General features: G+C 42.5%; 2 protein-coding genes across 3 annotated transcripts; one reads left to right on the top strand and one right to left on the bottom strand.

Moving 5' to 3' along the window:
- The first annotated feature begins 9,014 nt into the window (after positions 1-9,014).
- LOC114029840 (keratin, type II cuticular Hb5) lies at positions 9,015-19,501 on the top strand. Its single transcript, XM_027844507.1, has 9 exons — positions 9,015-9,529; positions 10,873-11,081; positions 12,443-12,503; positions 12,651-12,746; positions 13,457-13,621; positions 15,797-15,922; positions 17,044-17,264; positions 17,733-17,764; positions 18,403-19,501. The coding sequence occupies exons 1-9, from the start codon at positions 9,110-9,112 to the stop codon at positions 18,594-18,596; spliced, it is 1,524 nt and encodes a 507-aa protein (XP_027700308.1). The 5' UTR covers positions 9,015-9,109; the 3' UTR covers positions 18,597-19,501.
- A 6,436-nt stretch (positions 19,502-25,937) lies between these two features.
- Positions 25,938-48,258, bottom strand: LOC114029806 (keratin, type II cuticular Hb5-like). 2 transcript variants are annotated; one of them, XM_027844458.1, is made up of 9 exons: positions 47,790-48,258; positions 45,117-45,325; positions 37,434-37,494; positions 34,953-35,048; positions 34,069-34,233; positions 33,329-33,454; positions 32,794-33,071; positions 28,995-29,026; positions 25,938-27,765 (listed from the first exon to the last, which is right to left on the bottom strand). In XM_027844458.1, exons 1-9 carry the CDS (start codon positions 48,210-48,212, stop codon positions 27,605-27,607), a joined length of 1,551 nt encoding a protein of 516 aa, XP_027700259.1. In that variant the 5' UTR covers positions 48,213-48,258; the 3' UTR covers positions 25,938-27,604. The 2 variants fall into 2 exon arrangements, with proteins under 2 accessions (XP_027700259.1, XP_027700260.1); XM_027844459.1 differs by having other exon boundaries at positions 32,851-33,071.
- Positions 48,259-58,093: the final 9,835 nt, after the last annotated feature.

Genomic DNA, 58,093 nt, shown 5'->3' with positions numbered 1-58,093 from the left:
AGAAAGAAAGAAAGAAAGAAAGAAAGAAAGAAAGAAAGAAAGAAAGAAGAGTGAGGAAAAGGAAGGGAGAAAGAGAGAAAGAAAGAGAAGAAAGAGGAAGGAAAAGGGAGGAAGAGAGAAAGAAGAGAAAGAAAGAGGAAGGAAAAAGGAAGGAAGAGAAAGAGAAGGCAAGAAAGAAAGAAAAAAGGATGAGAGAAAAAAGAAAGAAAACAAAGGGAGAAATAAATAGGAAGAAAGAAAGAAAAGAAAGAAGGAAGGAAGGAAGGATGAAAACAACCTAGCGCAGAGGAGAGAGTCTTGGGCCTAGAGTTCGGGGTTCACAGATTTCCAAATGCCTAGCTGTGTAAAGTTAGGCAGTCACTTCCACTCTTGCAGACTCAGTTTCCTCATCTATAGAATGAGAAAGTTGAATCTCTTAGTTTCCTCCCAGCTCTGGAGCCTATGATATTCCAGAGAAAGAGTGTAGATTGGGGGGAGGAGGAGAAATGAGGTCATAGGGAAGGTTTGTTTTGTTTTGTTTTTCTGAGAGAACAAAGCTGGAGGGAGGGCAGGGTCACAGGTTTTCTAGAAGAGGTGAAATAAGGTTTAGAGGGAGAGTCATAATGTTTAGAACTTAACAGCACCATGGAGAGCAAACCCTTCATCTTACAAATAAGAAAACTGGGACCCATAGTGGGGAAGTGGTGTGCTTAAGGTTACCCAGATAACAAATGAATGAGCAGGTTTCTGGGCCCACCCACCTCCCAAAGTTGGGTTCTTATCTCTAGATCACATTTCCTCTCCATGGAGGGAAAGGCCTGGGCTAGAAAGGCCAGCGAATGACCCAGGACAGGGAAGTTGGAGAGCAGCAGGGAGGAAACACATTTGTTTGCTTGGCGTTGAGAGTCCAATCTGAGGAGTCACTGAGGCAGGGTGAACGGTTAATCTACTCAGCTTCTCAGCTCATTCCTGCTGCTCTGACCATCGCTGCTATCTCATAATGGTACTGATTCATTGCTGGGCCCTGAAAGAAGCCAATTAAGCTCTGACTAACAAGGCATTCCCTACCCCAAATGGATGAGACTGGCCTGGACCAATGGGTCACAAGGACCAATGGGTCACAAATGGCAAAATCCTGATTAAGACTCGGGATCAGCATAGGAGGTTCAGCTGGAAGGAAATAAGGTCATCTAGTCCCACTCCCTTCATTCTATAAATAAGAAAACTGAGGCCCAATGACTGGAAAGTGGCTTCCCCAAGGTCACAGAATAAACATCTGGTTCAATCCAGCCTGAAAAAGAATGCCCTCTCCGACACACCCCAAAGTTTGCCATCTTGTTTGATAACTTCCAAGGAGGGATCCCCCAACCTCCTGAGGCAGTCTAACACACTTTGAGTATCTCAATTGTAAGAATGTTTTTCCTAATATCAAGCCTAAATTTGCCTCTTTGTAACAACCATCCATTGCATTTAATTTTGTCATCAGGGGCCCGACAAAACAAACATGATTTATCTTCCACATGACAGCCTTTCAAATACTGGAAGGCAGTTACCATGCCTCCCCCTACCCTACAAGGCTCCTCTTTTCCTTGCTAAACATCCCTAGTTCTTTCTACACATCTTCATATGGCACAGATCTGAGACTTTCTATAATCCCACATACTTTTCTCTGGTCACTATCTGGACAATCCTGAAAAGGGAGACCCAGAGGTTCTCTGACTCTCTGAATCTCTTTTCAACACATCCTAGCTGCCCCTCTGATGGTGCGTAAATATTAGCTGGATTGGCATTATTGTCTTCTACTGCTCTTAATTGGGTGAGCACTTTGTTCCTTTCCTTAAACATCTTCAACAGCACCTTACCGCGTAAGAGACAAATTCTTCAGCCCACTTTTCAAGACCTGCTGTAGTCAGACTTGGGCAGTCATTTCAGACTCTTCATGACCCTGTTTGGAGTTTTCTTGGCAAAGATACTGGAGTGGTTTGCCGTTTACTTCTCCAGCTCATTTTACAGATGAGGAAACTGAGGCAAACAGCGTTAAGTGACTTGCCCAAAGTTACACAGCTAGTAAGTGCCTCAGACCAGATTGGAACTCAGGAAGACAAATCTTTCTGACTCCAGGCCAGGGTGCTCTGTGCACTATGGTGCCACTTAGTGGCCCCCTAGTCTAGTCAGACTAGTGCCTACCTTTTCATCTTCTCTCCCTTTTCTCCCTACATCTATTCAAATTGAAATTCCCCAGTTTCAGGTCCCTTGCCACTCATTTGTACATGCCATCCAGCTTGCCTGGAACAAAGTTCTCCCACCTCCATCAACCCTTTGACTTTGTTCTCCTCCAAGGCTCATCTCATGTGCCACCTCCTTCAAGAAGCCTTCCAGGTAGAAGTGAGTCCTCCCTCCTTGAACCTCTGAGGCCATTCTGACCTCTCCTGTACAGATATCTAATCATATTTGAGCTGATATTACAACTTTCCTGTCTATATCTCATCCGAGAAGAGCTGTCCTTCTTAGTCAGGATCTTTTGTTTTGACATCCAACTACATACGAGCCTACTTGGAATCCCTTTCCCCCATGCCTTCTATTTAGTGGGTGTTTAATGAATGTTTGCTGGATTTAATTAATTTGAGTTCCTGAATGAGAATCTGCAGAGTCCTGCTGCCCCAGACTTTGCCCCCTGGGAGCTCCCCACCTGAGACTCCTGAGGCAATAGCATAATATAAGCTGAATAAAACAAATGTATACAGCTATACGTTCCATCAGGGCAAGGTCTTTGCCTTTTATAAAATTTGTATCTATCCCTCTGATGCATAGGACAGTGCCTCACACACAGTAGGCACTTTAAAAAGGTTCACTGAATTGGGAAAAATGAGGGAATTGGAATGGGGGGAGTAGCACCACTGGAAGAGTTCTACTTGGAAGACTAGATCAGAGAAGCCACCAACTCTCCTCTGATCTGCCTTGGCAGACTTCCTGGAGAAAGGGGAATTTCAAACTCAGCATAAGAAGAGACAAGGAGCAGTTTGAGGAGCGAGAGCATGAAGAAGAGTGTCCTTGGACCTTAGCGCAGCTTAGAAGACAGCTCAAAGGTGGGAGGAGACAGAGGAGAGGGGGAAGAGATGGAGAGGATGTGAGCGGGAGATAGTTATCTCGGGGGTCTCAGAAGAACATTTTGTGAAGTGAGTTCAAAAAGAGTCTTTTTTTTTGGCTAGGCAATGGGGTTAAGTGACTTGCCCAGGTTCACACAGCTAGTAAGTGTCAAGTGTCTGAGGCTGAATTTGAACTCAGGCCCTCCTAACTCAATTGACTGGTGCTCTATCTACTGCGCCACCTAGCTGCCCCTCAAAGGGTGTCTTAAAATTTGCATAGTGAAGCAGAGGGAAGTTGTTGAGGGTGGAGGTGGGGAATTGGACAGCTGTGTAACCTTGGACAAGTCACTTCCCTTTCCTTGAACCCTATTTCCTCACATGTAAAATAGAGAGGTTGGAGGAGATGAACCACAAGTTGCCTTAAGGCTCTGAGCATCATGATTCTGTCACTAGGCCCTTTGCCTTGAGGAGATTTACACAGTAGGTGCTTAATAAATGCTTGAATAATGTTACAGCAACCATATCCAATGAGTGTCATGGGTATGTGTGAAGAACATCTAAAAACTGGGTTCTTTGTGTGTTACTCTCCAGCATATATAATATGCATGCATGTGCATGTACATGTGTATGCATATATGTAAATAGATATACATGTGTACAGGCATAGAGGTATATAGATTATTTCTAATATAGTATATAAACATGTATGCATGTGTATATACACACATGTATACGTGTATATATGTGTGTATAGATGCATGTATATATACATGTATGCAAGTGTATATATATATGCATGTATATATACAAGTAAAATGTGGGACTTAACTTGCCACCATGTGCTATGGAGAATAGGATTTTCCTGGCATCAAAAACGCAGGTTTTCAGAAATAGAATTTAAGAATGATTGAACAAAGAATCATGAAAGAGTCTTAGAACGGCTGTTTATAACACTTTATGCATTGAAATGAATTAATAAATTTAAATGTAAATCATTATCATGCAAGTTTGATGGGTTGTACTCATGTTCAATATTAAGTTTTTAAAAAACACAATTTTAAAAATTTAAATGTATGTATCTATATGAAGTAATATTTAGAATATCCCTTTTGTGTACCTTCATGTAGGCACTGCCTCCACCTTGACCATCCCTATGGCCAACCCTATCAGGGAACCTTCTGGAAAAAAGTGGCATTTCCAATCTTATTTAAATGATTGGAGGAAGATGATTCCATGGGCTCTGGTGGAAAGGGCATCCCCAGTATAGGGTTTGCCTGGGAGAATGTGTGAGCACAGGAGGGGAAAATTTCACAAAGAGGTTATGAGACAAATTATCTTGAGACAAGAAGGAGATGGCTTAGATGTAAATGTAGAGACAACTGGAGTGAGGCTGGAAAGGCTGGAAACAGCAAGAAAGGAGTCTTTAAAAGTGCTTGTTGACAGGAGGGTAGGTTGAAAGACAAATCATGATGGTTCACCTAATGAGCCCAGGAAGTCTTCCTGGAAGAAGTAGCCAGGTAGGGCTCTTTTGAATAATGGGAGAAAGACAGTCACTAGAAGGTATTCCAGGCATAGTGGATAGTCTGGAGGAAAGCTTAGGGAGAGGAAGGGGCCAAAATGGTATATGATGGGACTTGGGAGGGAGGAGCCCAGGAAACATTAAGGTCACCTGGTGTTCCCTTTGGAAGGAAGAAAACATAGCACAATCATCAGAAGAGCCCTAACTTCATCCAACCCACTTTACAGGTGGTAAAACTGGGCCCCAGAGAAGAAGTGCATTGCTGATTAATGGACTTTCAGCTGACAGCAAAGACCAACAGGGCAAGGGGAAGGTTTGCCTTCTTTGAGGATGAGGAGTCTGAAAACCAGAGCCTCCAGTGAGCCTGGATGAGTCTGTCAGAGTCTGGCTTCATTACCCAAGCAATTGAGTCCAGGTGTTTATGTAATACAGAGATTTTTCTCTTATTCTGTACGGTTTAGGGGATTGATGTCCTGGAACCAACTCAAAACGGCCTTGAGGTGCTGATTGTTAAAATTTCAGAGTAAGCATTATTTACACTTTGGAAATCAGCAAACACTACCATTCAGGATAGGTTTTGTTGTTTTGTTGATTGTCTAGACTCTAGAATGACTTAAGATAGTGATAGAAAAGTGTTGATGATACAGATTAATCTTAAGTGTGTCAAGGGTATTTTTTTTCTTCCAGAGAGTTGGTTGTTAAATATTTAGCAGCATATTCTTGACTCAGAGACAACAGTCTGTCCCTGAACAACCTAGTCTCTCCCCTTCTTCTATGCCTCTCATATAAGAGGCTTTCCCTGGTTAACCCCCTACTCTCCCCTCAAAAAAGGTCACCCTAAGCACAGAAGGCACTCCATTCCCGCTTACAATATATCCTGGTGTCTCTCTGGGTCCACGGCCCTAGCTCCTTCATCACTCTAACAACTCTCCAGGGCAGGGACTTTTTCTGCTTCTTATTTTGGCTTCTCTAGTACTCTCCCATCAAATCCTCAGTACACAGCATTTGGCTTTTCACACAGGCAGGGCAGAAGTCACCATCTTGGTGGTCTCCCCTTCAGCATCCTATTCTCATATCCCATCATCACCAAGGAGAGGCAAGGATAGATTTTAGCTTCTAAAAGTTCCAACAAAGTCAAAGAAGGTGGGGAGGAGAATTATAAGAGAAATGTCTAGGAGGGTGTGGTTTTTATGAACATGAGCAGCATGAGTGAAACCTTCGGTGCCTCCAACATTCCCACCCCCTTCTTCTCTCCCCATCTGGGGCCACTCCTTACTTCCTGACTTCAAAGGTGCCTTAAATCCCACGCCCCCAACCTCGCCTCCTGCTGCCTGTCCCACAGCAGTCAAGTGGTCAGATAGCAGTTTGTCCTAAGTACCAAAACACGGACACAAGGCTTGGAGAAATTTGACCTTCCTTGCCTTTTCCTGGGCTGTGTCCCATGGGGCTAGAATGGCACCTCTCCTCACCTCCTAAGATAGTTCAAATCCTACTTTTGGCAAGAGTCCTTTACCAGTCTTTTCTCCCCTGTCCCTCCCTACTGCTAGTGCCTTCCCTCTGAGATTGCCTTCCATTTACACATCTTCAGTATACATAGTTATTTGCATGCTATTAGATTTTAATATTAGATTAACATTAACTAATTAACATTAATTATTTAGATTAACATAGATGTAACATTAGATTTCAAGCTCCTTGAGGGCAGGGACTTTTTTTTTCATTTGTTTATGTCCCCAGTACTTAGCACAGTGTGTGGCACATAGCTTTAGAGCCTAATAAATGCTTGTTGATTATAATGACGATGAAGGAAGTGTGGGGACCTCAGTAAAAATCATAGTATGTACTCCTTGTCATCTTTGCGTCCAAGTAGAGTTGACATTTATTTAACTCCAAGATTTAAAAAAAACATGTATGTTCATACACTTGGCCCTCATGATAAATGACCCTCACTCACCCCAGAGACCCTCATTCCCACTTCAGTTTACAGTATACCCTGGTGTCTATCTGATACAACAAGAAGGATTGATGACATGGAAAGAGCGCTCTTCTGAAAGTCATAAAGCTTGGCTTCTAATGCCAGCTCTTCAAGTACCTATGTAACTTTGGGCAAATTGTTAGCCTTCTCTGGGCCTTGGCCTACCTATAAAATGCTGGGATGGAAATAATGATCTCTATAGTCCTATCCAGATCTAAAACTCCTTATCTTGTCTCTACCACTTACTATGTCATGTTATGTCATGACAATAGCTATATATCCTTGGGCCCCAGGACATATCTATGAAATTTGAAGTTTGAGAGTTCTTAACCTCGTTTGAATCATGCACCTCCTTGGCATTCTGGTGAAGCCAATGCTCCCCTTCTCAGAGTAATGGTTTTAAATTAGCAAAACAAAATAATATTAGAAAAGAAACCAATTATATTGAAATAAAAATGTAATTTTTTCCATCCACATTCATGGAACCCCCTATTCACTCCTTGGAAGTGCATGGACCCAAGGATAGGAACCCCCAGACAAAATGAGCTCTAAGGTCCCCTTTAGCTCCAAAACCTATGATTCTATTATTATGCCCATTTTAAAGATTCAGGAACTCAGACAGGTGAGGTCACATACCCAAAGATACACAACAAATAACGAGCACCAAGGGTGACTTTGAAGAGAAAAAAGAGGCATGCTCTTTGAGGACAACACAGAGAAAAAAATGGAAAGTCAGAAGGGGGCAGTCCCATGCCTTTTGATTCTTCTGAAAGGTGGGAGATTTATGGATTATCTAATGAAGTCATTCCTCCTCTTTTCCATCTGGTTACCTCCTGAATCACTGCCCAGCCACAGGTGGCCAAAGCCCACTCCACCCTGCACCAAATACAAAATTCACTCATACCTTAGAGAGAGAGACAGAGAGAGAGACAGGTAGACAGACAGAGAGAGAGACAGAGACAGAGACAGAGAGACAGAAAACACCTAGGGACAGATAAACAGATCTTAAGACATTCCGTTGAGAATGTGAAGGAAAGGTGAATATAAATGGTTAATAAAGAAAGGCCAATTGAATAAAGTAACAGAGAATGAAGAAAGTTTAATTATTATTTTCCTCTTAAATTTGTGAGGGCTTTGACCATGTGGGCTGTCTCCCATTGCCTGGGAAGAAGAGATCATGTCTTTTTAGTTTCATGGAATCCCTCTATATAGCTGCTGCTTAGTAAACATTAGGGCAATAGCAATAATCATGCTAACAAATGGCCCAAGGACACATGAGGAGGTAGGGGTCAGTGTCAGGAGCTTTCTGAGTCTCCTAGAGCAAGAAATCTAGAGTCCTTGGGTTTGGAGGAGCCACAAGAATGCATCCCCTCCCTCTTACTGTCCCTGAATGTTCTTGGATGGATGAACAATTCCTACACTGGAGAGGGAAATGGATTATCCATCTATCTGGCACCTTTTGGAAGAGGGGAGAGTTATAAGGTCTGTTTCTTTCAAGTAACTGGAGAAAGATGCCCAAAGCACGTCTTCACAGAGCACAATCAAGTCTTTGGTGTCCTGGGACTGGTTCTCCAACTTGTGGTTTTTCTAGACTCTAGTTTCTCCTTTCAGCCATTTCCCAAGTGTCCTTATTAAGGGCAACCAAGTCTTTTGAATAATCCAAGGAAATGGTTTGTGGGGGAAGAAATAGACACAAATTTTAAAAATTATCTGATGGTTCTCATTCTTGTGACCACAGATAATCTAGTGGAAGTGGTTTGGGATTTCACTGGGAAAGGGAAAAGAAGCTAGAACCAGACTTTCAGGGTTGGAGTCTAGAGGGGTCAAATAGATTATCTATTTTATTTTCTATCCTCTATAGGCATTTGGGAGGCAGGAGAATAACCACAATGCCCTCTCAGGATCACTCTTCTAGGCACCAAAGTATAGGTCTGGTACCCTCCAACCTTTATGCCAATGGAGCTGTGTTTAGTTCAAGAATAAGAGAGAGTTGATAAGAGGATGGTGAATCCTGAATGGAGGCAGGAGATGGATGTAATGATTTCTTCAAAGTTCAAGTCAGTCCTGGAAGTCCAACTGTTAGAAACCTTGAGACACCCAACATGTTTCACGTCCCCTACAGCTCATCTTCTGATCCCCCCTACCCCTAGTCTGTTTGTTTAGGAGGCAGCTCAGTCTCTGAGTGTGGGTTGGGGATACCTCACAGGGAGACTGTGAAAATTAATTACTTAATGTATGTAAACGAGCTTTGAAGATGAAAAGTGCAAACACACTGTGTTCCTAATAACATCTTCAATACTCTTACATCGCCCCAGAGTCGCCTCTGAGCTCACCATTAAGATGAGTCTTTGGGGAGTTGCTGGCAAACTCCCCAAGCTAATAAACAAGATAAAATGCCTTTTCACTCCTTTTATGCAGCCAACCCCACCTCTGCCCACTAATAAAAGGACTCAGTTGGATCAGGGAGGTTAGAAGGAATCTGAGCCCCATTCTCTTGCTGCTGGTACCCATCCATTCTCCATACTCCACCACTCAGACCCCACCAGCAAGATGTCTTGCCGTTCCTATCGTATTAGTTCGGGATGTGGTATCACCAGAAACTTCAGCTCCTGCTCAGCTGTGGCCCCCAAGACAGGCAACCGCTGTTGCATTACTGCTGCCCCATACCGTGGGGTGTCCTGCTACAGAGGACTGACCGGCTTTGGCAGCCGCAGCCTATGTAATGTGGGGTCCTGTGGCCCCCGAATCTCCGTCGGAAGCTACCGTTCCGTGGGCTGCGGCCGGAGCTTCGGCTACCGCTCTGGGGGAGTGTGCGGGCCCAGCACCCCCTGCATCACCACCGTGTCTGTCAACGAGAGCCTCCTGACCCCCCTCAACCTGGAGATCGACCCCAATGCCCAGTGCGTGAAGCATGAGGAGAAGGAACAGATCAAGTGTCTCAATAGCAAGTTCGCCGCCTTCATCGATAAGGTCAGTGTCACCTCTTAGCTCTTTCTGAATCATAGGATATTGGGATCATCCATTTAGAGAGGCAGAAGGGGACTCAGGGGCCATCTAATTCAACCTCTTCATTTTACAAGTGAAAAAATGGCAGCTCAGAGGAAGAGCAAAGGTAGAATGTGAACCCAGGTGCTCTGGCTCCAACTCACTGCCCCATTGTGTGATGGGGCATCCACCTGCTGCACCATGTGGCCTCTCATCTTTCATGCAGAGCTGAGCATTGGGCAGTAACATAGAGGGAAAGAGCACAGGTCTCTGAGAACTCCCAGTCTGATGGGGAGAATGGGACACACCCAGAAAGCAGAAAAACAACAATACCTCAAATTGGCATAGCATTTATAATTTTCAAAATATGACCTTATGTCATTCAATCCTCATGATAGACTGATGAGATGGGAAGAATAAATATTACTATCTCCATTCTAAAGGTGAGAAAACTGAGGGTCTGGGTAGGTTGGGTAGGAAACTACTTAATAGCTTTTCATATATTTAGAGCTGGAAGGTATAGCAGAAATCAGTCCAACCCCATCATTTTATAAATAAGGAGAAAACAGATACTGAGAGAGACAACAGATAGGCCAAGGTCACAGAGATGGTAAGAACAAAGATCCAGGCCTAGGTCCTTTGACTCCAAATATAGTGCCAGAGGTGGAAATACTCTTTTCAACAAAGGTCAGACAGGTGAGCTTACTGTTCCATCTTCTAACTTGCCAGTGATAGATCCAGTCTGTCTCTCAAGTCAAAATTCTTCCTGCTTTTCTGAGGGACGCCTTTCTACATTTGGTTAGAAGGATGGAAAACCATGGAAGGAGCAGATGTATTTTGCTAATTGCTCAGCAGCCAGTGGAAGAAAGGAGGCTAGGGAGAGGCAAATGATAAGCTTCTGCCCTTCTTCCTGGTCGCAATCTGGGTGCTCCTTCTGCAGGATTGACCCTGATGGTCTCACTAAAACTAAGGTGCCCAATGATACATTCAACAGACATTTCTTAAATACTATGTGTAATGATGCTTTCTAAGAATACTTAAAGGCAATAGATGGTATCAGTCCAGCGGCATCTTCTCGTGTGCATATTATTTAATTGGTTTCAATGTTCCAGGCAACCAGTTAGGGACTTCCCTAAGAAAGGCAAAGCCCGCACTGAGACACTCCGAGTGGAAACTGTTCTTTTGTGTTTTCCTTCCCGAGAAAACAGAGGACAGTTAGGGAACAACTTTACCCTGTGGCAAAGATGGCATCCTAGAGACAAGTATGGTTAATTCTCCTTCGGGCAGTGGCAGGCTCTCCCACTATATCTCTCTCCCTGGTACTGCAGGTTCGGTTCCTAGAGCAGCAGAACAAGCTTCTAGAGACCAAATGGAACTTCTACCAGAACCAGAGATGCTGCCAAAGCAACATGGAGCCTCTGTTCAATGGCTACATCGAGACCCTGAAGCGGGAGCTGGAGTGCGTGGAGGCCGACAGTGGACGCCTGTCCTCTGAGCTCAATCACATGCAGGAGGTGCTGGAGGGCTACAAGAAGAAGTGAGTGATGGGGGGAGAGGGAATTCAGAGATCCTCGTGGGAGGTGATTCTGAAGCTTGGCATTTTTAAACAACTTGATTTAAAGAGGTTGGGAAGGGACCCGGTGAGGGCAGGGAGGCTTATTCATTGTGCGAGTGATCTTGGGCCACAATTTTACCTCAATTACATGAGAAAACATGGGCTCATGGTTTGTTTCATGACTTGAGTTAACAAAACAGTAATGTAGCAGATGGAACTAATTTTAGGAGAGGTAAGGTTAGAAACGTATATAGGCCTGTCCAATGTGCTAAAGGCCTACCAAGCCCAATGGCTGACTTCTGCAAGTCAGTTTTATGAAAAAGATCTCCTGATTCTCCTATATAGAGAGAGGGATTTCCTGTGGTAGGGTTTGTCCCAAGCATTGGGTAATACAAGACCTTCTTCTGTATGAAGTGCCATGGCTGACATTTCCTGTTTGGGAGAAGTGTATACTTTCTAATGCAATGAGACTCCCATAATTGAGTTTGCATTTCCTAAGCCAAGCCAGCTTGGCCAAGAAAAATGGGAATCTTGGGGTTGGCAGAGAATTCAGCTTGAAGTGGATCATAGAATTATAGATTCAGACTTGGAAGGGACCTTAGAGAACGTGGAATCCAACCCCCTCATTTTATAGATGAGAAAACTGAGACCTTAAGAGATTAAGTGACTCACACAGCTAGTCATTTAACCTCTTACTTCCAGCTTTCTGACTCTAAGTCCAGTGCCCTACTGTTTACACATCCCTTTTTCTACATCCCTTCACCAATGCAGATCAGAGCCTATTCAATTTAGGGGAAAGGAAAGGGAAGGGGATACACATTTATTAGACACCTGCTATATACCAAACACTGTGCTAAATGCTTTACAAATAGTATTTCATTCAATCCTTGTAACAACTTTGGAAGGCAGGTGCTATTGTGATCCTCATTTTACAGTTGAGGAAACTGAGGCAGACAGTAGTTAAGGGACTTGCCCAGGGTCCCACAGCTAGTAAGTATCTGAGACCAGAATTGAACTCAGAATTTTAGAGAATTGCCTGTGGCCCTGAGATATTAAGTAACTTGCACAGGACCACATAGTTAGTAAGTGTCTGGGGTGGGATTTGAAGTCAGGTCTCACTGGCTCCCAGTCAGGAAGCACGCTCTACTTATCATTCCAAGCTGCTTCTATTCATTGGCCCATGAATAATGAAAGCACAGAGCAGGTATGAGACAGTACACTAGAAAGAAGTAGTGAGTGTATGAGGGAGCTTTCATTTTGATTGTTGGACCTGGGTCATGAGGCTCAGCTCAGAACATGGGCCCCGCTTCTCAGCTTCTGATCTTCTGTCTCTCCATGCCCAGGTACGAAGAGGAGGTGGCCCTCAGGGCCACGGCTGAGAATGAATTTGTGATACTAAAGAAGGTAAGTAAGCCAAGAGAAACGGCAAACACACCCATCCTTCTAGTAGCCTCTTTGGGGTGGAATCCCCCACACCCATGAGCCCAAAGGGGCTTCCATGGGAGGCCTGCCATCACATGCTTCTCTGCTCCCTTTCCTCCCCACTTTCAGGATGTGGACTGCGCCTACTTGCGGAAATCTGACCTGGAGGCCAATGCCGAAGCTCTGATAGAGGAGATCAGCTTCTTGAAAGCCTTATATGAGGAGGTGAGGGGGATGGGGAGAAAGCTGAGGAGCCAGCCCTGGGGCGTGTGTGTGCACGCGTGAGGATGCTTGCACGTGGATATGTGAATGTGAGCGATAATGAGCTGGACATTGCTGTGCTTGTCTATGCATACAAATGTGAGTTTAGTGGACTAGTGATTTCAGCTGGTGTCAGGAACTACCAAGAAAGAACTCGACCTCCACCAAGACAGATGGCTGGCGCCTGGCCTGTGACTTAGCCTTGGAGAGTTAGCGTCGTGTTCAGGGTCCTGGGGTCAGTATGTGTCGGAGTTAGGACTTGAGTCCAGGCCTTCCTGCCTTTGAGAACAGCCCTCTATTATTAACATAAACACAGCATTTCAAGTCGACAAGAGTGTACGTGGGGCATCTATGTGTCTACATGTATGACATTGTATGTATGTCTATACATATGACTGTTTTTATGCAAGCCTGTACTTTTGTCTATTCATACGTCTATGTGAGCACGTGGGTCTCTGATACATGTGTGTGTTTGGAAGCATGTGTTTGGCTATATGTGAAGTAAGATATATATCTGTACATGTGTGTTTTCTTGTTTGTATGTACATGTATATGTAAATGCCTGTGTGAGCAGCTATGGCTTGAGTCCCTGCCTGGCCGCTAGGGAGGGCTTTCCTCTGTCTTCTAGCGGTGGGAGGGACTGGCCTGAATGTATTGAATGTTGGCCTCCACAGGAGATTCGGCTCCTCCAATCACAAATCTCAGACACTTCAGTCATTGTCAAGATGGACAACAGCCGTGACCTGAACATGGACTGCATAGTGGCTGAGATCAAGGCTCAGTATGATGACATTGCTAGCCGTAGCCGGGCTGAGGCCGAATCCTGGTACCGCACTAAGGTATATCAGTAGCTTTAGACCCTTTGGTGGGTCAGATGTGTGCAGGGAGGGATGGTGGTATAATAACTCAATTTTCTATAGTGCTTTAAGGGCTAAAGAATCCTTTTATCACAAGCTTGTAAGGTAGGCATTATATATACTGTAATACATTTCACCGATGAAGAAATAGGAGTCCCCAAGAGCTGATGTGAATTGCCCATAGTCGCATGGTTAAGTGTTAGAGCTGGGATTTAAAGACACAAATGCCCTGATGCCAAATCCAATCATCTTTCTACCACATTGTGCTGAGCTTGTACGTAAAGGGGTTGTCTGTCTTTCAGATCACACCCCCAAGCCTGCTCTCTCCTTGTCTGTTTTCCTCCTGATCTTTAGCTTTCTTTATTCTTTTTCATTCTTTCTACTCCTTCTATTCCTACCCAGTCATTAGCTTTCTAACCTTCTTCTTCTGCTCCATATCTGCCTTTCTCATGCTGATATCATGTGGTATACACACATACACATACACAGACACACACACACACACAGAGCTCTATCAAGTATGGGGTCAGTATGGCCATCGCCTTGTACATTTGCCTGAGACAGCCAAACTCCAGGACACAGGAAGAGCTCTTCAAAATGGAGAGAGATTCTCAGAGCCCTCTACAGCTCTGTGAGAAGCATTTCCAAATGAAATTTCCAATCCCATCCATAGAGGTAGAGGAAACTAAGTCAGGAGTGAAAGCACAAAGGGTCAGACTGCAGATCTACAGTCATGTTAGAGACATAGATCTATAAGCCTCACCATAAAGTGTTAGATTGCCAGCTCTATGCCAGGCCTTATTCTTTGATTCACAAAATGGTATTCAAACGAATACTCATGAGCTAGGTGTCATAAAACTGCCTTTCAGTGAGTACAAAACAAAGAAAACCCATCAGGAAAGTTACCATGCTTAATTCCATCCCATCACATGAGAGCTTGTTTTTTTTTTCCTAGTCCCAATTTCCTAGCAAATGAGTGTTTTTCCTAGCCCCAGTTTTCTGATCTTAACAGTGGTGTGACCTCTGGTAACCCACTCAACCTCTTAGAAGCTCAGATAGTCCCATTATCCCATAAATTTTGATGAAGTGAAAGCCATAGATTAATCCACCATGGTGAAGATCTTCTCACCTATAAAATAAGAACTTTGCACTAAATGACCTCTAAAGTTCCTTCCATCTCTAACATTTCATAATTCTCTGATTCTAAATACTCATGGAAATCTATGTATTTCCAAATTCACCTTATACTTGCATCCCTTTCTAATTCAGTCCCAGTTGGTCACTCTTCTTACCTGCATTAGTACTCTCTGCCTCATTGGCACCCCTTTAACTCCTAAAATAATGATAATAATAACAATACTATTTGCTGGGGAAAAGCCAGAAGGAAGAGGCAACCCAGTCCAAGCCAGTCTAATCCAGCAAGCATTTATTAAGTAACTACTATGTTCAAGGTACTAAGAATTAAAAACTAAAATTAAAAACAGTCCGTGCTCTCAAGGAACTGGCATTCTACTGGAATGTGTCCTACAATGGGAGAGTTCTTACTCTAATGTAAGAGATGGGATGGATATCTGGGATGTGTGATATAGAACTCCATGATAGAGATACAGCTGCAGAGAGAAAATGGCAGACTTAGATCTAGCCAGACAGATGACTGCACATCGTTCCCTAGTGCAATGAAAGGGAGTCAGATTTGGATTCAGAGTACTTGGTTTCTGAACCTAGCCCTGACATTTAGTACATGTTTGACTTTGGTCAAATCAGCTAACTCCTTTTATAAATGAGCTTCCTCATCTATAAAATTAAGTGGAAGAATAGTTCCAGGTCTATGGTCCTGTGACTGAGCAGAGTATAGCTGAGGGAGTAGGAGTATGGTGGGTGTACTTGTTGGGGAAGGCTTTCTGGAGGAGGAGAGTTTGAAGGAAGAAAATAGATGGAAGGATTGAGAGAAGAAGTAGGTGGAGGATGTCCAAGGCTGGGAATAACTTCGGTGAAGGTTCAGAAGTGTGAGAAGTTGAATTGGGGGATACAAGGATGGAGTATGACTGGAAGTGATAAAATCCGTTTAGGCTTCTTAGCAGGAGAGCTACAAGTGTCCCTGTTGCTGACAGTGGGACTGGCTTCTTTAATCACTTCCATCTATCATGTTCCCCGCAGTGTGAGGAAATGAAGGCCACAGTGATCCGCCATGGGGAGAGCCTTCGAAGGACCAAGGAGGAGATGAATGAACTGAACCGCATCATTCAAAGGCTGACAGCTGAGATTGAGAACGCCAAGTGTCAGGTACGAGAGATAAGGAGGAAAATCTTTGTGCAAATGCCCCTACAACCCTTTCTCCTTCTTCCCCTTCCAAAGCCAATGACTTATACAGACTTTTCTGAACTCAGCTTCAGTATGGGAAGCTTTAGGGATGAATTGCTCAGGGCTCATTTTCCAAATGGGGAAACCCAGAGGATTTATTAGAAGCTTTACAGTTTCACACATTTTGTGGGGCTGGGTAAAAATGAGAGTGTTGTCATTGACTCCCATGGACTCTGGAGTCAGTAGAAGAGACTCAACTCTGAGGAATGTAAAAGTTGGGTACCCCCATCCATTTAGATATGAAAAATTCCAAGGAACTATCTCTAATCACTCCAGAAGGAGAGATTACGGTCAGTTATGAAGCACTTTCTAATGTGAAATTATGACATGAACTGCAAAGGGATATTGTGGAAAATTACCCTGAAGAGTTATAAAATGGGAGTCAACCATCTGTATGACCTCAGTCACTTAATCTCTCTGAGGCCTACTTTCCTCATCTTTGAGATGAAAGTACTGGACTAGATGACCTCGTAAGGTCTTTTAGGAAGGAAAGAGACAACTATTTAGTAAATGACCATTATGGGCTAGGCACTATGCTAAGCACTTTGCAACTATTATCTTATTTAATCCTCACAACAACCCTGTGAGGTAGGTGCTATTGTTGTCTCCATTTTAGAGTTGAGTAAACTGAGGCAAACAGCAGTTAAGTGACTTGCCTAGGGTCATAAAGCTAGTAAGTATCTGAGACCAGATTTGAATTCAGGTCATCTTGACTCCAGACCCAACACTATCCATGGTGCCACCTGGCAATTTTTATCTCTAAATCCTATGATATCTCATTGCTGTGGGATAGCTCTGACAGAGAACCTAGAGGGATTAAAAAAATTAGATGAAGGTATAACTGGTAGGATAAAAATCAAGAAGCCAAGAACCACTTTCTTCCTACCTATCTTTCCCATTTCCCCGTCTCTCCCCTGGCTACTGATCCCAGCCCATATCCTTCTTCTTCCAGAACCCCTCAACCATCCTTTCTTTCCCCATCATGTGGTGCAACCAGAAGATATTTTCTCATTCCTTTCTCCCTCTGTTCCCCTCCCCCATAGCGCTGTAAACTAGAGGCCGCAGTGGCAGAGACTGAACAGCAGGGTGAGGCTGCCCTCAATGATGCCAAGAGCAAGTTATCTGAGCTGGAGGGTGCCCTACAGAAGGCCAAACAGGACATGGCATGTCTGTTGAAGGAATACCAGGAGGTCATGAACTCCAAGCTGGGGCTGGACATTGAGATTGCCACCTACAAACGGCTGTTGGAAGGCGAGGAGCACAGGTGAGACCTACCAGAGACATGAAGGAATGTAGAAAGAATGAAAATCCCATGCAACTCTTTCTCTGGCCATTGAAGCAGAAGAGCTCAATGCTAGAGATGAAGAACTTTCTAATGTGAAATTCTGGCATGGCCTACCAAGAGCAATTGTGGAATATGGGGCCAGACCAGGTGGCTTAGGGATCATAGCACCTACAACCATCAGACATTTCTGCTAATTCTAAACACAATAGGTACAACTACAAGAGAAATTTTGAATAGGTGGAAAATAAAACTTGAATATCCTACAGAGACTTTAGGTTTGGGGAATAAAAGAAAGACAAGCCTTCCCCAAAGGGTTCAGGACCCAGAGACATTCCCTCCATCCCTGTGAGTGCCCTGCAATGACACCATGAACATAGTTCTCTTAGCTCAAGGAAGATGAATTGAGATGTGCAGGCCTAACCTCTCTCCCTTTTCCTTTCCCCATAGGCTGTGTGAAGGAGTGGGATCTGTGAATGTCTGTAAGTATCCTTCATCCAAACCCTTTGATGACATGGCTTGTTGGGCAAAGCTGGTGGTTATAGTTTAAACATCTGGGTCCGTAATCTACACAGTTCAGTGGGTCTCCAGCCATGTGTCCAGAAGGGTTCTCAGGAAGTCCCAGGGGAGAGGGTGGATTGCAGGGACTAAAGCTATAGCAAATAGCTTTCTGATAGTGGCAGCCATGTGGACTATAAGAACCGAGGAAGACAATCACCATTTCTAGGCTGCCGCTTCATCCTAACTGACTTGCTTCCTCCCACTCCTTTCCTAAGATCAACCAGTTCTGATGTTGAGAATAAAAGCAGTTTTAGGGCACTGGATCCCTGAGTTAGAAGCCTTAAATTCTAGTATTATCCTTGCAGTTAACTACTTTTACAATATTGGGGAAGCCACCTTATTTCTTTAGGTCTTGGTTTTCCCATCTATAAAATGAGGCAGTTGTACAAGATGATTTCCAAGGTCCTATCCAGCTCTTAAATTCCATGACCTAGACACTATTCGACATCTACTTGATGATAGCTGATCCTATGGCATGCCCTGAATTCTGGATGGGAACAGGAAATGTGTGAGATCAGTCAATTAGGTCCCTTCACCATCTCTATCTCTCATCCCACAGGCGTTAGCAGTTCCCGGGGTGGAGTGACCTGTGGGGGTCTCACCTGCAGCACCACCCCAGGACTCCAGATTGCCTCTGGTCCTTCTGCCTCTGGGGGCAGCTACACAGTGATGGCACCTGATTCCTGTGCCCCCTGCCAGCCCCGTTCCTTGGGCTTCAGCTGTGGGAGCAGCCGGTCGGTTCGCTTTGCATAGAGAGCTGGGATCTCATGCAAAAAGCACACTCCCACCACCCTCCCAACTTCCTGCCGCAGAACTGACGATGAATGGAGTGTCTGTGTTGTTGCTTCCTTGAGGCTGTGTTCCTGAATACCAATCCTTCTCCTTTTACCTCCATCAAATCACACTCCATGAAATCTCCCTTTCCATCCCACCACCTGGCTCCCATTTTAGGGAACTAATTTCCAGGTTTCCATTTGACTTCCATTTAAGGACTCATTTTTAACTCCCTTAACCCTCCAGTTAAGCCCCACTCATCATAGTATTGTCATCTTTGTATTAATCATCTCACTTCTACCATCACCCTCTAAGATACTACCAATTATGCCCTAGTGGCAGTACAACTGGGAAATTTACCCATCCCTCTGGGTAGAGGTTTTTTGAGGCTACAAAACATGACTTCCATAGCCTAAAAATTCAATGGAAAGAGAAATTCAACTCCAGTACCTCCCCTCTCCCAGCCAGGAAACTAGGGAGTTAAACGTCCAGGGTTGTCTTTCAGGAAGCAATTGACTGTTTTGTGTGGTTTTGTCTATGATTGTCTTCCTTCTTTTGGGTTAACCTGTTCTGGCTAACCTCCTGATGTGGTTTTGCAGTTGAGAAGCTGGTTATAGCATAGAATTCCTTCTACCTATAGCACTTGGGTAAGAGGACTTCACATGTGTCTTGCACCTTTATACATTTCAGAGAAAACTGGATGGAAATAGTGATTGCTTCAGTTCTCCTCCCACTGTGTACAAAAGGTGTTTTACTAATGGAATGAAAAAGGGTGGAGAATAAGGTTTGGCCACTTCTTGTATATCCCTCTTTGTTGTAAATGTCTGTGGGTGCCTTGCCTTCTGGTTGTCTCATTCTTTATTTCAATAAACTGTTGCAACGTTTCAGAGGTGTGTATTTGAACAAATGGGGTGGGTGTCCCAGGAGACATTAACATGTCAAGACTGAGCCTGTTGTGGTGGTACATGCCCGCAGTCCCTTCTGCTGGGGAGGCAAAGGCTGGTGGATTGCTCCAGTTCAGGAGTTCTGAGACACAGGAAGGCTAACACTGGCTGGGTGTCCACACTAAGTTTAGCAAGAATACGGTGAGTCCTCCAGGAGACAGGACCACCCAGCTGCCAAGGGAATGGGAAACCAACCCAAGTGGGAAAAACAGGGCATGTTAAAGCTTCTGTGCCAGTCAGTATTGGGATCAGCCCCATGAATGGTTACTGAACTTCCAGCCTGGGAAAGATTGGGAAACCCAGTCTTCAAAAAAAAAAAAAAGGACAAGAAATCTGCCAAGACTGAGCTCACCATTTCCCTACCCCCAGGATGTCAATAGCAACCCACCTCCATGCCTCCATCTTGCTATTGTTCAATTCTCACCAAATTCTACACATTCTTTCTCTGCAATGTTCATCTCTTCACTTTACCCTTGCCTGTTCATCTCTACAATCCTCACCTTAGCCTAGGCCTTTATCAATTCACTGCTGGAGGAGAACAGGAGCCTCCCCACCACCTTCCCTATCCCTCATTTCTTCCCCTTGCCATCCATCCACTACAGAGAAGTAGGCATTAGGATGCCATGAGGACTGCCTGAGCATATCGCCTCTCTTTGGCTTCCCATATCCAAGCCAAACTTCCCTGCTGAAGTTTTAAGGCCTCTCCAAATATGGTTCTCCCCCTACCATGACCATTTAATCCTTCTTATCAGCCCAGATTCCCTAATCCTGGAAACCACTCCATCCAGGCAAAACTAGCTGCCATGTCTCTGAGACTACATTGACCATTTTTCCTGCTAAAACCCCCGCCCTTTCCTTCTGCTGAGACTTGCCCTATATGTCTGCTTCTCAACTCAACTTCACATCCCTGTTTCCTTGATGAGAATTCTTCAGTTCCACTCTCCGTCACCTCCTTCAGCACTGGCATCTGTCCAGGTGTCCCTAGTCCTATCCTTATCTTTCCATCCCCCTCTGGGTCTAGATTGGGTGTCAATCTTCTCCATCCAAATGGGAGGTCCCTCAAGGGCAATCTGCATCTCTCCACAGTATCCAGAACATAGGTGTAAGTAGTTCAGCTAGATGGCACAGCGCATAGAGCATCAGCCTGGAGTCAGGGCGACCTGAGTTCAAATCCGCCCTCAGAGACTTACTAGCTGTGTGACCCTGGGAAAGTTAATTCTTCTGCCTCAGTTTGCTCATCTGAAGGTTGAGGATAATAATACATCTGCCTCCAGGGTTGTTGTGAAGATCAAATGAGACAATATTTGTGAAGCACACATGGTGCCTGGCATAGAGTAGGTTTATTATTATTATTATTATTATCATACCCAAAGAACCAAGGGTGGGCAAATATATAAAAGATATGCTCTGCTCTCCAGTTTCCTGCCACAATGGTTCCTTTCCTCAATGATATCAACATTTGCCAGGCAATTTTCTCCCTCTAATTTCTTTTCCCTGTTACTATCTCTTCCTGGCTTCCTTCAAGACTCAACAGAAGCACCAGCTTCAGTGAGGGATCTTTCCATGTCCACTCAGAAGCTAGTGCCTTCCCCTCTGAGATTACCCTCCATCTACTTTGTATTTTGTTTATAATCACGTATGTACATGTCTCCCCTAATAGAATGCAAACACCCTGGGGACAGGGACAAATCATGCTTTTTCTTTGTGTCACCAGCACTCTTCACAGTGACCGGTACATAGTAAAGTGCTTAACAAATGTTTGTTGATTGGCTCATAGATACCTTCCAGGTTCCTTTGACTGAGAGAAGGTGAAACCCATTCTGTTGTTAGTCCCGAGGGTTTGATAGCCACTGGGGTTGTTGTATTGTCTGAGAGGGTTTGAAGCCTGACACCAAATGACAATCTTTTTGTCCTCTTGAACTCCTTTTTTTAAAAGATGGAATGTAATGTTGGACTGAATGAGCCCCTCACAAGTTCTGTGAAGATGGACAAATCACCTCTCTTCTCTGGGACTCAGTTTCCTCATCTTTAAATGGGGTTATTGGATTAAGTGATTGCTGAAGATTCATCTCAAAGATTCTGGTATTTTCATATGATATAATAGTCTGTGTGCTGAGATTGGAGTCAGGATGGGCTGAGTTCAAATCCTGTCTCTGATCCTGGTTAACCATATTACCCTGGGAAGATCACTGAATCTCTCTGGACTTCAGTTTCCTTTTCCATAAAATGAGAAGGTTAGACTAACTGATCTCTATGGTCTATTTCAGCTTGAAATCTATGATCATAGGATTGTAGTGAGTTCTGAATTCATACCAGGTTTCCTCCCCTCCCTATCTTTTTTTTTTATCTTAAAAATTTCAATAATCTAATAAGCTTCAATGACAATACAGTCAACTTTCAACTCCAGAAAATTTCTAATTTCAAACTCCCACTTTCCCATGACATTGCAAAAATTGTACCCCAAGGGAATTCCAGTGTCCTAGAGTGGAAAAAAAAAAGTTAGTAGACTAAGAATGGGAAGATCTAGATCCTGGTCCTAGTAGTAAATTTCAGATGACTGTGTGATTCTGGGCAAGTCAGTTGACCTCCCTGAGCCTCAGTTTCTTTAGTAGAATGAAGGCTCTAGATTAGATAATCTTCCCTTTCAGTTCTATGATTATAGATTTCCTAATAATAACTAAGATTTATGTAGCACTTTAGGGTTTACATTGATCCTCCCAACAACCTTGGGAAGTAGGTGCTATTATTATCTTTATTTTACAGATGAGGAAATTGAGGCTTAGGGTCACACAGCTGATAAGTGTTCAGTTCAAACTCAGGTTTTCCTGACTCCAAGTCCAATGCTTAACCCACTATGCCAGTTAGCTACCACTAAATCTTTCTTAAGTAGTTGGTATAAATCTGCCTTGGTTAAATACAGGTAAAACTGATTGGGAAACATTGTGCCTAAAAAGCAGTGATGGGGTATGGGCCCAAGCCAAGACCTTTGCCCCTTATCCCATAAGAATTTGGGTCCCATTTGTTTGAGGGGGGAATGGAAACCCCCTCCTTGAACCCTCCTTGAAATTTCCCACTTGATCAAGTAAGTCTCTAGCGGTTAGCCTGAGACATCATCCCAGTTATTCCATTCAACTGGTCTTTCATGTTGGCTATGCCCAATCTCTTAATTCTGTTACCTCTGACCCACCCAGCCCTTCTTTGTCTGTTACTTTCCCACCCTTGATACCATCTAGACCCCATTCTCCTTTGGCTACCTGGTCTAGATTCCTGGTGTTCACCTGATCCTTTTCTGTTACCTCACAGTCATCCCAGCTTACTGGCCACTCCCATCCAGATCTTCATTAGACCCCTTCTCACATTCATCTCAAACTTCTAGATCCCTCCCACAGTCTTTCTGTATATAGGGTCCATCTTGTCTCCATTAAGGTTCTTAAAATCTAGCCAATGGCTGAGATTCAGTCTAGCCCATTTGTCAATATGAGCATCACAAATGTTCAGATTCCTTAAGAGTCTGGCCAATATGGTGGATCTTTAATCTTGTCTTTGACTGAAAGAAGGTTTGGGTCGAATTCATTCAGGCAGGACCTGAGTGTCATTATTTCAGGATCTTAGCATCCCAAGCCTCTAAACCTCAGCAGTTGGATTAGGGGTTATTTATTATTTGGTTGTGTTTTTTTTTTCAAGTCTATCCTTCATTACCAATCTGAGGCTGCTATGTGTCTCAAGCTGTTTTCCAATAATTACAACTAGCTGGTGATGAATCATTCCCATTCTCTCAGCCAGTTTTCCTTATGATAGACAACTGGCATCTCTGAGGTGCTTCCTCGCTTCCAGGGCAGTTTCTCATGGCAACAGCATTTCCTTTGAAGAGAAGTAAAAATTTAAATGCTAAGAGCCAAAGCTAACCAAAAGACAAAGTTTTATTGAGAGGAATTTACAAAAGAGAAACACAAGACTTCAAAAAGTAGCTAACAAATACTCAAGGAGCAATAGCCCCAAACAACAAATTGTGTAGGTGAGTGGTCCTAGAAGATACAGGTGAACAAAACAGAGATATACCTCATTTGAATAAACCCCTATTTACATGATGAACAGAGCTCTACTTATAGCTAAGAATCCTTTTTCCTTTGAAGCCCCAAGTACTAAGCAAGCACTACCAACTGAGCTAAATACAACCTACATAGAGGCCGAAGGAGCTGCCCTCCCCAACCTTATTTAAATATCAAGCCTCGATTTATGGTCTGGAGGAAGAAATGAATTGTGATGTTTCTCATCTTTCTTAATCCCAGAACCTCATTGACTTTAACCATTATAGTTCCTTCCTGTGTCTCTCTTACTGTTGCGAACTCCAGAATGTGACCAATAATTCAAGACCACCTTGAGTACAACTTACTAGAGAAGTCTCCCTAGGCCCTCTGCTTGGGGTGCCATGCTATAGGGCTATAGAGAAGCAGGTGGTTAGGCAACGAAAGTAGGAAAAAGAGGTGGCCTTAGATAGCTAGAGATAATGAACAAGGAAAAAACCAATCCTAAAAACAAAGAGACTTGAGGATTCATTGATATGATCAGCTGGTAACTACCCATTTCCCTCCCACTATCATCGCCAAGCTGTGAGAAACAGCTGTGTGAAGTGAAGCAAGTCCTTTCCCATCTTTGAACATCATTTCCCACATTTCTAAAATGAGGGGCCTGGACCAGATAATGGCTGATAAAACCATGTTGTGGAAAGAGCCCTGAATTGGAAACAACATACCTTAGAGTTCCAGCTCAGCTGCTAATTAGCTGGGTGACCTGGGGCAAGTCACTTCATCACTTGGGGCTTCAGTGACCTCATCTATAAAGTAAAGAGGCTAGGCTTGACTTCAGGGAAATCACACAAATATGGCGTGGAAACTCAGGAATAGAGGTGAAGTTTTTTTTACTATTTTAGTAATGTTGGAGCTTCTATTCTATTCTGTTCTATTTAGAAGGTTCTCTCCAGCTTGAATCCTTTATAATTTCTAAGATAAGCCCTTTTTGCTACTTTTCCCATCAATTCTCCTTTCATTAGCTGAAACTTGATTTCATTTGCTTAAAAATATTGATGGGGAAGATGGGGAATACGTCACCATTTTATCCAGGAATGGGGCTGGGGGTGGGGATGCACTATGACCCAAGGACAATCTTTCAGAGGACAGTCTACGCTCACTGAAGTGAATCAGATACACAGATTGGAGGGCTGTGTAATGTCTCACATCACACAATACAGACCCCAATCGTGGTGGCTAGGAGATACCATTTTAGAACCATCTGTCCTAGGAGAGAGTTGCTCAAAAGATTTTGCATCTGGGTATTCCTAAGGACTCTTCCCCCTTGAGGAAGTGATGTTGGGGGAGGAAATCAGCAAGCTACCAAGAAAAGTTATAGGTGGCTGTACAACATCTCACAAATCTCCAAGTTTCTCTTGTTCTTGGAAAAGATTTCTGTTCAGTCACAAGTTTCAGGCTACAAAAAGAGAAAAGGACAGAGGTCATATGGTCCATGCTATGCTGGCCGCAGAAGCCAATGGCTGCTGTGCTCAGACTGATATTTTCAGATGATGCTCCTGCTGGCTGTAGCAGTGACCCAACCTTCTCAGAGAGTTCAAGAGTTGAGAGCCAGACCTAGAACAGACAGAGATTCAATCTGCTGTGTAGGACTACAGGGTGTTGGTGTTGTGGGATGAGACAGTCTGTAGCAGAGATGATATCCAGGGTACCTGACTAACAGCTTCTGAGCAGTATCAGCTGGCAAAGAGGTGAGAAGGACAAACTCTCTCCTCTCTCACTTTCCTTGTCCCAGTTGATTTAGGCCCCTGCTCCCTCAAAAGGGTCTTAGATGTGTAACTCCCACCCCTGATTCATTTACCACCCAATGAAAGCAGGAAGGAGAGCTGGAGAATGTTACAGTTGTTTCCAGAAACGGTTGAAGACAGTTTGACTTTTGTTTGTTCCGAATAATGAAATGAATGTGACTGCATTATAGATTGCTTGTGTTAAATGATAATATAAAAATCGGTCAAATAGAGGGATATTATACAAATATGGGATAGGAGCTCAAGGACAGAGATGATATTTTTTACTGTTTTAGTAGTGTTGGAGTTTCTTGTATAGTATGCTCCTAGATCTGTATTGAACCCAGGGCCTTTGCCATCGTGCAATTGCTGGAAGCTCAAGTAGGTGAGACAACAGTAATCAGGCTGAAGCCCTCTGCTGGTCAGTGAGGATACTACAGCTTTTGGGAAAGCTAACACATGGGCATTTGGCTAACTTATTTTTTTTTTTTTTTGGCAATTGGGGTTAAGTGACTTGCCCAGGGGTCACACAGCTAGTAAGTGTCAAGTGTTTGGTCTGAGACCGGAGTTGAACTCAGGTCCTCCTGACTTCAGGGCCGGTGCTCTATCCACTGCGCCACCTAGCTGCCCCGCATTTAGCTAACTTCTGATGAAACTATTTGGGTGGACTCAGGGTAGAATCATGTGGTGGCAAAATTATGTACTACATCCCCTTGCTAGTTAATTAACTAATTGATCAGGTGGCAGCCTACTTCCCTGTAGGTTACGAAAAGCAGGGAAATGAACCAAGCGTGGGCAGCTGCTGCTATGTACAACATGACCTAGTGACTGCCATATTTGTCTGTGGATAGAAAGTATTGCTCCCAGTATACTTAGAGTTGGATGTCTTCCATTTTGTCAGTGATGGAGAGGAGGGAAAGGGCAAAACATTTTTAAAATCCTTGATTCCAAATTGATCCATGAGATGAACATAGAGGCCTCTTAGTACAAGTGAATAGAGAAGCAACGGCCAGAAACTGTTTCTAAATATATCTTCAACCTGGTATAGCGAGATGAACACTAGACATGGAGTCACAGACCTTGAAATGGGTCCTAGTTATATTTCCTGACCATGAGAAAATATCTCACTATCTCAGAGCCTCGGTTTCCCCAAGTGACTTTTTGTCCCTCAGCATCCGCCACTTGGGCTAGATGGCCCCTGAGGCCATCTTTCATCTCTGAATCTATGATCCTACAAAGGGTCTTAGAGAAAAAAGTGAATGTACGTCCATGTGATCTCTTGTATCAGGCTGGCACTTCTACCCAAAGGGCTATTCTGGGTGGAATATCTCAAGGACCGGCGATGTCATTGGTGACTGGAGTTAGGAGTGAGACTACTCGAAAGATGGGGGGAAGGATAAAAGGAGGAGGAGCAGAGAAGTTCAGTAGCAGGCAAATGCCCAACCACCGTCTAAGGCTCAACAAAAATTCCAGAAAGGATCTGCTCTACCTAAATTTGATCTCCGAAGAACTGTGCCCCGCTCCTTCTGTGTGCTCTCTTCTTTGTAGAGGTTGGAATGTATCTTCCCTAGTACCTATAGGATGATCCTTGGTTGCTCAAATGATCTGCCAATTAGTCAAAGGCAGTGATTTGGACCTCCCAGCCCAAGCAAGAGCAGTTAACTTCTTGGGCCTGAATGGCTGGACTGATGGACCAGAATGTTTAGCATGAAAGCATCATTTTACATGATTCACAACTTCCAGACACCTAGGAAAGAAAACTTAGAGGTGGTGTTCTGTCCAAGGTCCTCCTATCCAGGTCCCTACCTGTGGGAGCCAACTAACATCAACCAAATATTCAATCAAATAACACCAATCAAAGATTAAGATAAACAAAAGTAAATAAAATCAACAGAGAGGTAAAAAGATCACAGATCCATCAAGTTTCCTCAAAGGCCATTGATTCCCACCCCCTCCTTTTACAGATGAGGAAACTAATACCCCAGGGGATGAAGTGATTTAAATGCTAGCTATAAGTAACTTGCTCAAGGTCTCACAGGTAGTAAACACTGCGGTGGGAGTTTGAAGACAGGCCCTCTGACTCCCAAGCCAGGGCTCTTTTCCACTGTGCTTAGCATTGGAGAGATAACTGAGGGTCCTCAGCTGGGGTGCTTTATGAAACAGATGCTCTGACCTGAAACGGTCAAAGTCCCCTTTTCTTCAAGACCCTTCGGTCCAAATCAGGCTCCTCCCTATGCAAACCTGACAGACCTAGCGCTGGCACAGCCAACGCCCCCCGATGGGGAGCAGATCCCACCAGCACTGGAGCTGACACCCACAGACCCTGTCCCTCGAGAGATGACAGCAGGGTGGAGCTCTCCACAGACCACGCCCCCCTGGGAGCGGCTCACACCTGTGGACAAAGACATTGCATCAGATTTCTCAGCCTGTTTCTCTTGCAGAGAAGATTTCGACTCGACATGTTTTACAGTCAGTGATCAGTTCTCTTCCCAATGGGACGGTAACATTGATAGATCAAAGCAACAAATGGCCCTAAAGTAACTTTTCTATCAGATTTGGGGAGATAAATTCCTTAATTTGGGAGACAAAAGATTCAGCTTCCTAATTACATTGAGTACAGTTTGATATTAATAAGGACTGGACCTGGAGAAACTCCCAGATGAGGAAATCCCTCTACTGCAGGTGACACCTTCTTTCCAACTTGAATTCTTGGAGAATTCCCTAGAGCACTTAGAAGTTAGGGTCCCACAGCCAGTATGTGTCTTGAACCTGAGGCCAACATTTTATCCACTAAATGACAGCTGCCTCTGATTTTAAATTAGGTATTATCATATCCTATTAACATGACCATACATCACAATACCAGTGTTCTTATTGACAGATCTTAGTGGATGGTAACCTGGGAGGATATCAGGGATAGGGGTAGAGGTAAAGGCGAAGAGACTATGGCAAGAGAAGCCCAGTATGACAAAGTTAGTAGAGAGCTCGATTTGGAGTCAGGAAGACCTGAGTTCAAATCTGACCTTTGCTACTAGCTCTGTGACCACGGGCAAGTTATTTTGTTTGTGAATCTCAATTATTTCATTTCTAAAATGGGCATCATAACACTTGTAGTTCTTACCTTACAAGGTTCTTTTGAGGTTCAATTAAGAGAATGTGTGAAAAGTACTTTGTAAACTTAAAAGCATGTATAAATTATTCATAAGTGTAAATTATAGTAATATAGTATAGTGTGTCAATTATTCAGTAAAAACGAAACTTTGCTATGGGTTACAATGTGTATTCCCTACAATAGATAATCAAGAGTTCATGTCAGAAATCCAAAGAGTTTGGGTCAGAAGCTCTTGAAAATATGCTGTAAGTTTGTTAAGCCTCACATGCATCCATGCATATTATGCCTGGGTCCCAGCACCAAGCAGGTGAATAGGGTTTGTAATAATCTGATTGAAATAGGTCCCTCAACTCTGAAACTGGAATCAGAAGCAAAGTAACTGAAGATTCCTTTCCAGTTCTCCCTTCCTTCTTCCTCTCCTCCCTCCCATTGGGCACTTGGATAACAACCATAGACATGGCCCCATTTAGAACATTACTGCAATGTGGGAAGGCATATAAAATACTTACATATGTTGATTGAGCCAACACCCTCGCACAACCTGTCCAGAAAAGGAGAGAGAACAAGGTTAGAAATGGAATCTCTATTTTTAGTGACACTGAGGTTCTCTGCGTCTCCTCTGAAGCCGTGAGTTTAATTTTGGGCAAGAGAGAGAAGGTAGGATGAGTATTTATCCCCAAGGAAGTAGTTGTACTCCATTGCTGTGCCATATTCTCCTCTGGCATTTTAACAGGCAAGGAGTAGTAAGGGTGGCACAGAAGACATCAGAGGGCTGCCTCTCCCAACACCTTGCCAGCAACTAAATTCAATAAACATTTACTTATGATTATTGGATACCAACTATATCCAAAGCACTGTATTAGGTGATAAGAGATACAGAAGCAAAAATGAAAAACAGACCCTGCCTTTAAGAAGTTTTCATTCTATCAGTAAGGCTTGGGGAGTCCCTATATAGCTTTGGGACTTAAGACAAATCACTTTCCCTTTCTAGGCCTCAGTTTTTTTCAAAATAGAGAAATTGGACTAGAGAGACAATTATAGTATAGTGGGAAAAGCTTGGGTGTAGAATCAGAGGGCCAGGGTCTACATCCTGGCTCTGTCATTTACAGTCTGTGTGACCTTGGGCAAGTCATTTCCTAGAAGTCTTCCAAGGTTCCTTCTAGTTCCAAGATGTTCATTCAGTACTGTATATGAAAAGCCTGTGAAAACCATGGAGATAAAGGAAAGTGAGGAGGAAAATACAGTTTGATGTGAATGCAAAGGATTGTAGGTGGTTTGACCTTTGTCTTAGGCGACTAGGTGGAACAGTGGATGGAGCACAGGGCCTAGAGTCAGGAAGACCTGACTAGCTTTGTGACCCTGAGTGAGTCACTTAATCCCTCTGCCTCTGTAAAATGAGGATAATAATATCACCTACCTCCCAGGGTTGCTGTGAGGATCAAGTGTATCTCATTTGATATTTATAAATCATATTATAATATATTATTATATCAATATAACATATTCTATAATTTATTATATTAATATAATATTGTATACCTATATAATTTATATATTTATTATATTATAATGTTGTATTATAATATTAATGTGATGTTTTAATGTGAATTATATTATAAATATTTATAAAACACTTAGCACAGTGCCCGGCACATAGTAGGTGCTTAATAGATGCTTCCTTTCTTCTTTCTTAAAAGTCTGAAGCAGAGACTTTTAGAGACCTGGAATTCATAGTAGGAATCCAGCAGGACACTGCCACGCCATGGATAGATGTCATGAGATCTGTGTATTTGTATGGGGGGAGGAGGGGAATTACATCCTCATTTCATTAACCTTTAATTGAAATTAGATATTTCTTTTTATTGTGAATTTTAAAAAAATTATTGTGAAAGGGGATCTATAGACTTCACCATATTGGCAAAAGGGTCCACAAAGAAGATCAAGAACCCTTGGTCTACGGAAAAAACACAAGCAAAGCCTCAGCTGAGTGAACTTACAGGGCTCCTAATAAACCCCATTCCCTAAAGCCTGGTGGGAGAGAAAACAGGCTGCTCGCTCCTCCTCTACACCCTATTCCATTCTAGGGATCCAGCTGGGGCAGGGTACAACAACTTCCCCACTGAAGTGAGGTGGAGGCCCTACATGAGAAATGAAAGGGACCCAAGTGGGGCAGATGCAGTACAAGTAAGGATCATCTGAAATACACAATAGGAAATGAACAAGAGGAAGCCCACCGTGGAGGGAGTAGGTATTTCCACAACAAATGATGGGACTTGAGTCCAGAAAGGAACAGATCATTTTTTTTTCCAGCCCCTCACCTTCTTTCACAGAGGAGGAAGAAGAAATCAAGAGTAGTTGAATAGCTCCCTCAAGGTCAAGAGCCAGATGAGCATCCTAAAAGGAGCCATTATGGTGTACTTTATGGGATTTGGAGTTACAGGACCTGGGTTCAAATCCTAGCATTGTGATTTCCTTATCTATATGACCTTGGGCAAGTTGCATCACCTTTCTCAGCCTCAGTTTCCTCATTTGTAAAATGAAGAAATTGGACAAGAAGACCTCTTAAATCCCTTTCACCTCTAAGTCCCATGACATCCACTTCTCTAAGGTGAAGATTAATGCTTCTTTTACTGAACCATGTGGCTTAGAATGTCCCCTACTTTAGAAACTTCTTTTTAAGAATTTTCAAAGTTCAAATAATAAAGGCTAACCTATATTGATAAAGACCTGCATTCATTGTCATTTATTTTCTGTCCCTAAGTCTGTCCAGTTTCCTAGACATGTGCCCTGCCTGTCCTAACCAAGAAAGCAGCCAGTGGCTCAGTAGACAGAGCACTGGGCACTGGGCACTGGGCACTGGGCACTGGGCCTGGAGGAAGGAAGACCTGAGTTCTAATCTGTCCTCAAACACTTAATAGCTGTGTGATCCTGGGCAAGTCACTTAGTTTGCCTTAGTTTCCTCAACTATAAAATGGAATAATAATAGCACCTACTTTTCAGGATTGTTACTCAGGATGTGAGGATCAAATGAGATAGTAATTGTAGCACGGTAGTTTAACACAGTACCTGTCACATAGTAGACACTATATAAATGCTTATTCACGTCTCCCCCACATCAATCTGGAAGCATCTTGAGGGCAAGGTCAAGGCCTCTTCCTCTCTCTGAGTTCTCTTCCCATTCTAGCTCTCAAAGGGAAAAAGTTGTAGGGGGTGGAGAATGGGAATGTGGATACAAGATGGATAGGTAGACTGAATCTTATTTCAATGGGGGAGTAAATATATTGGAAATATTTCCTTGGATGCAATTGGTGTCATGGCTTAAGGTTGCTCATACTGGAAAGGTCAAGAAATTGGCTTGGATGAAGAGTTATTAAATTTATGTGCACTTGGTCTCCCTCCCAGCTGCAAATCTGCCTTGCTCTGCTCTGTTTCCATCATTTGAGTGCAAGTTTGGCCATATCCAGTTGAGTGTAACAAAGTTTTAGCTAATTCAGGTTCCTAGAGAGGCAATGTGGAGTGATGGATAGAGAGGGTCAGCCTTGGAATCATGAAGACCTTGGTTCAAATCCTGCCTCTAACAAACAGTAGTTATATGACCATGGGCAAATCACTTACCCTCTCAGTGCCAGTAGACAACTCTGTAAGACTGTTGATTATGGCAGAATTGTAGCTCTGCTTCATCAGAAGAAGCTCTCTTACTGGGGGTTCCCTACTCTCATGAAATCACAGGTTTAGGATGAGGAAGTTCCCACACTGGGAGTTCCCTAATTTCATGAAATCACAAGATTGGATGGGGGGAGTAGGGAGGATGGTGCAGAACTTTAGCTTATGCTGACTCTGATGGAAAAGCATCCTGGGTCAGTGAAGACCTGGGCTCCAATCCTGGCTTGCTGCTTACTAGCCTTGTGACTTTGGACAAGTAAATTCCCCTTCCTGGAACTCAGTTTCTTCTTTTATATAACAAGGGGGCTAGACTAGATGATGGCTAATGCTTTTTACAGCCCTAAATCCTATGATCCTGGAAGGAATTCCATTCCTAAATGAGGTCGCCAGGCTTTTGCCTTAGTGTGAGAAAGGAAGGAAGGAAATGAACATTTATTACATGGTTTCTATGTGCCAAGCTCTGTACTAAGCACTTTACAAATATTATCTCATTTCTCAGAAAGTACACTGGAGAACTGGAAAATAGTAAGGACCCTGTCACTAACTAGCTATATGGCTTCTCCCTCCCTGGGCTTCCACTTTCTCCTTTATGAAATGAAGTGGTTTGACTAGAAGATTATCTCTGAGGTCCTTTTCAGCTCTGACCTTCTAGGATTCCATCTTGGAGAAGAATTGCTGGGTGCCCCTTGACCTTGCTCCCACCTGCTCTCCTCTCCTTCCAGCAGCTTCCTGTAGGTGGCAATTTCCACATCTAGCCCCAGCTTGACGTTCTTCAGCTCCTGGTACTCCCGCAGCTGGCAGGCCATGTCCTGCTTGGCTTTCTGCAGCGCCTCCTCCAGCTCCGCCAGCTTGCACTTGGCATCATTCAGAGCTGCCTCGCCCTGCTGCTCTGACTCTGACACCGCTGACTCCAGCTTGCAGCGCTATGGGAAGAAGGAAGAGGAGAACTAAAATGATCTTGCTTTTTTCTGAACATGTCCTGACCAATGAGGCATAGTGGGGACATAGCACCACCATTTTGGGGGGCAGGAGAAGCCAGCCTCGGCAACGCACTGGCACTGCAGTCACTCCTTGACCTGAATATAGGTCAGAAGATGTAAGGAGCTAGAGCTGATGAAGGATACCACCCCTTGGTGCCCCACACCCTTCCCTCCTGCCCTCTGTACTGTCCCCCTCTGACCTGCTGCTTGGCATTCTGCACCTCGGCGGTCAGCCTCTGGATCATGCGGTTCAGCTCATTGATCTCCTCCTTGGTTCTCCGGAGATTCTCTCCCTGCAGGGTCACAGTGGCTTTCATCTCCTCACACTGCAGGGCCAAACAGAATTGCAGATTTCTAGAGATACATGAGACCTTAAAGTTCATTTCATCCATACTCCCTCAAATTACAGAATAGAAAAACAGAGGCAGAGAAAGAAGTGGCATCCCCAAGGTCACACCATAAGTGACAGTGCCAAGACCCAGGTCATCAGGCCATTGAGTCAGGGCTCTTTTACCCATCCCCCAAGGCCCTTGCCCATCAAAGCCATCAAAGAGGTTGGCCATGTCCACTTGACCTGGCTTCTTTACAATGGAACTAGAAAACTTGAGCCTAACAGTAGGTTTTGTACTGAGCTAGGCCACTGGTCGTCTCCAACAACATAGATAATCAAGAGGAGATATGGTGTATCTTTGTTCTCCTTCCTCCATCCAACAATGAATGAACTTCAGGGCACTATACATCTGAACATGTGAACTTTCATCTTCTCAATGTATACATGGCGTTGAACTATACCAGCCCTGATTCTGGGAAGACTGATGCTACCTATAGATTTGACTAGAACCGAATAAAAGTTCCACCCCACCAGGGTCACTTGCTCAAAATCTCCCCTGAATCCTTCCCACTACAGATTCCTGAAGACAAGGGAGATGCATCCTCTGACCTTGGTTTGGTACCAAGACTCGGCCTCTGCCCGCCTACGGCTGGCGATGTCGTCATACTGAGCCTTGATCTCAGCAACAACTGAGTCCATGTTGAGCTCCCGGCTGTTGTCCATCTTCACCACGACCGAGGTGTCTGAGATGTGTGACTGGACCATCCGAATCTCCTACAAGAGGGGATGGCCGTAACTCTTGGCTGGAAGTTCCCTCCCATCCTTTTCTCAATTGTTAAACTTTCATCTGATGAAATGATGAGACAGAGCTCAAAAGACAAGCACCAAACCCTGAGCTTTGGGGAATAAACCTTAAAATGTCAGATGACTTTAGGAAGAGCTGGCTAAGGAGTTACCTGGTCGTATTCCCATGGCCTAGAGCTAAGTGGAGATTAGATAAAAATTTGATTTCTGGTCCAAGCAGACAGTCCAATTGAAGCATCCTCCCCTGAGGCTTGGATGATTCACGTTGGCTCTCTGCAGCTGGCCTGCTGAATCAGCCAATGACTAGATTTGAGGTCCAGAATTTGCTATTTTGTTTGTTTCTACTCCAAGAATGAATAAAATAACTGCTAAAAGTCCATGTCCTCCTGTGATGGAGATACATTGTGCTGTGTAGATGTAACCTTAATGCCAGCATTCAAGATTATCCTAACGATCAAAGGAGACAAGCCATTGCACATGTGTATGAAGAAAAAACCACAAAAACGTGCTGTGGATGTAACAAAGGGGATTCAAGTGAGACCTAAATGAGGACTTTCCATTGGCAAGGAATGTTAAGGCCTTGGATGAGTTAGGTTCTACAACTGCCTATAAAACAGGGACCCACAGGGCTTATCATTCCTTCACTGGGCTCCTCTTTCTTGTCCCTCTTGATACAAAACTTGTTTTACCTCCTCATACAGAGCTCGAAGGAAGCTAATTTCGTCCTCTAGGGTCTCAGTATTTGCTTCCAGGTCTGCCCTGCGGCCGTAGGCACCGTCTACATCCTTGGGAGAAAGAAGATAGAGGCAGTCATGATTCTTTCTCTGCCACGTGTCTTAGCTTTCACCTTTTCCTTCTGACTCCCAGAACCACCACCCAAGTCCAGCCCCTCATCAGCTCCCACCCGGATGACTGCAGCAGGCGTCTTGCTAGACTGCTTGTTCTTTCTCCCCTCATATGCATTTAACAATGCTCTTAGAGTCATCTTCCATGAAGAACAATGTTCTTCCTCTGCTCAAAAACAGAGACCCTTTTAAAATTTTTTATTTATTTTATTTTTAATTTGTGGAATAAAATAAGCATTTCCTAACATAATTTTAAAAAAGATAATTGCACATGAAACAGCAAATCTGTTATGTACAACTTGCTATTCCTTTTAAATATATAATAAAGTTATCATGTACATTTCTTTTTTTCCCTTTTTTCTTTCCTGTCTCCCCCAGAGGTGGCTACCATTATATATATATATATATATATATATATATATATATATAAAACATATATACATGCACATACATATATAACACATACACATGCATATACATATATGACATATACACACACATATACATATATCTACACATATATACATATATTTGTAAAATCATTCTATACATACTTCTACTTATCAGTTCTTCTTTGGATGCAGATAACATCTTCCTTTGTATATCCTTTGTAGTTAATTTGGACCCTTTCTTCCTAGAATATTTTATTCAAGCTCCTAAGTCCTACCTTCAAGGCTTCTCCACCTATTGGTCCCATTTCACTGCCCTTTTTTTATGACATGGTGTTAGAAGTGAAAGAGAACTCAGAGAAGCATTGAATAGTAGAAAAAGCACTAGACTTGGAGTCAGGAAACCTGGCCTTGGGCCCCTGCTCTCATACTTATTACCAGTCTGACCTTGGGTCAGTCAGTCAGCCTCCAAAGGTCTCAATTTTCTCCTCTATCCAATGAGAGGGTTGGACTATCTGAGATCTCCTTAAGCTCTAAAGCCTTTGTAGAGATTGTGGAGTCTAACCTTCTCACTCAATAGACTAGAAACCAGAAGCTTTTCAAGGAGAAATTAATTAACCAAGGAAAGTGCCAGAGCTGGAACTAAAAGTCAAGTCATTACACCAGGCTGGCCCCATCCCAAAATGCATTCTCTACTCAGTTATCCCCTCAGGTCAAACTGAACTTTCAACAGCTTTCAACAGTACCCATTGTAGCTCCTGTCTCAAGCGGAGTCACTGATGGTGAGAAGCAGGACCTTACTACACTAGTATTTTGAGAGCTTGCTGGTTAGTGCAAGCTGTTTTCCTCACATCTTAGAGAGGTATAGTTACTGCCCTGCACAAAAGTCACTGATGGAACCACCAGAATTTGATTCCCTGGAAAATCTGATTAGTAGTTCATTTGTCATTCAAGAATGAACAACTCAGGCTCAGATTCTTATAATCTAGCCAATAGCTCACTAATGTTCAGACTCCTTAAGAGTCTGCCCAATATGATGGATGTTCTAATAAACCTTGTCTTTGGCTGAAAAAAAAAAAGAATGAACAACTCACTGTGAGTCCATTCTGTTGTGTAGACCATCATCTCACTCTGATCAAGTAGAGGTTTCTGACCAAACAAACCGAGATCTCTGTTTTGACTCAACTGTCTGCCTTTCCCTCTGCCTATCTATCTGTTCCATGACAATATTTTTTTAAATTTTTTTTTTAGGCGGTTGGGGTTAAGTGGCTTGCCCAGGGCTACACAGCTAGTAAGTGTCAAGTGTTTGGTCTGAGGATGGATTTGAACTCAGTCCTCCTGACTTCAGGGCCAGTGCTCTATCCACTGCGCCACCTAGCTGCCCCCTCCATGACAATATCTTAAAGTAGGTGCTAGTTTTGATTAAATTTGTGTATAATTTAAGGGCATGAGGTTATACTCTAAGTTTGTCTCAGGGGCTAGTCCAACATTTTAGAATGGTGACCACTACAATTTCTTCAATATATATCTTAGATGGCAACTAGTAAGGACTATAGGTCACAGAGCTATGATAATGGACTAGTATTGTCTTAGATGGCCTGTATCTACATAAACTCAAAATAAAGTGAGAGGAAAACGTCAGCCATTCACTCAGTTGCCCACAAAGTGACAAAGTCATTCAGAATGAAATAGATGATTTTCAATGCTCAATAAATAGAGAGTGCCTGAGGTACTAAATGGAGACATGGAAGCCAGGGAAGAGACAAGATAACCTCTGTTTCATTAATTTCCCCCTGGGTCAATCTAAATAATATTAACCAGTGAATTCAAATGTCTGCTAACAACCCTGTATGTAGGGTGACAACTAAACCATACCTTTGTATTCAGATTTCTCTTTGTAATGAAATTTACTTTGAATGGAGAAAGAGTCACTCACCTTCTTCAAGACCACAAACTCATTTTCAGCTGTAGCTCTGAGACCTACCTCCTCTTCATACCTATGGAGAGAGAGAAAAAGGGATTAAAAAAAAAAACAAAACCTAGGACGATTTCAGGCTGGCTATCCTCAAAATTCAAAGAACAGATTAAGCCTCACTTGGCTTCCATTGTCACAAATTTAAAATGCCAAGAATTTAGTGAAAAGATCGGATTGGGAGCTGCTAAATGGTGTCATAAGCCCTCTCTGAGCCTCACAATCCACTTCTGTGAAATGAGAGGATTAATATATATGGCCTCCAAGATGCCCTTCAGGTCTAATGGAGCTTTACTCCAAAAAACCCTATTCTCTCTCAAGTCCTTCATTCCCAGTTCTACCACTGGTGGCTTGAATCCTTATGCTCTGACATAATAGAGATGGGTTCATGCTGTTCTGGAGAGATTTTCCCACCCTAAATCTGCTGCCTTTTCTCACAAAACATAGAGGTGAATTTGAGTTTAACTCAGCCCCAGTTGGCATGGAAACCCACACATTCCTCAGTTTGATAGTAAGGTCCGCTACAGTAAAGCTACAGGATGTGGATATTTTGGGTAATTTTGGCTATTTCTGTAAAACTTTAGTTCTAGAATTTTATCTTTCCCAACCCTGACAGTGGGGGCAGGAATAAAAAAAAACATGAGCTAAACAAGGATCTATTGTCTTTCTCTGACACCCCAAAGGAGACCAGAGCAAAGATCCATGTCCCTGGTGCAGTTAGTTCATAACTAAAATTCCACGTTCCGTGGAATTCTACTTTGAGTTTCTATATGATAAGGTTATAAAAGAAGGATAAGGAAAAGAGAAAAAGTGAGCTAAATAATAATAAGGAAATCTTGTAACTAGGTCAGGGATTGCTTTTATAAAGGAAATTTTGAGCAAACTTGGGGACAAATTAAGGAAAATTTGAAGAACAAGCTCCAGGTTCAAATACTGGTCCAGATTCTATTTCTATGTTGAAAAGATCAAGGACAATCAAAAAGGACATATAAAAAAATCAGGAGAATCCAGGATTAGAGAATGGAACCTAGAGAGGTAGACTGAAGAAGAATAAGGAAAAGGTAGTTGGCAAGATAAGGCAAGATGAGGAAGAAAAGGTAAGTGGAACAATTAAAGGGTAAAATTGATTCAGTGGGCTGGAGGATGGGACAAATTGGAGAAGCAGATAGGTTGACACAAGGCTGAAGGGGAGATGGATTTGATTATTGAATTGTCAAGACTAAGAAAAAGAAGTTGAGTGGGGATGTCAAGTTATGGAGAGGACAATGGACTATAAAAAGTTTTATCCAAAGGCTTATGGTTGTGGTACAAACACTTGCATGTAGTTCAAAAAGAAAAAAAGAACAACTAAAAGATTTGGCCCTGCAAGTCTATATTTCTACCACAATCAAGTTATCTGTGTTCTCGCTTCAGACTGATCTAGAAGCTTGAAAAAAATTTCTTCACACTCGACTGTTACGAAAAATAAACATGTTCTCAAAGGAAACAAGAATGAGGCTTCAACAGGGAAAAAAAAAGGATCCGAGGTAGAGGAAGGGAGGCTTGACCTTGCCAGGATTGGAGAGAATGGAAAAACACTACAAAGATAAGAAAGGAAAGGAAGAGGAAGGCTGTTCAATCAGAGCTGAAAAATAGATAAAAAGTTCTTCCTGAAGAGGGAAGATATCCTGAGGAGGGAGAAGCTGCTTGTCTTCTAAAGACTGATGTAGTAGAGTCATAGACGTTATCAGATAAGTGAACATCAATTAAGGGGCAGGAGAAGAATAGGTGTAGTAGTTAACGATTCTTTGCTTAGAGTTACAGAGGCACCTATTCAATGGCTATGATGATGATGATAATAATAGTAGTAGGAATTGTAATAGTAACAGTAGTAGCAACAATAGTAACAGTAATAGCAGTAATAGTAACAGTAATAGCAATAGCAGTAATAGTAATAATAATAGCTATCACTTACATAGTGTTTTCAAAGCACTTTGCAAATATTACTTCATTGTATCATCCTAACAATCCTGGGAGATAGGTGCTGTTATTGTCCTCATTTTATAGCTGAGGAAATTGAGGCAGACAGAGGTTAAGGGATTTACCCAAGGTCACACAGCTCATTTGTGTCTGAGGCTAGATTTGAACTCAGGTCTTTCTGATTCCAAGCCCAGAGCTCTCACCACTGTTTTCTTCCCAGGGATGTATCTAAGACATGATAGAGGATGTTCTATGATTTATCAAAATGAATGATAACTCTTCACTTCTGGCAACCACAAATAACATAAAAATGACGGCCACAGTGATGAAGTCTTAAGCAAGAAAATGAAATCCACGGGGTCACCAGTAGTGTTTTCTTCAATCCTGGCTACTGATGGCAAGAGATGCAGAAGAGAAAAATTAATTGGGGAAGAGAATTGACAGAATATCATAGATAGAGAGCTTATTAAATTTACAGATCACACAAAGTTAGGTAAGATAGCTAACACACTGGGTATATTTGGGTCCAGGATCCAAAAAGTCTTGGTAAATTGGCTAGAAGTAATTTTGCCATTGGAATAGGTCACAGATCCTCCTAACAGGAAAAAGAAATGGATGAGAAATTTGGGAAACAGGCTAGGGTATTTGGATGGAATCTAATAAAAAGAGATTCACTAAGGATAAATGTAAAGTCTTATACTTGGGGACCAAAAGTTAATTTCACAAATACAAGGTTGAGGGAGAGACATGGTTAGATAGCACTTGTTCTAATAAAGATCTAGGGAGTTTTAGTGTACTACAAGCTCAAAATGAATCAATAATGTGATGTAGCAGGCACAAAAGCTAAAATAATATGGGACTCTGTTTGCCGTAATCTACTGGAGAAGGAAATGGCAAATCAGTCCAGTACCTTTCTCAAGAAAACTCTATGGACAGTATTGACATGCAATGATCCACAAAAAATCAGATATGATTAAACAACCAAACAACAACAAATATTAAGAGGAGGTGACAGTAATTGTACTCTGTACTCCGTACAGGCTATAGTCTCCCTGTACTCTGCCCTTTTCAGACCTCCATGGGAGTATAACATATGGGCCTTGAGCCCATAACACATGAGGATGAGGTGGAGTATCTGTCATGTTTAGCCTGGAAAAGAAAAGACTCAGGGGGAACATGATGGCTGCCTTTTAAGTATTTATGGAGGAGAGACTATATATTTATGTTGTCCCAGAAGGCAGAACCAGGAGCAGTGAATGAAGTTGCAGTGAGGGAGATTTAGGTTTGATGTCAAGAAAAATTTTCTAACAATTTGAGCTGTCAAAAAGTACAATAGGCTTCCAAAGGGATGGTGGATTTCCCCTTCCTGGGAAGTCTGCAGGCACAGGCTTGATGACCATTCATTGGGTATGGTGTGGTGAGGAGGTCTTGGTTGTATGGGTTGGGCAAGATGGTGGCTAAGGTCCCTACCAATTCTCAAAGATACCAAATCTCAAAAAAAAGTGATTTTCTGAATTATCAGAATTAGTTCTCTACTGTATCATTTCCCCAAGTTCCAGTCAATGTGGGAGATAGATACTCAGGATGCATCTTTATGATACAAAGTGAGGGTAAACTAGCAATAATCCAGGAAATTTCACTACAAAGTTTCATATTAATAATAATAACTGGGAAGGCAGTGTGGTCTAGTACAGAGGGGTCAAACTAATGGCCTAAAGGCCATATGGGACCCACAAAAATCTTGAGTGTTGCCTAAACCAAATTAAAATGTAATTGAGAAAATTTTAACAAAATAAATAAAAATACAATACAACATAGATCATGTTAATTTGTGGTTTTATAAGTCAATATGGTGTCAGTGGGGATCTGTTTCTATTTGATTTTATCATCACTGATCTAGTGAATAGAGAACTGGCATTGGAGGGAGAAAGTCCTAGATTTAAGTCCCACCACCGGCCACATGTATGACTGTGGACAAGTCACTTAATCTCTCAGTGCCCTAGACAATTCTCTAAGACTGATCCACATTGGTTGAGGGACTTTCCTTCTCTAAGTTTTCCCTATACTAATGAAATCACAGGTCTAGCTCCTATACTTATCTCTTGGAAAAGCAAGATAGCCTAGTGGATAGAGTGTTGACCTTGGCAGCAGGAAGACCTAGATTAAAGTCATCCCTTTGAAAATGCATTAACTGTGTACCTGAGGCAAATCATTTAACCTCTAAATGGACCCCAAACAACCCTCTAAGATCAAACACTACAGAATAGTGGCAGGTATTCAGTGTGAAGAGAGATCAGAGATCCATTCCTAATAATAACAATGACAATAATAACAGTTATGTGGAACATTTCTAGTCATCTATATAGCTGCAAGAAGTCCAATAAGAACCCAAGTTAGATCAAATGAGAAATAGAAAGCTTGAGCACAATTAATATAATGAATGACAGAGAAGAGTTATATCAAGGGAGTTAACTGCAACTCTAGCTTCTAAAGTAGCAGGGGCAGTTAAGATCCATATGTGTCATCTCAAATGCTTCACAGTGGTCCATGAATTACCAGCACGCCATTTTATCAGCTTACTCTCAGATGCATGCCTGCTCTTATCTTTCTTAACAAAAGGCATTAGATGAGAACATTGAAAGACCCACCGAAAATAGTCAGTTGTGTGTTATATACTTTACATAAAGCATTCACAGCTTGTCACTAAAATATATATAAATATATATACACATATATGCAAAAAATTATTTAATTGTTCGAGAAACAAAAAAGGTGTGCCTCAAAGCCCTGTGTGTGTGTAAAGAACAACTTATTATTTATAGTACTTAGTAATTAATGAACACCTGCCCCAAGGCACCATAACATTTATACTGTCTTTCTTGATTATCACAAACCTTTGACCTTGTTTCACACTCATGGCTTATTCATGTGGCACAAATTTATAAAATAGACTTAAGCAGAGTGTGAATTCTAGAGAATTTGAGATCCACATGGAAAACTGTTTTCTATTTAAAATATGTCACTAATACAATAATGTCAAGATCAAATAACAGATTGAGATATATATATAAAACATGTACATATAAGATCTATATATAGACATCTATATAAACTAGATTTAAACTAGATGTACATAAAATAGATATAAACATATATGTATGTCATACATAGATACATACATATGCATACATGTGTGTATATGTGTGTGTTTCTACATGTGTGTACAGACATGGCCAGTTTGAGAATTTATTTTGACTGACTATACATGTTTATAATAGGACTTTTGCTGTTGTTGTTGTTTGCTTTCTTGATTGGGGGAAAGAGAAATGGATAGAAAAGAATGTAGACCTGAAAAAAAATTAATTAAAATAAATAAAATGTAGCATTCCTTTAGTAAGACAGTTTAAGTTCATTATGATTTTGCCTATGCTTAAGTCCATCATCATCTTTCTAAATCTGACTCTCAAATTAGAGGACTACAACCAAAATGTGTTATTAATCAGTAGATGCACATGAATGGCATCAAGTTACATGGCTCCACTGCAAAACATATTAAACAGTCACTTCATCGCATCGAAACTCTTTAACGATATCCTGGACTCAATAAATGTAAAAGTCTTAATATAAGACTAGAAAATTTGGAGACTGAAGTATTAAACTGATGGAGAAAGATATCTATAAATACCTTGTTCCCTGTTAGGCAGGACATAACAAGTATAAAGTTATCAAGGAGAAAGCTATGGTTTAATATGTTAAGAGACATGCTGGCACCCTGAAAGCAGAGCTCAATTTAAAAAACAATTTAAAAACAAATAATTTTAAAGCAATCAACTTCTGTATAATACTAGTCTTAATGTTTACTTGCAGAAATGTGAAATGGACTGTAACATATTTGAAAAGTATCTTCACAAAAAGCTATACAATATTAATGAAACACAGGGCCCATTATCCTAAGATGGCCATAGAATAATACTACCTAAGTGAAAAGAAGAGAGGATTGGTAAACACAAAAACCTACAGAAATACTTTTGTAACAAGTAGACATTATTTCATTGAAAAATAATAAAGGCTGACACAGATACACATCTTTGAATTTATCCCACGTAATTGAATGTATTTTACCTTTGGCAAGAGTCCAATAAACAACCAAGATCCAAGAATAGAATCAAAAGGCTCCCCGTGGGTGACATCTTCATGAACTCAGCCCACAGTGTATTGACAAAGAAGCATAGAATGAATGGCTGAATCATGCAGAATTGTTTGTGGAAGTGGATGGCTTTATAGGGGCAACAATTTTGTCTTCTCCAAAAATTATACAAAGGTTAATTTTAAAGAACCTGGACTTATCAATCAATATAAATTATGCAAAGACATGGTAGAAACTGTGTAACATATCATTGCAGGCTGAAAAAATACTAGCAAGCTACCTAATAATACCTAGTATGGACAGCTAGGTGGCACAGTAGATAGAGTGCTGGGCCTGAAGTCAGGAAGACTCATCTTCATGAATTCAAATCTGTCCTTAGACACTTAGTAGCTGTGTGACCCTGGGCAACTCACTTAACCTTGTTTGCCTCAATTCCTTCTTCTGTAAAATGATCTGGAGAAGGAAATGCAAACCATTCCAGTATCTTTGCCAAGAAAACCCAAATGGGGTCATAAAGAGTCAGATACAATTGAAACAACTCAAAAAACAGCAACAACTATACCTAGTAAGAAATGACTTGATGGCAAGAATTATGCTTTATAAACTCACTATCTTTCATGAAATGACAAATCCCCATACTAACCTCAAAATATCCTGGAGAATGCAGAGAAAAAACAAACCAAACTATTATCCACAATTTTCTAGTCATAACATCAACCCATAAAAATTTAAGAATGATGTTTAGATATAACAATATCAAATACTCAGTCTCCAAGCTATCTAAAACAGTTAGGTGGCATGATGGATATTTTGCTGGGCCTGATGTCAAGAAGATCTGAGGAAGGATGGAAGGAAGAAGAGAAAAAGGGAGGGAGGAAGGGAGGGAAGGAGGAAGGAGGGGAGGAAAGGAGGGAAAGAAGGAAGGAAAGAGGGAGAAAAGGAAGGGAGTGTGGAAGGGAGGAAGGAAGGGAAGACAGGTGAGAAAGAGGTAAGGAAGGAAATAACCATCCATTTTTATATGCATTGATTAAATTAACTAGATCATTGTCAAATCACTTTCCTTTGGAATTTTTCATTGATTGACTCCACTTGTTTAATCAAGTAAGTCAACCTTCCATAGTTAAGTATTAAGTATCCTTCAGCACTAACATATGCAATTCCTACTACTAAGGATTCTCCTTTCTTTCTATTAGTCTCTATAGTATCAATCTACATTGTTTGTAGCTTCAGGTGCAATATCCTCTCTCTGACTAGGAGCTCCCCAAAGACAGGGATTATGTATCCTTCTCCTTCTGGATTTTTCCCAAATGCTCAAAACAGGGCTCTATGAATAATGGAGCTTGGGATGTGGGGGGAGGGGGAGGCAAACTTGTGGACCCCCCTTTGTCTTATATAGACTCAGGCTAAACACCATGGAGATCAGAAGGTTGTGATTTGGAGTCAATGACTTGGATCTTCACATTCCCCTTGTACTATTTATGGACTCAGCCTGATTCATGTTTCATGAAAGCCTCTTGGCTCCTTCCCAACCTGAGACTCACTTCTTCTTGTAGCCCTCCAACACCTCTTGCGTGTGGTTGAGCTCAGAGGACAGACGTCCACTGTCTGTCTCAACGCCCTCCAGCTCCCGCTTCAGGGTATCAATGTAGCCATTGAACAGGGGCTCCATGTTGCTCTGATAGCATCGTTGGTTCTGGTAGAAGTTCCATTTGGTCTCCAGCAGCTTGTTCTGCTGCTCCAAGAACCGGACCTGTAGCACCAGAGAAAAAGACAACATGGGAGAACCTGTAGTCAATTATTTCAGCCCGGCCACCTTAACGCCCTGATTTTCAGTTTCTGTATCTGTAAAATGAGAGATTTTGGCCTAGATGATCTCTAAGGACCTTTCTAACTATAATATTCAGATTTCTAGAAACTGGCCTACTCCCTGGACTCTTGCCCCACTGCCACCCTGAGGATGGATGAACCAAGTTTCCTTGGTTCACCACTAGCTCCTCTTTTGTACACAGGCAAAGCAAACTATGATTCTTCTTGTAGTTGGAAGGCTACAAGAAGAATGTTGGGCTCCCCTACCCCTACCCTGCCATGGCTTTAATTAGATTAGATTAGATTATAGGCTCCACAGAACAAGAACTATGTCATTTCCACTGTGATAGCCTTATTTCTTAGCAGTGAGCACTGGAATTGAATTTTCCTAAGAAAGTCCAACCAAGAAAATCCCTTCTTTTCCTTGACTAAATGTTCATCAATGATAAGGAGTGGAAAACTCACGTTTAGCCTCAACACAATAGAATGGAAAGGTTAAAAACTGTTGCCTCCAACACCAAATCATAGGATGTGCTACAAAAGCTGAGTAGATCAGTACGTTATAGATTTAAAATTAGAAGGGACCCTAGAAGTCATCTAATACAACCCCTTCATTTTACAGATGCAGAAACTAAAGCCCAGAGGAGTTAAGATGATTTCTAGGAAGGTAATAAGTAGCACATCCAGGATCCAAACTCACTCTGACTATGAAGTATATGTGAAGTTCTTAGCACAGTAGGTGCCAATTACTTGGCTCATAATAGGGGCTAATTGCCTGGCATATAGTAGGTGCTGATTGCCTGGTACATAGTAGGTACTTAATAAATGTTTGTTCCTTTCCCTGCTTTACTCAAGGGTTCATAGCTCTGTAACTGAATAGCTCTTCAGGGAAATACAGCATGCTCTCAAATTAGCATGCTGCAAGATAGAGCACGATGGGAGAAAGGAGAAATCCAGGCAAGGTGCTCTAGAGAGACAGCACTTTCAACTAGGGACATTATGCCTCTGATACTTAACTGCCTGTGTGTCTTTGGGAAAGTCATGTTGCCTCTATGGGGGCCCCATTTTCTCATCTCTACAATGAAGGAGTTAGAGTAAATGGCTTAAGAAGTTCCTTTTCATTCTAAATCCATGCTCCTAAGAATCAAGGAAGGCTTTATAGAGGAGATGTCATCTAAGCTGAGCCTTGAAGAAAGAGATGGATTCCAACATGTGGAGATGAGTAAGGGATGCACTCTAGGACTAGAAAACTGTGCTTGTGAATGTATGGATGCTTTTTCAAAACAAGGGATAAGGAAAGTCAGTTTTGGATTCAACTCCGTGGATAATTCCCAAACAATAAATGAATTTTTAACTGTATAGGGCTAACTGTTTGCACCCTAGCTGAGAAGGGGGGCGGGGCTTACATAGTAGTGGAAAAAATATTAGAGGACTTGGGTTTGAATTCTGACTCTTAAACCTGCTACCTGTGTGACCTTAGGTAAAATTAGATGAAACATTTTCTCTCTTTGGGCCTTGGTTTTCTTGGTTTCTTTCTAAGTTCTCTCTAATTCTAAAACAGGATGACCCTAGCTGACACAAGAGATTGAGGACCCTTAATAGTGTCCAGTAGGATCAGGATATAGCTTCTCTGCAGGTCATCTTCTTTCCTAAACCTTTCTTTCCTTCCAGAGCTCCCTTCCTGAAAAGATCCTGGAACCAGCTGTGTCCTCTCTTAAAACTGGAAAACAGAAGGCTTTGGATCTCTTCACTTCTCGGGCTCTTGTGTAACAGAGGAATTCAAAATCCCTCATGACAAATACTAAAATAACCTTCCAAGGACTCTGCTTAGGAGGTGATGGAAAGCTGGCTTGCACCACCTCCCTGCTTCTCAGAGCGTAATTTCCTACCTCTCACATATTGGTTATGTTCAGTTTTACATTATAGCTGTTTGTTTGCATTCCTGATCTCCCCTACTGGACTGGAGGCATATTGGTGCCAGAGGCCAGCTCAAACTTTAGATTTTCTCAAAAGAGTATTGTACATGACAGGCTTAATAAACGTTTGTTGAATGAATGAATGAACGCACGAATGAACGCTTAGGTTTACAGCATCACTTCTTAGATGGATGGTATCAGTCTGGATAGAGTTATCTATCTTGCTCCTCCCACCATCGATTGTCTGGTGTCTCATGACACAGGAATGGAGAAAGACATTAAGTGTTTTTGCATTAAAGGTCTTTCTTTCCTCATACCCCCATGTTTTCTTTAAGAGTATGAATGGGGATAATGATCAACTCCATAGAGAAATTAAGTTTGAAGAGATGGCAGTGCCAAATGAGAGAAGATGGAATATTAGAGAGAGTCAATGCATGAGCTCTCCTGTGTCCATCCTCCCGGCTCCCAGGTGATCCCAGACCCCAGACTCACCTTATCAATGAAGGCAGCAAATTTGTTGTTAAGACACTTGATCTGCTCTTTCTCCTCTTGCTTCACACACTGGGCATTGGGGTCAATGTCCAGGTTGAGTGGGGTCAGAAGGCTCTCATTGACAGTAACAGTCGTGATAGAGGGAGGACTGGGTCCACACAGGCCCCCAACTCGATAGCCAAAGCTGCCCCCACTGCGTGGAGGACGTCCATAGCCTACAGAAATTTGAGGTTTCCCCACAACTCCCAAGCTCCGGCTGCTAAAGCCCCCAAGTTTCCTGTAGCCCAGACCCCCAGGGCTTCCCCCTTGGTAGGAGAGGGTAGTGACACTCGGCCGGGCTCCCAGCCTCGGCACCGCAGCTGAGCAAGAACTGAAGTTCTTGGTCCCACTGTTCCAACTGATGTGGGAAGACTGGTAGGCCATGATGTCTCCTTAGCTGAAAGTTCCTGAGAAAAAGGCAATCAGGAGAGAGGGCAATGTGACTTGTGACCTGCCCAATAACCATCCCTCCCTTTTATGTGTCCTGGGAGGGGGCTCGGACAACATAAAAGGGAAGGGAAAATTGTTTCATACGATTTATGAGCGTGGGATTCTCCCACTCACCAGGCCAAGAGCAAAGCCAAAACTTGCCCCTTTTTATAGGCCTATCTGAGAGACCCTACATCACAATAAACATCACCCCTGCCTTTTCAACCCCACATGCCCTGACATATCTATTAACCCATTAATACACAATCATCCCCTGTGAGTGGGCACAGGGTTATTTTCCCACATGAGCAAGTATAGACCTAGCCTAGGAAATGGAGATTTGTCAAGAATTGAAGGGTCCCATGTCCTTCTAACCTGGAAGAGACCTGGTCCCCATTGATGCTGGACTACCAGGACACAGGGACAAATGCTGGACAGAGAAGCATGCCTTCAAACTCTGTGCTAGGAGACTGAGTTCATTAACCTTTAGAGCTACAAGAGACCTTGAAGGTCATCTGATCCAAGCTCTGGATTTCACAGATGAGAAAATAGAGGCCTAGAGAGGAGAAGGGGGCAGCTAGGTGGCGCAGTGGATAGAGGCCCAGGCCTGGAGTCAGGAAGACTCATCTTCCTGAGTTCAAATCCAGCCTCAGACACTTACTAGATGTTTGACTCTGAAAAGGTCACTTAGCCCTGTTTGCCTCAGTTTCCCCCATCTGTAAAATGAACTGGAGAAGGAAATGGCAAACCACTCCAATATCTTTGCCAAGAAATTCCAAATGGGATCACAGAGTCAGACACAACTGAAACAACCGAACAGCAGAAAGCAGAAAGAATTTGTCCAGATTCACAGATAGTAAGCGGCAGAACTGGGAGGTGAGTCCATATCACCTGAATCTGATTCTAAATCCAACTCTCTTTATTCACTGCATCCCATCATCCATTCAGCACACATTAAGCACTTCCTATAAGGAAAGCTCTGATGGAGTTACTGGAGGGATGAAAAGAGGCCATGTACATCAGTAGTAGGAAGAACAGAATGATGGGGCTCTTTAACACATTAACTATGTGACCTTGGCCAAGTCACTTAACCCTTTGGAAGCTCGATTTAGCCATCCGTAAAATATGAATGATAATAATATGTGCCCTGCAGCTTGGTATGATAGAGAGAATGTTGGACTTGGAGTCAAAGGACCTTAGTCCCAACTCTACTTCTGCCACTTATTTTCTGTGTGACCCTAGGCAAGGGTCACCTCCTCTGTGAATCAGTTTCTCCATCTGTAAAATGAGAGGCTTAGAAAATGAGAGGCATCTAGGTGGTTCAATGGTTAGAGCCTGGGAGTGGGAGTTAGGAAGACCTCAGTTCAGATCTGGCGTCAGACACTTACCCAGTTGTGGGATTCTGGGTAATTACCTTTTCTGTACCTCTATTTCCTCATCTGTAAAATGGGGACAATAAAAATGCCTAACTGTCAGGGTTGTTGTGTGGATAAAATGAAGTAACATTTGTTAAGGGCTTTATAACCCTTCAAGTGCTGGTTATTATTATTATTATTGGATTACTTCTATAATCCCTTTCAACTCTAAATCTATGACCCCATGACCTACCTGAAAGGGTTATTGTGAGGATAGTACTTTATGAAGGCTTTAGCCTCCATAAATGTGTGTCTTTAAACAAGATCCCTGCCCCTCCAAACTCAATCTAGTTGAAGAGATGATGCACAGAAGTGAAAAGTTGAAGAACTTTGAGTATATATATGTTTATACATATGTGGGGCCATAGGTGTGTGTGTATGTATGTATGTATGTATATATATATATATATGGGTGTGTGTGTGTGTGTGTGTGTGTATGTATGTATGTATGTAAGTATACGTATATTTAGTGCCCAATGATTATGGTTGTTGTTCAATCATGTCTACCTCTTTGTGACACCATTTGGGGTTTTCTTGGCAAAAATACCATTTCTTTCTCCAGCTCATTTTTTACAAATGATGAAACTGAGGTAAAAAAGGGTTAAGTGACTTGCCCAGGGTCACACAGCTAGCAAATGTCTAAGGAAGAATTGGAACTCAGTTCCTTAGAGCACCAGACTTGGCACTCTATCCACTGTGCCACCTAGCTGCCCAACGCGTAAGGTAGGTAGGTGGTAAGTGCCATGAGTGTTCAGGAGAAGGGGGGTAAGGAAAGACTTCGGAGAAGAGGGAAGACTTGAGCTTAAGGGTAGTTAGGATTTGGATAGGTGGAGGGAGATGATCCAGGTAGGATCACAGTATCAATTCCCAGAAATAAGTTCGCCTATGAAATTGCCAAGGAGAATGTGCTTTGCGTTCACTTCAGAGAGGTCTTGGGAGAGAGAGAACATCAGGCTTTGGAGTTAGAAGATCTGGAAGTCCCAGTCTGGAAGGTGAGGTCACCTCCTCCTCTGACCGCCAGTCTGCCCATCACTGCTGCACAGCCTTGCGGAGATCAGCAGGCTCTAGCCGCCTCGCACTACAGCCAGCAGATCTCTGGGGCGAGGACGAAGTCATCCTCCTTTTGTTCAATGTCCAATGACTTAGGAGTTCTTCATTTTGGCCCAAAATAAAACCTGAACTAAGAGAGTTCTGCTGTCCCATCATGCAGACTCCTCGCCTCTCAGGACTTTGGGGAGGGAAGCACTTTTTCTTAAAACACTGGAGAAATGTCATGTGATGACAATAGGGAAATTTAGCCCCTCTAGTAAAAAAAAAAAATCAGGGAATGCACTGGAGGATTCATATTGCAAAGGGCTGTTAACGATCTGGCCAATACTTCATAGTTTGTTCCCCTCGCTAGTTCTTTTCGATTTATTTTTTAAATGTCTTACTGATGCTCTATTTTTACACCATTGTTATGCCTCTGTAGGCAGCTACGTGGCGTAGTAGATCGAATACTAGACCTAGAGTCAGGACCACCTGGGTTCAAATTCTGCTTCTGATGCTAGCTGTGTGACTCCGGGTAAGTCTTTTAATCTCTGTGAGCCTTAGGGTCCTCATCTGTAAAATGGGGATAATAATAACACCTGCCTCCCAGGGTTTTTGTGAAGCCTAAATGAGGTTTTATTTATTTATTTATTATTAATTTTTTTTTTTTGAGGCAACTGGGGTTAAGTGACTTGCCCAGGGTCACACAGAAAGTAAGTATCTGGGGCAGCTAGGTGGCACAGTGAATAGAGCACCAGTCCTGGAGTTAGGAGGACCTGAGTTCAAATTCGGTCTCAGACACTCGATACTTACTAGCTATGTGATTCTGGGCAAGTCACTTAACCCCAGCTGCCTAGTCAACAAAACAAACAAACAAATAAACAAAAAAAGAAAGTAAGTATCTGAGATTGGATTTGAACTCAGACCCTTGTGACTCCAAGGCAGATACTCTTTCCACCTAGCTGTCTACAATTTTTTTTCTCTTCTCTCTCTCTCTTTTTTTTTTTTTTGGTGAGGCAATCAGGGTTAAGTGGCTTGCCCAGGGTCACACAATGTCAAGCATCTGAGGCCATATTTGAACTCAGGTCCCCCTGACTCCAGGGCCAGGGCTCTATGCATTGTACCACCTAGCTGCCCCTTGTAAAGTGCTTTGCAAACCTTAAAGAGTTATATAAATGTTAGCTATTATTACTCCGAATGACTCATCTCCAACCCTGATAGAACCCTCCTTTGTCACAAAAAATTATAGTGAAGTAGAAATCAATGCATTAGCCAGTGTCTGCCTCATTTCACACCACCATGCTTCATTGGTGCCAGAGGCGTTGTATTGGTGCATCTGTTTTTCCACAGCCCCTCCAATGCTTGCTTCCAGTCTATACTGGACCTTGATTTCACAACACGCAAGGTCAGTCAGCATGGGAAAGGGCTTTTGGTTGGGGAGGTGGCTTCCTTTTTGAAGTGGTTCTAATTAGTCCAAAGGCTGTAATCACGCTAACTGCCAGTGTCTACAGGCCCCTCGGGCTTTTAAAGAAAAGAGCTCATTAGAATTGTTCTTTGTATGAGAAAGGGGTCTGTGTCAGACACTCAGAAAGGGGAAACACCCAGCAGATGGCTGCCTAGGAGAATATCAGACAACAGAAGAAGCCAGACAATGCCCAGGATTTGAGACACGGCCCTTTTTTTCTCTTTTCCCTCCAACACACAAAGAGGGGTTGGGGGGAGGGCGGGGAAATCATCCTTCTCTTTGCCACCACTGGCACTGAGCCTCACCCATGCATCTCTAGAGCTTTGCCTTGGTAACTGGGAGCTAGAGAAAACAAGAAAGCCAAAAATAACAGAACCAAGAGCTGGAAGAAATTTAAAAGATGATTTATCCAACTCCCATATTTCACACAGGCTTAGAAAAGTGAGTCTCTTGCTCAAAGTCACATGGAAGTAATAAGTGCCTGAACCTATCACCTGACTCCAAGGCCATATTCTTTCCACTATATCACCCCCAAGCTCCCCTACTCTGACACAACAACCATTCATTAGAATCCCAGAAATGTATCACAGAATCCCAGAGTTAAGAGAGACCTTAGAGGCTGCCTAGTTCAACCCATACCTGAGCAGAAAACCCCTCTAAAGGGTCTGCAACTATTGGTCATCCAGCCTCTTCTTAAAAACCTCTAGTGACAGGGAATGAGACATTTTTTTTTAAATTTTTTTTCTTTTTTGGCAATTGGGGTTAAGTGACTTGCCCAGGGTCACACAGCTAGTAAGTGTTAAGCGGTTGGTCTGAGGCCGAATTTGAACTCAGGTCCTCCTGACTTCAGGGCTGATGCTCTATCCACTGCACCACCTAGTTGCCCCTGGAACAAAACATTTTAAGACAACTTCAATAGTTAAGAAGCTACAGCACTTAATTCCAGGGGATCATGGGATCATAGATTTAATGCTAATAGGGACCTCAGAGGTCATCTGGTACAACTGCCTCATTTTACAGATGAAGAAACTGAGGCCCATAAGGATGAAGGTACCTGCCCAAAGTCAGTCAGTTAATGATGCTGATAGGGCTTTCTCTTCTTTCTCTTTCTTTCTTTCTTTTCTTTCTCTTTCTTATTTTTTTCTTCCTTCCTTTCTTCTTTTCTTTCTTTCTTTCTTTCTTTCTTTGGAGGCAATAGGGGTTAAGTGACTTGCCCAGGGTCACACAGCTAGTAAGAAGGGCTTTCTTTATGTGCTACAGAACTAGTTTGTGGAACAGAAGAAATGGGCTTGAGCTCTAAGAACCCATTCCCCAAGACGTAGGCTCACCTCCTGGCTCTACCACTAGTCCAGGCAAATTATTTCATCTCTTTGAGCTTCAGTTTTCACATCTGTAAATGAAGATTATGATACTTCTCACACATTTACCTCATAGGGTTATTATAAGGCAAGTGTTTTGGAGATTATAAGGCAAAAGAGATGTAATGTTTTGGGACTCAGCTCAAGCCACATGGAACATACGGTATAAAGAAGGGTTCTTTACAGGGCAGCGAGGTGGTGCAATGGACAGAACACCCACCCTGGAGTCAGGAAGACCTGAGTTCAAGTCTAGCCTTAGACACTTGACACTTAATTAGCTGTGTGACCCTGGGCAAATCCCTATTAACCTTGATTACCTTCCCCCCCCCCCAAAAAAGGGCTCCTCAGAGGCTTCAAAGACTCCAGAGTCTCCAAAGTAGGAGTCAGCACCTCCTGGGGAACAAGGCATCACCACAAGATGGTGTGGCCTGACCCCAAGGGGTGTGTGATGAACCAATCACAGTCAGAAGAAACAAAGACATGTTACATTCCAATCATCCTCCTTCTGAGCTGAGTATTAGCCCTTCAGGGTAGTTATAACCTAAACCAAGGCTACCCACAGCAATCACTCAAGAGCCACTAGGAAATTTCTGTATCCTAGGTCACCTCATGACTATGACTGGTGCCACTAGGAGAGTAGATTCTGAATGGGGGAGGGGGCAATGACTAGTGAGAAAGAGCTCTATCTACACTTTTCACATAGGGTGGGACAGGGTGAATCACACAGAATGACTAAGTACTGACCATTTGTTAATGGATCATAGACAGTATTATATTATTTTCCCTTCCCCATCCCCCAAATCAACTTATCTTCCAAAGTGCCTTATCATTATCAAGGGCACCACCATCTTTCCAGTCATCTTTGACTGCTCACTTTCCCTTATCCCATATCCACACATCCAAATCAGATGACATTTCTCCCTCCACAACATCTCTCCTGTATGTCCTCTCCTGTCTACTCACATAGCCACCACCCATGTTCAAGTCCTCATCAGCTCTTGCTTTAGCTATCTATTATGATGGCTTCCTAATTGGCCTCCCTGCCTCAGATCTCTCTCTGTTGACCCCCCAATCTATCCTCCACACAACTTCAAAGTGATTTTGTTAAAGTCATTACCTATATGATATATGCCAGTGGACCTCTATTGAAATGCTATTCTCATTCTTTTCTGATTTCTACTTTTTCTACAATATATTTATTTCTTATTTTCTTATATTTATATTATTATAATTAATTATATTTCTACTTTTTCTACAATGTTATTATAATGTGCATAAGAGTACATGTCAAAAATTTATAAGTAAATACACATATATGAGAGTGTATGGTATATATATGTGTGTGTGTGTGTGTGGAGAGAGAGAGAGAGAGAGAGAGAGATGAGGCATATAATCAAATAAGTTTGGAGATTACTATCCTAGAGGACTGGTTTGTATTGATCTTTAATTGTTTCATTCAAACTCGTGCCTCTGCAATTTATTTCCTGTGGGACCATTTGCAGTCACTCCCTTCATCAGTGTCTAATTTTCTCTTTTATAAAATGAGAAGGTTGGATTTCACAATCTCCAAGGTTCCGTGTTAACTCTCTATCCTGTAGTCTTATGTCTCCCCACCAGGGGGAGAGCAAGAGCAAGGCCAGGTGTCTCCAGCTTGAGAAAACGCCAGCTATTGTCAAAAATTGACTCCTGCATTGCAGAAGCAAGCCTTCCAGTTTACCCCTCCTCCATGGACTAGACTGACATGCTAGGTGACTGTGGGGAAGCCTGCCCCTCCATGGTACCCTAGGGCAAAGCCAAGAGCAAAAAGGATAGTCAAAGAGGGACTAAAGGAAAAGCAGGAAATAAGATTGGCTGGCAAACAATTTGACTTCTCCTTGGGGGAACAAAGGTGGGGGGAGAGGTAAAAACCAGTGTAGTTAATTGAATTGATGTTCCTCCCTGGTCCCAAGATCTGCAGGTCAGATAGTCAGTCAACAAACATTTATTAAGTGACAGGCACTGTACTAAATGCTGGAGATACCAAAACAAAGACAAAAGCCCAGTGCCTGCCCTCAAGGAGCTCACAATCTAATGGGAAGACAACATGCAAATGACCATGTATATGTAAGAGACAGATAAGATAAATGGATGATAAGATTATCAAACCCAACTTCCATATTTTATAGAACAGTAATTGAGGCACAGATGAAGGGAGTGATGGGCAAATAGTCACATAGGCAATAAATTGCACTGGGGGAAGGGGGGCAGGGAATAGAGGATAGGGCTTCTTGCAGACCATGGACTTGAAGTCTTGAAGGAAGCCAGGGAGACCAGGAGGTGGAAATGAGGAAGGAGAAGATTCCAGGCATGGGGAGTAGCCAGTGACCCAGTCAGGAGATGGAATGTCTTCTGCTAGGAACAGGAAGGAAACCAGTGACTCTGGATCCAGGGTATGAGGTGCGGAGTAACATATAAAAAGATTGGAAAAGGAGGAAGGGGACAGGTTGGCTTTATAAGGCAAACAGAGGATTTTATATTTGATCCTGGAGATGAGAGGTCACCATTTCCCTCATCCTGGCTAATTATGCCTGGTCAGCAACTCTGGTCCAGACTTGTCCTCAGTTTCCTCCATCCAGTCACCTCTCCAGTCAACTCCGCCCCCCCCAATAAAGCACCCTCTCCAAATTCTCCTTTGTCTTCTTCCCAGAAATCTGTTCAAGGTCAAGAGCAAGATGACAGCTTATAGACAAATTCACTGGTCCTATTCCACAGAAATGATTGTCAGGGTAAGACAAAGTAGGGTTACATTCTCCCTGGGAGACATTGGTAGAAAGAGCATTGGTTTTAGAGTCAGAGGTGTTGAGTTTAAACTGTGGCTCTGACGCTTACGATCTCTGTTACCTTGGGAAGGTCACATAACCTCTCTGAGACTCGGTTTATTCCTCTATAAAAAGGAGATCATAACATTTGTCCTACTAACCTCAAGAACTATTAAGAAGATTAAACAAGATTATATATGTAAAATGTTTTAAAACAGTTCAGTGATATAAATTGTAAGCTATACATATCAACTTTTGTCTCCTCAGTTGCAACAAGCTCTATGCAGTCATAACTGGAATAGTTATTTCCCTAAAACCTTTCTGAATCAAAAACCTCAGGAGAAAAAAACAAAACGCCCTGTTTCTTTTGTATCCCACATAGTGTTTGGACACATAGGAATAACAATATCTGACATGTATATTGTACTTTAAGATTCAATCAATCAACTAGTATTTATTAAGGGCTTATATACCAAATAGGACAGCTAGGTGGCACAGCGGATAGAGCACTGGTCTTGGAGTCAGGAAGACTTGAGTTCAAATTCAGCCTCAGACACTTACTAGCTGTGTGACTCTAGTTAAGTCGATTAACCCCGTTTGCCTTAGTTTTCTCATCTGTAAAATAAGCTGGAGAAAGAAATGCAAACCACTCTCATTTCTTTGCCAAGAAAACCCCAAATGGGGTCACAAAGAGTCGGGCATGACTCAGACTAGTCGACAATAACAACGATGTACAAGATACTGTGCCAAGTGCTAGCAACACAAGAGCAACAATGAAGTAGTCCCTGAACTCAAAGAGCTTACATTCTATTGGGAGAGCCATAAACACATGTAGTCATATGCAGGGAATATACAAAATTAATACAAAGTAAATTGGGGAAGAGTACTAGCAGGAAGGGGGATCAGGAAAGGCTTCATGTACAAGGTATCATGAGCAGAATTTTGAAGGAAACCAGATCAAAACAGTCAGAGGTGAGGGAGCAGTCACCGCAAAGACCCAGGGGTGGAAGATAAAATATTATGGGTAAGAACAAGAAGCTTAATTTGACTAAGTGTGGGAAGGGAGTAATGGAATAAGGCTAGAAAGGTAAGTTGAGGGTAAGTGGTAAAGAGATTTAAAAAGTTAAACAAAGAAGCTAATATTTGAACCTAGAGGCTGCAGGTAGTTGATTAAGCAGAGGTCTGACCAGCACTTTAGGAAAATCACTTTAACAGCTATATAGATGGATTGAAGAGACTTATTAGGAAGCTAATCCAGGCAAAAGGTGATGAAAACCTATACTAAGGTGAGTATCATGTGAGTAGAGAGATTGGCAAAGTGCTTTCTATATGTCGTTACTGCTTGTAACAAATGCAGTGGGTATGTATTCCTAGAACTATAGCTCACAAGCCCCCACTAGTGTATTTACCTATAATTGTCAGCCAATAAACACAATTAACTCAAAGCAAAAGAATGTACTGAGGTGGCATTGTAAGAACATATAGTAATAAAACATTCCACCACTGCCTCCCCACATATACCTAAACTTGGGCCACACTCTTACATAACTACATACAGCTCCTGTTGTAAGAGCAGACGCACATTTAGGGAACATGTAAGGCCAAGGCAACCTCTGTCACTACTAGATGCTAATGTCCTTTCTTTTCTTATGATGGTGTCCTCATGTTGCTTTTCCTGGGCTCATTATGTTGCTGGGCAATTCATTCAGCTATGCTATCTGGGCTTGTTCTTTTCAATAGCTCACCTCCCCACAGCCAGGGAGTTCTCATG

Source organism: Vombatus ursinus, unplaced genomic scaffold, assembly GCF_900497805.2.
Source record: "Vombatus ursinus unplaced genomic scaffold, bare-nosed wombat genome assembly UNPS02014941.1, whole genome shotgun sequence".
Classification (NCBI taxonomy): domain Eukaryota; kingdom Metazoa; phylum Chordata; class Mammalia; order Diprotodontia; family Vombatidae; genus Vombatus; species Vombatus ursinus.
This window is presented reverse-complemented; position numbering and strand designations above follow the sequence as displayed.

What these genes read in the sequence shown, in the direction of transcription:
- LOC114029840 (XM_027844507.1), top strand. Translation starts at nt 9,110, where the DNA reads ATGTCTTGCCGTTCCTATCGTATTAGTTCGGGATGTGGTATCACCAGA. An exon ending in AATCCTGGTACCGCACTAAG is followed by an intron (nt 13,622 to 15,796) that starts GTATATCAGTAG and finishes TGTTCCCCGCAG; the next exon opens with TGTGAGGAAATGAAGGCCAC. An exon ending in TTGAGAACGCCAAGTGTCAG is followed by an intron (nt 15,923 to 17,043) that starts GTACGAGAGATA and finishes CCTCCCCCATAG; the next exon opens with CGCTGTAAACTAGAGGCCGC.
- LOC114029806 (XM_027844458.1), bottom strand. Translation starts at nt 48,212, where the DNA reads ATGGCCTACCAGTCTTCCCACATCAGTTGGAACAGTGGGACCAAGAAC. An exon ending in TTGCTGCCTTCATTGATAAG is followed by an intron (nt 45,326 to 47,789) that starts GTGAGTCTGGGG and finishes CTGGTGCTACAG; the next exon opens with GTCCGGTTCTTGGAGCAGCA. An exon ending in TTGGAGGGCTACAAGAAGAA is followed by an intron (nt 37,495 to 45,116) that starts GTGAGTCTCAGG and finishes CTCTCTCCATAG; the next exon opens with GTATGAAGAGGAGGTAGGTC.